The sequence below is a fragment of the Meriones unguiculatus genome, chromosome 15, assembly GCF_030254825.1.
Source record: "Meriones unguiculatus strain TT.TT164.6M chromosome 15, Bangor_MerUng_6.1, whole genome shotgun sequence".
Taxonomy (NCBI): domain Eukaryota; kingdom Metazoa; phylum Chordata; class Mammalia; order Rodentia; family Muridae; genus Meriones; species Meriones unguiculatus.
In genome coordinates, this window is record NC_083362.1 from 44,825,377 (window position 1) to 44,897,465 (window position 72,089).

Here is a 72,089-nt window from a genome sequence, read left to right on the forward strand (position 1 = left end):
ATAGTTTCTAACCGAAGAAATGAGGACAGCATATCCTGAGAGGCAGCGGGAATATACACGTAAGAACAGAAATCCCTGGAGACGTAAGCCATTAAAACAGACCCAAGTCTTCCAAAAACATTTTTAATTGATAAACGTCTGGAAAGGCCGATGACAAAGACAATAAGGCACAAGTCAAGGTCAGAGGAAATGGGAACTATAGCAAAGTGTGTAGCAGAAGGATAAAACAAACAATTTCACTGCCAAAGGATTAGACGAAATAAGCCAGGGGCTACAGAAAAACACAAACTACTGCATCCCAGTCAAGACAAATGAATGAACTTGCCAGCCCTGTATTTATTAAGTAATTAAATGGGTTATTATGAGTATCCAATCCAGAGATATTTAAGGTATTGGTGGTCTCAGAGATTATTACCAGAGTCAAAGAATTAACATCAATTTTAAACAACCTTCTCCAGCAGACAGGAAAGGAAGAATGGCCTTCAGCTTGATTTATGACACTAATATCACACTGATTCCAAAACTGATAACACATGAAAAGACAGATTAGTGTCTTTAATAAATTTTACAATGCAATAATCCCAAATAACCTACTAGTAAGCTAAACCCAGCAATGAATAAAAGTAATTATATGTTGTAACTAGAGCTTATTCTACATGCAAGGCTGGTTCAATATTTGGACAATCAAACATTTCTATATTAATAATTGATGGGCTTAAGAAAAACATGATTATATCAACTGTGAATAACATGTATGATAAAATGTCATATCCATTTATAATGAAAATTGTCAGCATTTAGGAATAGAGCAAGTCTTCAATCTTCTAAAGATATTTTTCAAGAAGACATCAGTCTAACATTGCAATGTGGAATACTGAAGATCCTCCCTCTGATACCAAGAACGAGGCAAAGGTGTTCATTCTTACATTAAAAAAATTACTAAACATTCTATGTCCTGCAATAAAGAAGATGAACTAAAATGCTTGTATTGAAAAGGAAAGAAATGAAGGTGTGTTTGTTCATGTCAAGACTGTCTAAACAAACTCAATATAGGATTCCTAGCTCAATTTTACTACTATGTAGCAAATGAATGCAAAAAGAACTTGAAAAAGAAACATGATTTATAACTTCTTTACCTTCTTCCAAGTTAGAATTGTTTTAAAATAAAAGGTTTTAATTTAATAAATGGAACAATCCAATTGATTCTCCAAAATATATACAATGCCAAGGAAAAAGTATCTAGATTTTCTAGAATATTATTTTGAAGGTCAGTTGACAAATTTTCCATTAATAATGAAACAAGCAATTTCATCACATGCTTGTCTGATTTTATAATCATCAACTTGTCATTAACAATCCCCCTTTTATATGTTGTAAAAATTTACATGATTACAGTTGGCTTGCTATTTTATGATTCTCTTCATTTCTTGAGTATTCTATAATATTGGCTATAGGAACACTTTAATTAACATTAAACTGCTTTGGAAAAGCAATGAAAATTAGAAACTGAAATAGAAGTATAATGAAAATTTACTTCATTTTAGAAACCTGTTTGCATGAAGTTCATTGATGACATTTTCAATTTAGTATATCATAAAACTGTAAGAGACTGGGTTTTAATAAACCTTAAAGAGGTAATTTTTATTAATTTTTTGAGGATTTCATGTTGTATTTTGATGGTACTCATCCTTTCCCTATTCCTCCCATATCCACTCTACTTCATACCTTCCCAACTTTGCCTCCTCATTTATTTTTTCAAAACCACCAAATCCTACAATTGCTGCCTGTATATTTTTAGGTGTGTGATGATCACTGAAGGTTACAAGACCAGCCAATATTATCTCTAAAGAAAGTTAACTCTCTGTCACCTGAAAGCTATCAACTACCAATAGTTCCTCTGCTATGGATGGAACTTTGTGCTCACCTTCCCCCTCCATGCTGGAATTTTGTCTGGCATAAGCATGAAGAGGTCTTTTGGATGCTGTCACAATCTCTGTAAATTCACAATTACATCTGCCCTATTGTGTGTGGAAAACCCTGTTTCCTTTGTGGTCATCCATTGACTGGTGCTTTCAAATCCTCCTGCCTCCTCTTCCGAAAAGGAGAAAACTTTAAAGATTTCATCATTTTTGTGATACCATTTTTATACTTCAAAGCGTTTTGCTTTAAAATGAATCATTTTGATGATGTATCTGTTGTTCTTGAATATTTATTGGGGAATTTTAGGATGCTAGCAAAGTGAAGTGTCTGGATCAGAAAATCAATTTGTTTTCTATAGCTATCTTGCAAATTAGCACAACAGTGGCAACTTAAAAGAAATGAGATTTAATATCTATAGTTCCTAAAGCCATAAGTCTGGGATCAGTGTCACTGGAATGAAAGTGTCAGCAGCTCTTGGAGGAGAATCCAGTCTGATTTCCAGTGTCTGCGACACCCCTTTTTATGCCACACCACCCCAATCTGTCTCCATAATCCTATTGCCACCTCCACTCTGTGTATACAGAATCTCCCTCTGCCTATTTCATATAAAATATTGTGGATGAATTGGGGCCCACCCAGACCACTCACAATAATCTCCCCAAAGTAAGACCTTTAGTTTAGTCCTGCCTACAGAGATCCTTTTCCTCCATCCATGGGGCCCACAGGTCCCGAGGATCCAGAACTGCTGCTTTTGAGTGTCTATTTTCACCTACTAAGAAGGTCATTAAGCATGACATGGTTTGAGCTCTTCTCTATTTGATGTGACATTCAGCACAGAGGTGCAAGTGGGTGGGTGCTGTTTCTGAGTGTACTTTAGAGAGATTAAGAGTCCTTTTTCTTTTGCTGCTGTTCTCACAGGCCATTTTCAGGTGACCTTTCAGAAAAAAAAAATGGACCTAATAATGATGAGTAGAAATTAAATACATAAGCTGCTAAGTGCAAGTAAATTCTATTCCTGAGGTTCACAAATCCACTTGCCTATCAAAATCCATTTGCAGATAAAGACAAAAAAAAAAAAGATTACCAATAGCTTCAGAAAATATTCAGCTTCGTTGATAATTAAGAATATACAAATACAGTTCATAAGGTCCCATTTTTTTTTCTTTTTAATATTGAGTAAGACAACAAACATTCATTCAGTTTTAACAAATGCAAACATGTCCTATAAGCTTTAAATCTTTTGTACAAAAGCAATGATGTACCACAAGGGCTGGGGTTGTATCTCCCCAGAGAGCACTTGCATAGCATGCAAAAGTCCTTGGCTTGAATATAGGAAATGAAATGAAAACAAACTACAAAATAAAAGACACCATGAGAGGTTCTCACCTGATGCCCTCATTGATTGCATTGGTTTCTCCATCCTTTCTCCAGCCTCCCAAGGTCTTTATCAATCATCAAGTGAAAAAGGTGCAGTCTTACACATTAGTCTTCAACACTGATAGATATTTCCTACTTATGACTTTGTTGTTGTTTTGTTTTGTTTCGTTTTTTCAAGACGGGTTTTTCTGTGTGTAGCCCTGGCTGTCCTAGAAGTCCCTTTGTAGACCAGACTGACCTCAAACTCACAGATATCTGTCTGCCTCTGCCTCCTGAGTACAGGGCCTTTCTCTGCCTCGCTCAATAACGACCTTTTCATGCTCAGATATGCATGGACATTCTAAAGTCTCCTTAGAGAAATACAGAAAATATTAAAAGTGTGTGGGATCAACCTCCATCCTCACTCCTTGCCATATATGGCAGGTGGGAGAGTTGGTCCTGGAGTCATGAGAGGAGGAGTGCTGCCCCTGCCCCTCACCTGATCAGCACAGTAGAGCTGGCCCTGGAAATGTGGTTTGCAGTTAGCCTCCCCCAAGGATGTGAACACAGAAAAGCCAACCCTGTCTCTTGTCTGCTAGCCAGTGGTGTGGATGATGGAAAGATGTTCCCCCTCCCCACTTCATCTCTCATCATCTATGGCAGGCAGGATAGCTGGTCCTGGGGTCATGAGAGTGGCCATATCCCTCTCCAGCTGCAACACTCTGGAGAGCAGGGCCTGCATCTCTTCTGGGCCGCAGGGTAGAGCTGGCTCTAGTTGCAGAGGTTGCTGGTAAGCCAGCCCAGAGGACATCAGAATGGGAAAGCTGGCAGGCTATCCAGCTCAGATACCTCTCATGCCCAGATCCAGAGCTTTAAGTTGGCCTACCCCAACATCTACCTCATCAACGAACTACTGAAGTTCATGAAAGCCCTACAGATCTAAAACTATAGTAACTTCATGACCAGAGCAACAGGATATCTGAGCAGAGTCCCAGCGAGGTTCCAGTATCAAAAGCCAAAGGCCTCACACCAGACCAATGAACATTTGTAAGGAAAGAAATGTGGACAAAAGGATGTACCATGGGGCACATTGTGACACGATTATAGCTTCCAAAATGAGATGTTTGCTGTTGTTGCTCTGTTGGGGACGGGGTTGCAAGGGTAGAGGGTGGTATGAGGGGAGAGGGAGATGACTGGGATTGGGTTGCCTTATCTGAATTCCACAAAGAACCCATAAAAAGTTTTTTTAAAGTATACTGGAATTTTTTTTAAGTGTGTGGGATGATAGCTGCTAAAATAGATTCAACTCAAAGTCTAGAAAAATTGAAAATTTGAAAGAATAAGTATTAAATTTTCAGCAGTTAAATTTCTTTATAAAGTTGATAGTATTCTTTATGTATCAAAGGGATCATTATAACCTCAACTTTTATTGATAAAACTTAAATGTTACTTATTCTATTGTATACAACCCCACTTATCTCAAAATATCTGATATTATTTTACTCACATCTGATGTACATACTAGGATCAAAATTTAATTCTACTTTTCCTGAAATGGAGAACATGTTTTGTCTGAGCTCTATAGCACTCACATTCAATTTTAACTTACAATTCTCAATATATTCTATTACCATTAAAGAATAATAGAGTATGCCTGCCGCTAGTTTAATACTTTTAAATTCCTATAGATCACAATGGAAGACCGTGTTACCCAGCATGCTTTACATTTCAAAGGTTGTGGGCTGTTAACATTGCACTTTTATTAAAATTCCCATTATTTTTTTTGCTGTCAACCTTAATGTAAAATTACTTTATCATTTTTTACAGAATAAAAGGATAAAGATTATACTAGCTTATTTCCAACTAATTATCTAGACAAACATGGAGAAAGAAACTTAGAAAAAGTCAACCATGTTATAGCTTAAGAATAGCCAATTTACAACTATTTTAATACTGAAATGATAGTTGTGTAATCATGTAGTCATCGGTTCCATAGTCCTTGTGAATGTGCCAAGAATTGTGTTGGGCACCAGTGACAGCGCAGTAAGCAAGACAAATTCCAGTCCACGGGAGACAATCATTCTCATAGGAGTGACAAGCAATAAAAATCATGAGTCGTGATAAAATGTAATTACTTCCCCCCCTCCAAAAAGAAAAAAAAGACTTAACATCTAAAGAAAGAATGGAAATTAAGCAGAGCATGAAAAGTAGAGAAGGCATTCCAAGAATAGAGCATAGCATCTAAACCAGCCCTGAGGCAAGGAACTGTGGATGAGACTTTAGAGAGGTAGAGAACAGAAGGAGAGGGCACAACATGAGGCTGGGCAGGGCTGGGGACCAGGTCCCAAAGTCTCCATAAATCAGGACTACAACAGTCATCAAACTAAACTTGCCTACACACTATAGGGCTGTTGTGTTCTGAAAAGCTCTCCTTAACGTCTATAGGAGAAACAACCAAACCTAAGCACAACCAAAACTAAGCACAAGGCAGTGAAGGAGAACAGGGAAGCCGTGATGGGGACCTCGCTGGGATGAGCACTTTCACAGGCAGAGACAGGTGTTCATAGTGTTTGGAAATCTGCGCTGGAAACAGAAGTTGGCCATAAATGGGATGGAGCACCTTGAGCCTTGGGTGGGAAAGGTGCAAAGGTGACCCTTAGGTGACTCACCCAGAAGGAACAGTTGTTTACTGATGGGAAAGGCACTGCAGGAAGAACCCTGTTGACTGAGAAGTCTGCAAAATATGACATCAGAAAACAGATGTAATTCAACCTGGATTTTCAAAAGATCTAGGATGAAATATTAATTTATCTTCCAAATTGTAATCTGATTTCAGTAGTACATTTGAGCACATCTTCAAAGAAACATAGGTTCCTTTTTTTTTTTTTTTTTTCAGTGCTGGAGACTGAACTCTGATGGTGAGGTTGGTGGTTCTGCATGCCACGAAGATAGACTCTCTGATAGTCTCCTTCAGAGATACACAACTTTACTAAGTATATAGTGTTGCTTTATGATAGCTACCCAGAACATTATCGACCCTATTTGTATTTTTATAATATACATGCCTTTTAGTAACTCTCATAATAAGCAATGCTGTAATTACCACTCTTATATAGCTCTGTATTTTTGTGAAATTTAGAGTCAACAGGACTATGTGATGTATATGCTTAGTGCCTACAGAGAGAATTAAATTAATTCATCACTTATAGACATGAAGTGGAAAACAAGGTAAGTTGGCAGGACTGTTTGCTTGTTGTTTGTTTCATAACCAGCTATAAAGATTTTTCTTGCAATCTTAAATATTTTAAAACTGCTAGTAGGAGCACCATATCGATTTCAACACTGAAAATAAAATCTCTCAGTTTACAGGATGACACAGTCAGAGTTTGTAAGGAATAAGAACAGTCTAGCGGTTATGAAATCCCATGCCTTTCCTCCCTTTTAAACCCTATAATTCCCATGGAGAATGTCCAGACTGTGAGTTCAGCTCAGTGGAGGAGTGCTTGCCTGTAAGTATGAAGCCTTGGTGTTGCTGTGGAACAGCAAAAGGGGGAAGCATCAGACTCAGAGTTTCTGCATGCCTCTAAGGAAGCATGAGAGCTATGGACTTCTAGAAACCCACCTTCATCTCCCATCTTCCTCTCCTTTAAGCCACACCAGAGTTAGTACCTGTTAACGCTTATTTTCTGAAAATCAAAAGAAATCGTATTTTTCTAAGGCTAGATCTTTGAAAGTAACATCCAGACCAGAACCCCAGGAAACAGAGAAGCATCAGATGAAAACCATCCCCTCAGGGTGATGCAAGCCCTCCTTTATGCTTTCCTACAAAATGCTTCAGCAACAACAGAATGACTTGTGGGACTGTTGGCTCCTTTGAGAGTACTGCAGGCTGCTGGGTGAGGAGAAGTGTGGGACTCTTACTGAGAGATACCAGCCAGACATTGAAACCCTCTGCCTCCTGCAGTCTACATGCAGACTGGAAATTGAAGAGATGTCTCAAAAATATCATCTCCTCCTTTGCCTGGTGGGATATCTTTATCCTTGAGCAATTTCTCCAAATGACAGCCTTCAGTCTCTGAAAATGTAAAAATTGCCTTTCGAGTCAACACAAATGAGGACTAAATCCATTCATTTTTTTTTTCTCTCCAGATTCTCATTCGCTTCTAGCTGTAGGAAGTGTCAGAAATGCAGGACTGATGAAAAGTGTGTAACCATATTGTCTGGATATTCAAGTTGTCACAGAGAGCAACTTTGTTGTTGTTCTTGAGTTCAGTGTGAGCAAAGCTGAGCTGTGGAAATGATCAGGTATAGAGTTCTTTCTCTGACAGATATTTCTTATTTTGAATGATTTTTCATTATTTTTCTTTTGAGTTCTAAAGAAAATACCAAAACCTACTCAGATTTGATCTATTTTTCAGAACCTTGTTTTTGCCATTACTAGCCACGGAGAAGCATGATTGATAGGCAGTACAGGACTCTGGTCTTCGGTTTGTTGTCACTTACTTGTCTTTGTAACTCTTAGGACAGTCAAGACTGATAGGAAAGTATTCTAAACTCTCAGTGGCAGAATACAAACTGCAACAGTCAGAGACCTTGGAAAATGTGACAGAGACATGTCAAACATGGCTAGCTGACAACAAAGAGGAAGTGCACTCACCAAAGTGTGTCTCGAGAGAAAACCAACGATCTACATCAGGAGTAACCAGAAAAGCAAACAGACAAACAACAACAACAAACTGCTAGGAAATACAAATCTAATGTTTCTTTTATGATGATGAGCCAACAGAAAAAAGATGAGAAATGAGTGAAAATATCCAAGTCTGTTGATATGAAAACACCACTCTGAATGAGATGAAGAGAGCATTCATTCTCAATCCAGACATGAATGACCATGGCCTAGGAACATAACAGATCCAGGTTAATCCAAACAGCATGTTTCAATATGGTAAATCTTACCTGACTTTTTTTTTTTTATCGCTTACACAATAGAACAGAGCTACAAGTCAAGATATTTTTCAAATACGTTGGAAGGATGGATGTCAGTTAGGCAGGTTACAGCAAAGTGGAGGAATGTCTCCTATAGATCTCAGATGCTCTCTGATGAGATCCTTAGCTTTTGGGTTGGTAAAGGATAGTAGTTTGTGAATACAACATTGCAAAAGGTTTTACTGATAGTTGCATGGATGGTAAGTCAGGCACCTGTGGGAAATGAATGGCTATACAGCAACAATAATTTGGCTCTGGATCAACAACATTCCTGCTCTCAAGGATCAAAAGACATTAATCTGCCAATTAGCCTTGTAGCCTCTTTAAAACAGGTGTGGCTCTTGCCTAGGTCCCTCCCAAACGTCAAGTCATTTAAAGAAGTTTTTCCCCCCTACGAAAACAAAACAATTGTAGGGAAAATTAAGTAAAGTTTGCCGAATACAAAAAGAAAAAATTAGAGAACACAGTTTTTTTGTTTTTTTTTAATTATTTTTTTTATTTTTTATTTAACTTTTACTAATTACACTTTATTCCTTTTGTATCCCCCCATAAGCCCCTCCCTCCTCCCCTCCTGGTCCTCCTCTCCTTCTTTCTGATCTTTTTTTTTTTTTTTTGTTCTTCTCAATGCAGTTTATTCAGGAACCTTGAACAATCTTCTGACCCTGGGGAAAGCCAGCCCACAGCTTAAATAGCCTCTGGGTAGCCAACTCCAGCGTGCCTCGCCTCGTGGGCAATGCAGATAGGTCCACATACATGGAAGCAAGCCAGATCCTCAGCCTTAGCCAAATATGGAGTTGTTTGTGACAGAGAGCACTCACCATCGGGAAGGTGGAAGGCAGAAACCAGCTCCATCTTTAAGGCACGGCATTACACAGCTCTCTATAGTTCCCCCTTTTTGTTTTAGATGCATCAGGCAAGAGTAGAGGTCTGATCTCTGATATTAGAAATAAATTGGGACTTTAGTTCAACTTCTTATACAAAGTCATACGAGATAGCTTCCAGCACAGCTCTGCTAGAAATCACAAGGGGAATGAATTACTCTCTTCTCCTAAATGTATGCCATTCACACCTAAGCGTTTTTTTGTGTTTTTGTTTTTTTTTTTTTTCCAAACTGGTTCTGAGGTAGCTTACAAGGCCAAACATAGTAAGCTATAGTGAGTTATGAAGAAAAGGAGAAAAGGGGAACCACAGGCAATGCTAATTGAACAAGTAGAGCCTAGTATCTGAATGACAAAAGATCTGGTACATTCTTCTAGAAGTCAAAGACAGGCCTGATTCTGAATATTCTAAGAGCAAGGCAAAATATGAAGGCTGACCTGACCGAATATGCTTGATAGTGTCTACAAGGTAAAATCCAGAAAGAAGAAGACAGGAGCAAAAGAGCACACCTTTAATCCCAGCATCAGGAGGCAGGAGAAGACAAATCTCTGGGAGCTGAGGTCCATTCTGATCTACACAGTAGAATCCAGAGCAGCCAGACCTATAGAGCAAAACCTTGCCTCAGATATAAATTAATAAAAAATAAATTTTCTGTAAAAAGCAACAATACAGTATCATCTGCCCCAGGAGCGCTCAAGAATAAAACGTGTCACACAATAAAACTCAAAGAGTGTGCCTGAGAAAAGCTATACAGATATACCTTACTCTATATTTCAACAGGAAAAATAGAGGATACAGTATATGAATCACATGAATATAGATTTACCCGTAAATGGATAGCCTTATAGGGTGTTGCTTAACATATCACAGACATTTTTGCTGTTATTTTCATGTTTTGTGGCTATCGCCGTGGTGATTTGACCGTCTGTCAATATCCACATTGGTAAGGTTATCCAGGCTAGGAAGGAGGGTGAGACTCCTCTCCCAAACAGAACACTGCTATAAAGCCCACCTCGCAAGGAGCACACAGAGTATAGCCAACCCCTCCCCACTATTCGTTTATTTCACAGTGATATTTCTGAACTTGAGTCTGAACGTCTTTAGGCTGAAAATTCATTCTCCAGTTTGCCTGTCATTCCTTCCTACTTCTTGCCGTGGTCTTATTTACATTCTCAGGGTAGCCTCTCTAGAAATTTGAGTTTGAGACCCTTGGTATGGGACTTGGTGAAACAAACTGTTTCATAAACTTCATGTCTGCTCCTCTCTGGCAGCTGCTTTGAGGAATACCAAAGGAACAATGACTGCACTTGCAGGCAGCTGAATATGTTGGGGAAGATAATAGCAAAACACTTAAGAGTGTATTCTACGACCGTAACAATAACTGTTCTATAGATTTTATGGCTCTTTATATTTTAGCAATCAACTTCACATTCATCACTGCAGTTGTTTCTTCCAGGAGTTCCATGAAACAATCAAACTAGGAATTATGACTCAGATTTTTTTTTCAGACAAAAACCCTGATTTCCAAAATTGCAAATCACCTTATCTTAGGGCACAGTGTTCACAGTTTCATACCCTGCACAGGACCATCCAAAAAGACATTTCATAAGTATTTTAACAATTAATATTGAAGAGAATGCTTGACAATATCCATTTTGACTCATAAAAATGGGTGATTAAAGGATCACAGATTAGAATGATCATAATGAGCCACAAACACACTGTACAATACTCCAAATTTGTGAACTATAGAAAAGCATCATACTAAGCATAACTCCACCCTATATGCTTTTAATATATAGAAAATGTTAAAAATAGAGGCCACCTAAAAATGTAGATGCAAATATGATAGTTCCAAAGTCTTCCTGAAAGGAATAGTGTTTACTCTTTTTCCCCAGAAAAACTAAGTTACTCAGGAAATACAACTCTAGAGTTCAAACCATTCGAAGACAAAAGAAAAAAATCAAGGCTCTAAGTGCATTTATTGTAATATTCTCTTACAACAGAAAAATATTAGAAACTGCCTTTGTGCCCTCTGACCAAAGCTAATTGAACTATGGTACATCTGTACATTTATAGAAGAAAAATGGAAATGACTATATGCTAAATGGGTAATTTTTAGTCATCTCTGCAAAGTGAATATGCGTTATATATGTTTGTGTGTTTCTATATGTATAGAGTCTACATATGCAAACACAGGTATTTTTACAGAGAGTTACCAATATTTACTTGTACACATGAATGCATTCTTTTTTTAAGAGTCAGTCATACTTTATTTTATGTGTGTGGATGTTTTGCCTGCATGTATGTCTGAGCACCACATGCGTGTACTGCCCATGGAAGCCAGAAGAGGGCATTGGATCCCCTGGAACTGAATTACAGAGAGTTGCTCGCTGCTGTGAGGGTGTTGAGAATCAAACTCAGGTGCTCTAGAAGACCAATCAGTACTCTTTTTTTTTTTTTAAAGGTGCACATAGAGTTTTATTGTTCTATCATGATAATTTCAGGTACACTCCAGGTGTTGTCACCATGAATTCTAATCTCTGACATCCTGAATGTTTTCATAAACAAGCAAGTAGATTGCTGGAAATTGATGGCATCATGAAGATGGATGATGATTTGACGTGGATGCTGATGGAGTAGATTCTACCCTTTCCTTGTATACTGGTAATTCCGATTCACCTACTGGTTTTGAGTCAGAATAGGTAGATGAACTGGATGAAAAATGAGGATAGCCAGGTTGAAAAGGAGAAGGCTCCGCTTGCATTTCAATACAACTGTTCCACAAGTGAGACACATCTCTGTGGTTTTGAGAAATAGAGGTTATAATGAAATTCACAGTGTTGTCATTTGCTTGAGTGTAGAGTCTCTGTGAGTCCATATGAAGAGAGGGCACCTCTTTTAAGGGAGCAGGGCACTGTGTTAGCATTTCCTCAGGGGGTCTAAAGGAACTTGATGTTGCAAGAGGAAAGTCACCTCTCATCATATCTATTGTATCAGAACTTCCTTGGGAGACAGAAGGCTTCTGTCTCAGATATACATTTGAAACACGAGGGCCGGACAATAGATTTCTCTCACTGGTTCGGACAGCTACACCCAAACTGTGGTCATCCATGTTGCCCAAGTCTGGACTAAAGTGTTTGTTCTTAAAATCTGGAAGCGATGGAGCAGCTCCTCGAGAAGCCGTTTTAATCCCTATTCTCCTTTTCATTCTTTCTATAAGATGGGGACAGTCTCTCAGAAAGTTTGGATTCTGATAAAACTGTAACTTACATGAGGCAGAGACTCCTTTTTCTTCAGCCAGAAAGTCAGGGAGAGAAGCAGATCTCTGGAAATTCTGTCTCATTTTTCTAAATCCATACAGATTAAGCTGTCGAACCAAACTCTTCATGCTATCGGTTTCAAATATTCTGAAGGGGGCCTTTCTTTCCAACACTTCCTTCTTGAAGAGTTCTTCATTAATCACGATGTAAGTCCCATCTTCATCCCACCAAATAGACTTAAATTTGTCACTTCCCACTATTTTCCAAAGTTTTCTGGGGAAGGTCATAGAAAACAAATTACTGTCTTCATCTGGCTCTGAGGCACAGAGGGTATGAGGTGGCCTCTTTATCAAGAATCGCTGAGCCAACACCTGAAAGGCACTTTCCTCAATAATAGCCCATAAGTCTGAGTCCTTCTGACCTGTGTTGTCGCACAGAGGATGACTGGAAGAGGGTTCTGAATCCGCTGGTAGATCATTAGGGGAAACATCCAGTGTTTCTGAAGGGGCCTCGGCCATATCCTGCATGCTTTACTTACAGACTTCCCATCTGAATGGCTTTGTATTCTGCAGCTTTCATTGGCGCTTCAGTAGTCCTGCACAGATGGAAGTAAGTGATGACACATAAAGGCAGTCAATCTGATAGCTGTGACATCATAAAATGACTGAGGGTTCCTGGTGATCACTGCATAACATTATGCCAAGTGTTCCTGCCCTATGCAAAAATGTTCCCAGTAAAGCAAGGGTAGCCCCTGACTTACTTACTGAGGATTATTTCAAAAATCTCATTCCTAAAGACACTTTTCCCCTTTTAAAATTAGACTTGATAGTATTTAAAAGAGGTTTTTATAATTTTAAATATACTTTGATCATATTCTTTCTCTCCCCAAGTCTTTCCAGATCTTCCTTCTCCTTACCCACCCAACTTTGAGTTCTTTCTTAAGAAGAAAAAAAAAAAAATCACAAGCAAAGGACCAATATAACAACAAACCCCAAAAGTATGAAAAACAAAATAAAACACAAACCAAAAAGTAAAAACAAAACAAAGCAATAAAATCCCATCAAACTGTAACCAAATAAAGTCATACCAAAAAAAGCTGTAGAGTCCATTATATTCTGGTCAACAACTGAATATGAGGCCTGCCCTGGATTGGTTGGTATACCAAGTGTCTCTCCATTGAAGAGACACTTTTCCCTCTCCCAGTAGGTATAAATGACAGTTATTAACCATTTCCCTAGTCCAACCAGTTCTTTTAAGCTCTGAGGCATCTTTCAAGCCCTTAAATGTTTAATTTTTATATATAATGTTCTCTCCAGCCCTAACATACTTGCATTCTTCGATTTATTTTATAAATGTATAAGGGAATAAATAGCTGTGCATACACATACACTTAGCTATATTTGCAGAAGTGAGAAAATGCTAGCAATATAAGTCAAAACTAACGAAAATGGTAGCTCTGGATACAGAGTAGGGCAGATAGGGCAGAAGTGAGACCCTTATTAAGAGCAAACACAGCAGTGGGCACAGAGCCATCAGAGCATCAGGTGCCTAACTCATCTCAAGAACGACTTGGTGCTGGTAGCCATGGTGGGATGAAGAAAATAGTTGGATAAGTGGACCTGTGATTGCCAAAAGAGGGTCCTGCAATGAAATGAGTATCCCGAGGAGGTCAAACCCGCCATTTCTGCCAAAAAAAAAAAAAAATGGTGTGGGAGGATCACCTTATGCATCTGTCAGGCAGTAACTAGTCCTCACTTCCTGGGCCCATCTAGATGGCAGCGTGAAATGAGACGGTTTCACAAATAAATGAAGGAGGTTACAGACTGTGACCTTACCACAGTTTTTATAAACTTAAAGTGGCCTGACCTCATCAGATAGATATTAATTACTCCTGTTTACTGAGTAGGAAAAACGGATGATAGTGGAAGGGAAGGGAAGTAGATAGAAACAAAGAAGGTCTTTGAAAAACTCGGAGTAAACGTGAGAATGGGGAAGTTACAGGACAAGTTAACAAAACAACAAACTGGTATTTTTTCCTGGACTGGAAGCTCAGGTGAGGCAAGGTGTGACATGGAGGGATGGGAAGGAACATGAGTTACTGAGTGTACTATGATACGGTTTTTAGCTTGTGTTTTTGTGGTTCTCCTAACAGTGCAGCGGGTGGGAGGCTCTCTTTGACTCTTATGCCTGCTCTTGGGGCCCTTTGCCTCCTACTGGGTAGCCTCATTTGGCCTTGATATGAGAGCATGTGCCCAGTCGTATTGTAATTTGTTATGCCATGCTCACTTGATATTCCTAGGAAGCTTGTTCTTTTCTGAAGGAAAATGGAGGAAGAGGAGGAGAAGAAGAAGGAAGAAGAGGAGGGAATCTTTAGGAGGTGGGAGGGGGTGGCTGTAGTGGTGGTGATGGTGATGGAGATGAAACTGGGAGGAGAGAAGAAAGGGGAAATTGCAGCCAGGATTAATATATGAGAGAAGATTTTTTTTTTCAAATAGCAAGTAATAGAATATTCTCAACTGGCTTTACTTTTTTGGATAACATCATTTTATTAAAAAAAAACATAAACTTAGCCAACTAAGTAGCAAAAGTACTTGACTGAAAACAGGATTAAATATGCCAAGGTGCAACTGTAAGATTTAAATAATCAGAATCTTTTCAACAAGTGATGCTGAAATAATTTGACATCTGAAAGGACTGAACATGCCAAAGCTGGAAGAAGGGATGGACGGAGAGAGGGAGGGAGGGAAGAAGGGCGGGAGAGAAGGAGGGAGGGACAGAAGGGGAGGAGAAAGAGAAAGAAAATATTGAAACACAATTACTTGCTCCACAAAACTCACTAAAACTGCATCACAGACCTCGATGTGGAATGTGAAACTATGAAATTCCAACAGATAACATGGAAAAAAATCTAAGCGGCCTTAATTTTAGTGAAAGAAAGGGATGAAAAATGGGACTTCATCTCTGCAAAAATCATCCAAGAGAATGACAAGATATACCACAATCTAGAGGGAAAAACCTGTAAAAGATGTATATAATAAAAGGTGCACAAAACATCCTAAAACTCAACAATAAGAAAAAAGCCTATTTTAGAAGAATTAAAAAAACTAACATAGACACTTCACTAATGAATAAACAAAGGAAATAAATGGAAATATAAAATGATTACATCATATTTCATCAGAGAAATGAAGATTAAAACAGCAATGGGATGCTACTTACATGCCAGGAACATTGGCCCCACTGCAGAGCACTGACAACAGCTAAGGGATGACACTAATGGTGCATCGTGTAGCTTTCTTAGATGTCAGCTATGATAGGAGGGCTCCAGGGGTATAGACCTGACTCTGCTTTGTTGGTCTCCTTGTGGAGCTCCAGATCTTAATTCTAGGCTCGGGGGTTCCTGCAGAGACTAATGAATCAACCAAAGACAATGCACGGAGAGGGCCTAGACCCCCTACTCAGATATGATCATCTCTGTCTGCATGTAGGTGCCCTAGTAAGGGGAGCAAGGGCTGTCTGATATGGACTCAGTGGCCGACTCTTTTATCAACTCCCCCTGGTGAGGTGGCCTAAGTAGGCCACCAAGAAAGAGGGTCCATCCAGTCCTGATAAGACCTGTCAGGCTGGGGTCAGATAGAAGAGAAGGAGACTTCCACTATCAGTGGACTAGGGGAGGGACATGGAGGAGGAGAAGGAAGGAGGATGGGATCGGGAGGGGTTGAGGGAGGGGGCTACAGCTGGGATACAGAGTGAATAAATTGTAATAAAAATTAAAAAAAAAAAAAAGAAGTGGCTCCTCATCTTCCCATTGACTGTGATGGCAAGGCTTTGGAACGACTGGGGCTCTCACCCACTGCTGCTGAGAATTCAAAATATTATTGCCACTTTGCATTTCTGGGTGTACTCTTACCATACAGGCAGGACACTCCCAAGGAGTTGAAAACTTAGGTTTTCACACAAAACCTTGCTCATGCATGTTTGTGGAGGCTTTACTCAACACTGCCCAAACTTGAAAGCAACCAAGGTGTCCCTAAGTGAGTGAGAGGATCTGGTATGCCAAACATTTTGAAAGTGACAAAATGAGGAGATGGTGGAGGAAAAAAAGGGGGGGGGATGGTTTCAGGGCTGATGAGAGTGGAGGGTGTGCAGGGGCTGTGTGGGATGGTGGAAGCATCCTGGCTGAGACCATGTTTGTATCTTAATCCATAGGAAGGTGCAGAAATCTCAAGTGTGCTTCTGCAGGTCACCAGGAAGGGACGATAACGATGGAGTGGCTGTGGGCACAGTAGCAGAGACACACAAGACAGCTCCGCACCTTCCCCTGTATGAAGAGTGTAAAACAGCTCTAAAACTCTTTTTTTTTTTTAAATTAAAACAAACAAACAAACAAACAAAAAACTTGTCTGATTGGGCCTTTTATAATGATCCAAAGCAAACACTAGCAGTTAGTTAGACCTTACTATGTCTTAACTGGGTGTGTAAAATTTGCCTGGATGTAATCTTCTGCTGTTTGTCCATTGCTAGAGGAAGTCAGAAACGTGTGTTATATGGATGTTTATGGGAGAATCAATTTAATGTCACCGTGTCTCTTGTCACCCAGTTCAGTGGGTTTTGCTTGTGTGAAAGTATGCGCAAACCGTTGGCAAGAAAGAGGACTAACAAAAATCATCTAGAGAGAGAAGTAACATATGTAAACTCCAAGGATAACCAGAAATGTGAGCTCCATACATTGATGTCAGGGGCAAGGCAAAGGGGAAAATGTTATGTGGAGAAACTGAAAAAAGTCTGACAGAAGAAAATTTACCAGAAGTTCAAGATTAAGTGACTTCAATACAGGCATCCTGTCAAGCACCCAGCAGCTCTAGAGATTTTCACACATACTAACTTAATGTTCACTTGCTAAGTCTACTATTATCTTTTAGACCCTCTAAAGAGAAATATTTTTCATCTTGTTCCCAGTGTTTTAAAAAGACACTTAAAAAGTAAATACTTATATTTAAAAAAGAAAAAAAAAGTTTACAAAATTGCTAACAGCCACGCACCAGGAAGCTGAAGTTTTAGATAAACTTCAAAGTAACAGGGGGACCCCAGGGCTGTTCTCTAGCTTAAAAACAGATCAAGCTGAGGGTCATATGTGTTTATGCCTTTTTTTTTCGTGCATTAAATTTCCCTTGTTCCTCTAACAGGATGAAAATACAGTATTTTAAGCACCTGTGATCTTTTTTTTAAACCAAGTTTTCTTTAGAATATGAGAAGTTACAAAGATTAATATTAAATCTAGACCCACGGGTTTTGGTTACAGTTTTAGACACATATTCTAATCTAAATCTTGGTTAAATGAACCATCTTTAATAAGCTTTGCTAGAATTAGTCTCACATAAATGTTCACCTCTTCTACATGTGAAACCGCTGTCCACAGATTGCCAATAACTGTCTAATCTTTTCTTGAATGAAGGTCTTGCCAATATACTTTAATGTGGGCTTTGAGGTGGTTATAAAACCAACTATTTAAGAACAGTCTGCTTGAGTCACAAAGAGTTTAATGCTACTATAGAAATAAGTCAAAAGACATATAAAATTCACTTGATGAAATATCACAAAGTTACACAAGGAAAGAGACAAAATAAAATAAATTCCCCTAATGTACTGCAAATATCAAGCACCACACACTACCTACAAGCCATATGTTTTTCCATCTGTTCCGTTATCATCAACTAAATTTATAGTATTTGGGCTATCAGAAGGATTGTCAAACATGAGCTGGGCATGATTTTAAACCTAGGTGTTACTGTTGGCTTGTTTCTTTCTTTCTTTTCTTTTCTTTTTTAAAGAAGATTCCACTTCGACACTGGTGCCCCCGTTGGGACCATTTAAGGAGTCCAGATGAAAATTCTCCCAGCATCTCTGAGGAATGAAGGTCAGTCACCAGAAGGTTTAGACAGACCACTACTAACTGATCAGTCGAGTGCTTTCAACATCCCGAGTACAACTTACGGAGAGGCTAGAATTTCCGAAGGCAATTAGGATCCTTTAAAGGTCAGAAGGGCGGGGCTTGTGGCTTTTGGTTGGGAGATTCTGCAGTTTCATAGGCCGAATTGGAAGGTGATGCTCTGTGGCCACCTCTTTGGCAAAAAGGTGTGATGAAGAGCCATCCAGGAACCTGTTCCATTATCTAAGACTTAAGCTGCCTTTGAGAAAGGGCATGTCCTTGTTGTGAGGGATCCGTGCCTGGCCTACATGGCAAAGACCAGAGGCCCCAGCTGTGGAACCGAAAAGTCCAGCATGGAACCGAAAAGTCCAGTAACACCCTAATCACCCTAGAGTATCTCATAAAAGCAATGACAAAAGAAGACAGACGTCTTAGACTAAGCGCCGACTGAGAGGGCCTCCGTTCTTACCATGAGACCACCCAGAGTCTGGGGAAACTGCCAGCTGAAGAGGCCAGAGCTGGAACTTGACTGAAGTAATTCGCTAGGTAACTCTTCCTAAATTGTCAAGAACTTGGGATGTCTGTAACATTTTAACTAACCTTTCACCTCTGTCACAAGCATTTAAAGGATAAGTGCCAAAGGAAAGGCATCAACTGAAAGTATACATATGGAGAACTAGTTGAAACCAGGGAATATGTATAAAAATAAAATATAGTTAGAATACAATGCTCTAGAGTGGGTCCATTTTCAATGTGTCCTGAATGCAAATTCATGTGTAATGTCTTTCCTCTGCACATCTATCCTGCACACCCTCCTTTCTCTCTCCCTCTCACTTACTCACTCAAGTCTTGATTGGGAAAGAAATAAAAAATGCTCTGAATTTAAACATGTCCCTAAGCTAAGATTTATATCATATTTGAGTTCAAGAATGTATCTTAAAATAGTCTAGAATCAATGTATCACACAATTGCATGCATTTGAGTGCATGCAAGTCAGAGCAATATCTATCAATAACTGATGTAGATAAACAACTTTAGAACATAATAACCGTCTAATATTATTAAAAGATGAAGTATAGTGTGTATATCTGTGCATAACAGGCATGTATATGCAAAATAAACTCATATAGAAATTTGCAAACTCTTGTGGATCTGGGACTCATGCCCAAAAAAAGTTCCAGGTAAAAAATAACTTTAACTTTAATGCACTATTTTATGACACTGAACAAGAATGAAGAAATTAGATAAAGAAGTCGAGAATGTTCGTTGGCTTTAAGGAACAGAAACAGCAAATGCTTGAAGTAAATAGGGTCTTAGCATTTTAGATGTCTGTCAGCTGTTTTTAACTACATAATTTTTAAAAAGTTTTAGATGCAGGAATAATCACAGCAATTGAAAATCAAGAATTTAATTTCTTATCCTATGGTGACTGATGATTTAAACAAAAATACGGACAGAACTATTTTGTAGGAGTAAATATTAAGATAGAGTATCTCACCCAGAGTCTTTCTTCTTGATTAGCTTCTTTAGGTATACAGATTTTAGTATGATTATCCTATGTTATATGTCTACTATCCACTTATAAACGGGACAGCCAAAGGAAGAGGGAGAAAACAGGGAAAAGGACAGGAACCTACCTTAGAGGGCCTCTCAAAGACTCTACCCAGCAGGGTATTAAAACATATGCTGAGACTCATACCAAAATTTGGGCAGGGTGCAGGAAATCTTAAGAAAGAAGGGGGAGATAGAAAGACCTGGAGGAGACAGGAGCTCCACAAGAAGAGCAAAATAACCAAAAAATCGGGGCACAGGGGTCTTTTGTGAGACTGATAGTCCAAATAAGGACCATTCATGGAGAAAACCTAAAACTTGCACAGATGTAGCTCGGGGCAGCTCAAGCCAAAAGGGTTCCCCAGTAATAGGAACAGGGACTGTCTCTGACATGAACTCATAGGCTAGCTCTTTGATCACCTCTACCTGAGGTGGGGCGGGGAGCAGCCTTACCAGTCCACAGAGGAAGACAATGAAGCCATTCTTGATGAGACCTGATAGACTAGGGTCAAATGAAAGGGGAGGGGCATAGAAGAAAAGAGGGAGGGAGGGTGGGATAGGAAGGGGGTGGGGAAGGGGGCTCAGCTGGGATACAAAGTGAATAAACTATAATTAAATAAATTTTAAAAGAAGCTAAAATTAAAGCAAAAAAATGATATTTAGAAGGCACTCTGCCTTATTTGCTAGTTTATAGGTTTGTATATGTATTTTGTTGTCAACTTTCTACTACTCCTATTTTGTCTTATCCATTGCACAAATAAATGAAATTAATTATACCAAAAAAAGTAAATATTAGGGTCTGGGGAGGTGCTCAATCATCAAGGGCTTGTTTGGCATGAGAATAGAGTTTGAGCCACAGAACTCACATTTAAGTGGGGAGCTGTCAATGCTGGGGAGATGGCTTAGTGGCTAGGAGTACTCATTGCTCTTCGAGAGGACCAGAACCCACACTGGGCATGCCACAATCACCTGTAATTCCAGCTTCTATGCACCAACACCTTCATCTAATCATATCAGGCACACACATCCACACCAGACATTCATGAGGATGCACGTGTGCTCACACATACATACACATGTGCACACACACACAAATGCATGCATGTAAGTAAACAATAAAATAAAACTTGTAAAACCATGCATGATCGAGCACACCTGGAACCCACACGCTGGGGATACAAAGGCTGGTGAAGCCGTGGGGCTCACTGGCAAGCCAGGCTAGCCTAATTACCAAGTTTCAGACTGCCAAGAGGTCTCAGAAGTAAAGGTAGTTGATGTCTGAGGAAACACACCTGAGGCTATCCCCTGACCTCCATAGACAACCTGCACTCTCACACACGTCTGCACACAAATGTATACGGACACACAGGAAAACAGATGTCAAAACCTAAGCGTCTCTCGGATGTTTAACATTAGGTGATTATGGTCTGTCCTGTGAACATCTGAAAAGTTGAGTACCTTCAAAGGCCAGCCTGAAATCCAATGCTGTGGAGATTGCTTCTCCCAGGAGATGGTGTATCTATATTTAGTTCCTTGCCTTCGTTTGTTCACAGTATACAGATGATCTACCATCATGTTTTAGTCTCTATAATTTTTCAAATTTTGGCTTCAGGACAAATTACAAATGTGTGTGTGTGTGTGTGTGTGTGTGTGTGTGTGTGTGTGTGTGTGATGTGCATATACTCATATAAACTAAAATCTATATGATACACAGTGGGAGTTTAGCAAATAAAGCACTGTCATGAGAAGTCAGTGTGCGTGATGACTTAGCCTATTCGTTTTTCTTTAAGAAACCAGTGCCCAAGGAGATACAAATCAGAAAGGAAGAGGTCAAAGTTTCACTATTCACAGATGATATGATAGTATACATGAGTGACCCCAAAAATTCAACCAGAGAACTCCTTCAGCTGATAAACACCTTCAGTAAAGTGGCTGGATACAAAACTAACTTAAAAAAAATCAGAAGCCCTTCTGTATATCCAAGACAAAAGGGCTGAGAAAGAAATCAGGGAAACAATACCCTTCATAGTATCCACTAATAACATAAAGCACCTTGGGGTAACTTTAACCAAGCAGGTAACAAGACCTGTTTGAAAAAAACTTCAAATTTCTGAAGAAAGAAATTGAGGAAGATATCAGAGGATGGAAAGATCACCTATGCTCATGGATCGATAGGATTAACATAGTAAAAATGGCCATCCTGCCAAAAGCAATCTACAGATTCAATGAAATTCCCATCAAAAAAGCAATACAATTCTTTACAGACCTTGAAAGAACAATTCTGAGCTTCATATGGAGAAACAAAACAAAAACAAAAACAAAAAAACTGCATGGCATTGGCATAGAAGCAGAAAGGTGGATCAATGAAACTGAATAGAAGATCCAGAAATAAATCCAAACACCTATGAATACTTGATTTTCCACAAAGAAGCCAAAATCATTCAATGGAAAAAAGACAGCATCTTCAACAAATGGTGCTGGTCTAACTGGATGTCTACAAGCAGAAAAACGAAAATAGATCCATATTTATTACCCTGCACAAAACTAAAATCCAAGTGGATAAAAGACCTCAATATAAAACCAGATACACTAAATTGGTGAGAGGAAAAGGTGGGGAAGAGCCTTGAACTCATTGGCCCAGGAGACAACATCCTAAACAGAACACCAACAGCACAGGCTCTAAGAGCAACAATCAATAAATGGGACCTCATGGAACTGAAAAGCTCCTGTGAAGCAAAGGACACTGTCATTATAATAAAAGGACAGCCTACAGACTGGGAAAGGATCTTTACCAACCATATATCTGACAGAGGGCTGATATCCAGAATATATAAAGGACTAAAGAAATAAAAAAGCAACAAATCAAGCAATCCAATTAAAAAATGGGGAACAAAGCTAAACAGAGAATTCTCTGTAGAGGAGTATAGAATGGCAGAAAAACACCTAAAGAGATGCTCAGTGTCCTTAGCCATCAGAAAGATGCAAATCAAAATGATCCTGAGATTTCACCTTAGACCCATCAGAATGGCAAAGGTTAAAACCTCAAGGGACAACACATGCTGGAGAGGTTGTGGAGAATTGGGAGCCCTCCTCCACTGCTGGTGGGAATGTAAATGGTACAACCACTTTGGAAATCAACCTGGCCCTTTCTCAGACAATTAGGAATAGTGCTTCCTCAAGATCCAGCCATACCACTCCTAGGCATATATCCAAAAGATGCTCAAGTATACAGAACATTTGCTCAACTATGTTCGTAGCAGCTTTATTCGTAATAGCCAGAACCTGGAAACAAATAAGATGTCCATCAACAGAGGAATGGATACAGAAATTGTGGTACTTTTACACAATGGAATACTACTCAGCAACTAAAAACAAGGAAATCATGAAATTTGCAGGCAAATGGTGGGAACTAGAAAAAATCATTCTGAGTGAGGTATCCCTGGAGGGGAAAGACACACAAGGTATATACTCACTCATATAGTCCTATAAGATATTATAAACATACTGAAATCTATACACCTAAAGAAGATAAACAAGAAAGAGGACCTGGAGTAAGATGAACAATCCTCACTTAAAAAGACAAATGGGATGGACAGGGGAAGTAGGAGAAAACAAGTAACAGGACAGAAGCCTACCACAGAGGGCCCCTGAAAGACTCTACCTAGAAGTGTATCAAAGCAGATACAGAGATTCATACAAACATTTGGCAGAGTTCAGGGAATCATATGAAAAAAGGGAGAGTTAGTATGCCCTAGAGAGGACAGGAGCTTCACAAGGACAAAATATATCAGGGCACAGGAGCACTCTTGTTCCTCCAACCAAGGACCATATAAGGATATAACCTAGAACCCCTGCTTGGATGGAGCCATGGTAACTCAATAACCAAGTGGGTTTCCCTAGTAAGGGGAACAGGAACTATTTCTGATATAAACTCAAAGACTGGCTTCTTTACCTCCGCCCCTCAACTCCCCGGGGAGGAGCAGCCTTGCTAGGCCACAGAGGAGGACATGACAGCCAGTCCTGAAGATACCTGATAAGCTAGGGTCAGATGGAAGGAAAGGAGGACCTCCCCTAGCAGTGGACTTGGAAAGGGGCAGGGAGGGAGGGTGGGATTGGGAGGGAATGAGGGAGGGGGCTACGGCTGGGATACAAAGTAAATAACCTGTGATTAATATATATATACATATATATATATATATAAATTATTTTTAAAAAAAGAAAAAGAAACCCAGTGCTCCAGGTACCATCAGTATTCTTTGGTTCTTAAACTGTTAAATTTCTTTTGTTGTAATCTCACAGAGTGAAATGTTTCTTTATTAAACGATGAGAGCGTGATAACCTAGGGCATAAGAGTGAATTCTACCTCTTATTCTAAGTCTATAACCACTCTACATTTTTTAAATAAAAAAATCAATTACAGTCACCTTTGACCATACTAGACAGTAGATGTGTTTGTGTATTCATGTGCTTAAGTGTGTATACACAATTTTATAGCATTCTTGTCTGGGGACTTGGTGTATGCGTGTGTGCATATATGTAAGTACACATATCTGAAAAGAATTCTTGAGTCTCCCTTATTGATATAAACCATGGATACGCTTGGTTTGGTTAAATTGCCCCTGCCAGGTTTATTATCTACTCTTTCCCCTGCTGTTAGCATGTGTAATTGTATGGTTTTAAGAACTTGAGTGACTCACCATAAAGCAAGCTGAAAAAATAAGGGACAGATGTGTTTCTATGTATTTTTTGAGGGTTGCTAGGATGGGAACCCTTTCATCTAATTTCGGAATCTCATCTCAGAGGTAGCCCAGGCCTCCTTAGAGGACCTCTCCCTGAGCCCTGAATCCCTCAGCCACCAGGAGGGTGGAATGTGCCCTCTGACCTGAGTGATGGAGTGACTAGCAGCATAATGCCCCACTCCCCCATCCACAGGAGAAATGGTTGCTGCCTTGTCTTTCAGGAAGCTCAGATGAAGGGAAACCTTCCTACACACAAATGAAAGGAACGGTGAAGCGCTTCCCTTCTGCTCTTCAAGGCCTGATTAACAGGAGACAGCCTAACAGATAATTTGTGATGAAAGAGCATAAACAGGGCTACGACTGTTGATCAGGTTTCAAATTTTTGGTCTTGATTCTTTAACTGCAAAGAACAACAACAACAACAAAAAACCCACCCCATGGTTAATATAACAAAAAGCAGACAAGAGCCAAAACTCTTCATGAGAGGTCAAACTGGCAGCAAAGATGTTTAACTTTTATAGTTTCTGGAACAAACAAGACAGCAGCAGTGTTCAAACCATCCCCCACCCCTTGTGAAGCAGTCTTTCTACATGCCACAGGTTGACCTAGAACTCACTTCACTTCTGAGTGAATGGGAAAAAAGTGCTCAGTCAAGTTCCTCCTTTAACAAATCTCAGGAAACTCAATGCTGGTTTTAAAAAAAAAAGCAATAGAAATGGCTTTTGTATCCATATGTGGTCCTTGGTTGGAGATACAGTCTCATAAAAGACCCCTGTGCCCAGATATATTTGGTCCTTGTGGAGCTCCTGTCATCTCCACGTCGTACTAACTCCCCCTTCTTTCAAATGATTCCCTGCACTCTGCCAAAGGTTTGGTAATGAGTCTCAGTATCTGCTTTGATACATTGCTAGGTAGAGACTTTCAGAGGTCCTCAGTGGTAGGCTCCTGTCTTGTTACTTGTTTTCTCCTACATCCAATGTCTATACCATTTGTCTTTCTAAGTGAGGGTTGATCATCTTACCCAGGGTCCTCTTTCTTGTTTATCTTCTTTAAATGTACAGATTTCAGTATGTTTATCCTATTTTATAGTTTAGTACCCACTTATAAGTGAATATATACGGTATGTGTCTTTCTCCTTCTGGGACACCTCATTCAGAATTATCTTTTCTAGATCCCACCATTTGCCTGCAAATTTCATGATTTCTTGTTTTTAATTGCTGAGTAGTTTTCCATTGTGTAAAAGTACCACAATTTCTGTATCCATTCCTCAGTTGAGGGACATCTGGATTGTTTCCAAGTTCTGGCTATTACAAATAAAGCTTCTACAAACATTGTTGAGCAAATGTCCTTGTTGTGTACTTGAGCATCTTTTGGATATATGCCTAGGAGTGGTATAGCTGGATCTTTAGGAAGCACCATTCCTAAAGATGAGAAAGTGCCAGATGGATTTCCAAAGTGGTTGTACAAGTTTACATTCCCACCAGCAATGGAGGAGGGTTCCTAATTCTCCACAACCTCTCCAGCATGTGTTGCCACTTGAGTTTTTGATCTTAGCCATTTTGATGGGTGTAAGGTGAAATCTCAGATGTAGCCCATGGTAGCTCAGTATCCAAATGGGTTCCCTAGAAAGGGGAACAGGGACTATTTCTGACATGAACTCAATGGCTGGCTCTTTGACCTCCCCACCTCCCAACTCAAGGAAGGTGCAACCCTGCTAGGCCACAGAGGAGGACTTTGCAGCCAGGCCTGAAGATATCTGATAAGCTACGGTCAGATGAAAGGGGAGGAGGTCCTCCCCTATCAGTGCACTTGGAAAGGGGTAGGGAGATGATGAGGGAGGGAGGGTGGGAGTGGGAGGGAATGAGGGAGCAGGATACAGCTGGGATACAAAGTTAATAAACTGTAACTAATATTTAAAAAGAAAAAAGAAATGTTTTTTTTTAATGGTCTTAACTTTTTGTAAGGATCTCATAACTTGTTACTAATTGTATAGTGGGATTTCACTCCCGGGCAGCATGCGGGGTGGCATATAGTTCTCCATTCAAACATAAAGGGATGTTTTTTCAGTTCCTTATGATTGTGCTCTTGGCTGCATTAATACGGTGTCCTTCGTTTGCAACTTGAAGATGATGTTAAACTACGAGGCAAACCACGGGCATGCTCCTTTCAAACCAGGGCCAGCATCTCACACTGCTGGGAAGAAAACCAAAGAAAGTGTGTATCCAGGCTGCAGCATCACTCAAGGTTTCCCTGGGCAAGAGCTAGGCCCTACTGAGGAAAGATTAGTTGTGTGCATCGTACTCTTTAACGCAGTCCAATCCATCCATGTCGGAACTGAGAGAGGAAGCAGCTAGAACACTAGAAGAACCTGCTGCTGTTGGAGGCATTATTCTTACTCCAAAAGCACTTGAAAAGACATGGATGTAGAGGAACTGTAATCCAGCAACATGGCTCCTCTTGCTAGAATTCGGACACCACCTTACCACACACCTTTAATCCCAAACAATGAAGGTAAAGTTGTTTGTAGAAGGAAGCATCCATGCTTGAAAGTGACATCTAAGTGAGAGGCAGGCAAAGGAGTTTTATCAAATCAGAGAAAGATTTGATAGAATGCTGGAAGAGGCAGAAGGATAGAGGGAGGAGGCAGTTTTACCTGGACAGTTGTACAGAGTGGTGATAGAGAAGGAACAAGCTAGACACAGGTAAAGACAGAATAAGCCAGAGAATGAGAAGGAGCATATTGCCAAAGTTAATAGTAGAGGCGAAGCAGAGCAATTCAGTCAGAAAGAAGCCAAAAGAGAGGCCAGTTTGAATCAGTCAGCTAGGAGAGGAGTTTGAACCAGAACAGCTGAGTTGAACCAGCCAGCCAGAGTTCAGAAAGAGCTAGAAATGGTGAGCTTATTCAGCAGTAAGTCACAGGGGCTGTAAACATTCCAGGCCTAGATTAGATTGTACAGAGGCTAGAAGCTTCCAAGACTAGGTGGAGTTAGCAGACAGAGAGAGTAAGCTTCGGAGGGGAAAAAAAAGTTACTTTTACACCTGGACTTGTTTGACAGCTTATAAGGAGGCAGAGAGAAAGAAAGAAAGGGAGTAATTATCAGAAAACACAACAAACAAACAAACAAAACCAGTACGAGTGAGCACGAGAAAGCCATAGACAGCTTAGGCATAGAGCTAGCCTAGAAACATGCAGTGCTAGATTCTGTCCCTTCCCATTGAAGGATCACAGGAAAGTGGGCTGATTTGGGGGAAAGCCCATTTTCTCATCCCACACACTTGTTTACCTCCCTCGCAAGGCTGCTACACAATCCAGTGTAATTGTGGCTGGGAAAAGTGCACCTCACACTGCAAAACCCTATGCCTAAATGTGCCACTGTTTCATGATCTTTTTTTTTTTTTTTTTTTTTTTTTTTTTTTTTTTATAGGCAGCAGGTACGACTAATACAAAACAATGCAGAACCATATCCAGTAGGGAGTGACTACTTCTTTTCCTCTCATCCTACCCCAGCCCCAGGGTGGAGGCGATGGAGAACTAGTTCCATCTTCACCTCTATTGGTTGTTACTTTCTCCTGTACTAGCGGAGCACAGAGGGCTAATGGTATAATAACAGAAAGTGATGCTCAGCGCTTGCTGTGTTCGCCTGATAATAGGTCATGTTTGTTTGTCTGGTCATTTCTGCTTGCCTGATCCTCTGTAAGGGCTGCAAAAAATGTTTGTTTATATTAATACAAGAGAATTTCCATACCTGCTGATGGACACAGTTACCTGTCTATAATTTAAAATACCATAGAATGTATACGTTGAATGCTAAAATGAGCTTTTTCCCATCTGTTCTTTTTAATTTTTTGAGACTCTAGTACAACTACATAATTTTTTCTTCCCTTTCCTTTCTTCAAACTTTCTCATGTACTGTCAGCTTTCTCTATTCTATATTCACTGTCTCCTTTGTGTAATTGTTCTTACTTATGTATACTCCCCTCTCTCTGCGTGTGTGTGTGTGTGTGTGTGTGTGTGTGTGTGTAAATACATACTTACAACCTGCTCAGCCTGTATAATGTTACTCACATGTATGTTTCCAAGGCTGATTAGTTGCTATTGGATATCTGATGGGTGCTCTCTTGCCTGGGGAACACTATGTCTCCCACTCTCAGTATCCCTTCCTTACCTGTAGTTCTTTGGGTGTGGATGAGGCCCCATGAGCTTGCTCGCCCTATACATGTTAGTATGTCTACCGGTGTAATCCTTTTCCGGGTCATGTTCAGGCAGCCATGTTTGTGAGACATTGTGGACATACCTTTCTGGCATGTCTAGGAGATACAGTCTCACAGCAAACTCTCTTCTTGTGGCTCTCACAATCTTTTCACCCCCTCTTCTGCAATACTCCTTGAGAATTAGGCACAAGAATTGTGTTGCAGACATATCAGTTTGTCTGGGCACCGTTTTGATTGGTTGTGGTTTTCTGTAAGGCTTGCTGTCTGTTGCAAAGAGAAGTTTCTGTGACACAGAGGGTAAAGTGAGCATTTTTATGAAGGAATTAATTTAAAGATGAAGCCCTAAAAGTAGAGCAGTTAATCAAAACACATTCAGTTTTTAAATTGCTAGCTACTGTCACATTTTCCTCTCAAATTTTAAACCAATCTGTTATTAAAAAAAAAAAAAGAAAGAAAGAAAATCATGCTTGAAAAAGTCCACTTTTCATAACATTTATTTTGTTTTGTATTTTTTTAATTAAACTTTACTTGGAGATAATTGTAGGTTCATATGTCCTCATGAAAATAATACTGAAAGATTTCTTGTAGCTCTTACCCCATCTGCACCAATGGTGACTTTATGTAAACATACAATATCAGATCTGGAAAAGTGACAGCCATATCTTGAGGACATAGAGCACTTTCCCAAAAGGACACTTTCACTGTCCTTTTATGGCTCCGCCCATGTCCTTCTACTCTCAATGTACGTATCAAATCCTGAAAACTATTGATCTGTCTCTCACATCCTTACTTCTATAATTTCAACAGTGTAATGCGAATTGAATCAGATAAACATTCAGTTTTGTCAGATTGCCCTTTTTTTTCCCTCAGCATTCTCTCCCTGAAACCTATCCAAGTTGCTACCTCACCGATGGGAGTAATTTTTCATTGCTGAACAGTGTTCTGTGGCATAGACATATTATTAGCATTCAGCTATTTTCAGTCTGCAGCTTTTAGTTTTTAAAAAGGTGCTTCCTGAACTACATAAAATAAATGTCAGAAGAGCCTGAATCTTTGCCTAAATTTTTTTTTTTATCAATATTGAAGGAAAAAGTTGGTCTTTTGCTGCGAAGTAGACTCTTTCATGGAAGGTTGTCCTTTAATGTTGTGGAGCTCTGCATTGTTCAGGTGATTTTTTATTTTTATTTTTATTTTTTATTTCTGGCACACTGCAAGTTTGAGGGGATGTCGGAATCTGTCAGATGCTTTTCTTATGTCAACAGATGTGCTCATAAACTTTACTTTTTGTGGCCTGTTAACGTGGTGGATGGAACTGATGGATTTTCTGTGTTGGATGAAATTGGCATAAATGCAATAGAACCTGCTTACTCATATTGCATGATGCTTTTTATACATCACTGGTCTGGCGTGCTAAAAACCTGTTGAAGATTTTGCTTCTATGGTCAACAAAGAAAACTAGTCTATGCTTTCCTTTTCTTTTATACCTATACCTAGTTTTGAAATCATTGTAATTCTGGCTTCAGAAAAAAAAAAGTGAAAGGGGAAGTATTCCCTCATTTTCTCTTGTCTTGAAGAGGTTGAATAAAATTAGTTTTTTTCTTCTTTAAATAACCCGTCTAATTCTTCTAAAAAGCCACCAGAGCCTACAGATTTGTATTTTAAGGGTTTATTTTTATTACAATCTTAATTCCCACATACTTTTAAATTTTTATTACATTTTCTGTGAGTTGTAATGGTTTTTATTTTTCCAGGTATTGATCAATGTCACTAAATTAACCTTTGGAGAGCTGTTTGGATACCTGGTAGATTTGATGCCTTCAGAGGACTAACAGATGTTATTAACTTCATGTCTGATACCGGTTCTCTTTTCCCCCTTTGTCCATCTTCCTAGAAGATAGCCAATTTTACTGAAGAGTTTGAAAACCATCACTTTGTTAGGATTTTTATTGTTTTATTTCAGTTTTTTGATTTCTGTTTATATTTATTATTTTTCTACTTTGAATCTATTTTGGTCTTCTTTTTCTAGGTTCTGAAATTGGAGCATAAATCACTGATTAGAAGCCCTTTCCTCTTTTCAATGTTGCATTTACAGATCCCCAAATTTCGCAGTAATGTGTTAGCTAGACCCCAGAGATTGGATATGTATTATTTTTATCTTGACTCACCTCTGTGTATTTTTGTTCCCTAAGGGACCTTTTCTTTGACCTACAGATAATTCAGCAGTGTAGTTTCCTGTCATGGGTCCACTATTAATTTCTAATGTAATTCCACCTTGACAGAGAAAACACAGTATATAATTTTAATGCTTCTAAGTACCTAGAATTTGTTTTATGGCTCATGAAATTATCTGTCTTGTTATATGTTCTATGCAGAACTCTTGTATTGTGGGAAATATATAGATAAAAATGAATACCATGTGTAAATTCACAGTTCATATTTATTCGTTAAGCAAATTTTTCCACATGTGTATTTATTCTGCTTTATTATTCTTGTGTTGGCTGCTTATGGCTTTTACCATCAGTATTAGATTTGGCATTGATTTACAGAAATCTTGTATATACCTAGATCACTAGGTGTCCGTCGGTCAGGTCTTTCCTATCTGTAGCCTTTGACAGAGTTTAGAGTGACTTCCCTACATGCACATTTGCATTCGTGTATTTAAATATTCACTATTTAAATAGTCACTATTTAAATAGTGACTATTTAAATGTTCACTATTTCCTTTTGAATCTTTGTTTTTATGCCAAACTTAGATCTTCTATGTACTTTCATCAAATCATTTGCTGTTTTCTAGAATTTCTGATTATAATATTTTATAATCAAAAGTGAATTTATTCAAGATGTTCTTAAGGTAATAATTGATCATAACTTCCATGTGTGATATATAGCATTTAGTTCAATAATTTGGCAGAGTCTACATTTAAATAGAGTATCATTTTGTATTTATTCATGGAATATGAAGATAGGACTAATATTTAATGTGCATTTTGGTATGCCCAAAGTCTTTCTGGCCTTATATATATAATATATATGTGTATATATATATATATATATATATATACATAAATTTAGATCATACATAACCTTACAGTTTATAACTTTTCCATTTCATGGAGAAAACTGTAATTTGTGTGAATTGACAACTAGAAGTCAAACTCAAGCCTGCATTCCTAAACCAGTGGGAAATAACACCTCTCTACTCTGGAGCTCCCAGTCTTGACATGTAAAAGGCACAGTGAGCAGACAAATAGAAGAGAAAACTTACTTACTTTAAGTTACTCTTTCAAGAGCAATTAATGTTACATTTAAATAGTGACACTCATTTAGTGGCCATATTCCTCCTAGGATGACACAAGCCTTGTCAAGGGCAGGTGTCTGGGCCACATAAATAAACAATGGAGGGGGATCCCACCTGTCAGTTACTTTTTATCACTGTGACTGTCACTTGAGAGAATCATTTTTTAAGAGGAGAAGACTTGCTATGGCTCTGTTTATGAGGTCTCCATCTGTGGGCAGCTGTCTCTGTCTGAGCTTGCTGAGATAGAACGCCGTGGAAGAACAGGGTAGCAAAGGAAAGCCAGTCATTCACCCTAGGCAGCCACGGAGCAGAGTGGAATAAGAGGGAGGGACCTTTGCCCTTCAAAGGTGTATCCACAGAGACCCCCACCCACCAAGTGGCTTTCAGTTCCCACAATTCCACCACCTCCACACTGATGGTTTGAATATCCGAGCCAAGCGTGGGTCAAGTGATGATCAGGACAAAGCCCTCACGATCTGATCCCTTGGCTGTTTCTGCGCAGACACACCAAGCAGTTCATCTCTCAAGTCAATCGAGATGACAATCAAGACTAGCTATGGAATCACCCGGCATGGAAATTTGTAAGAAGTTGGAAAAAATGTAAAGGTTTTCTCAGAAAAATTATTTGTCTGTAAAATAATCTTGTCAAGAAAAATCCATTTGAGGTCCCAATGTCCCATTTTCCCATCATACAGCAGCTTGTCATGGCTGAGTTTATTTTTCAATAAATTATAAATAATAAGGATTCACTATGTTACATTTTAGTTTATGCTTCTATGTGTATAAAATGCTAATTTATTGGTCATCTGCTTGAATTTCATTCCTAAAAATAAAGCTTACATTTAAATGTAATCATGGATATAGAAAAACAAACTATGATTACACTAAAATGGTACAATTTCAAATATTTTTAAATTTTATGTATCCCTTAATGTGGTTTGCGCAGTTGATATTTTACCAGCTTTATTGAGATACACAACCTGTGAGTAATCCAGTCACACATCACACCTAAGTGTATAAGGCCTGGACAGCAAAACGACTTACTGCCAAGCCCGATGATCTGAGTTCATCTCTAGGACCAGCTCCCAAAGATTGTCCTCTTACTGCCACATTCATGCAGTGCCACGCAAGTGTGCACACATATAAAAAAAAATATCGAATGACAGAGAAACACTTAAAGAAATGCTCAACCTCATTAGCCATCAGGAAAATGCAAATCAAAACGACCCTAAGATTTCACCTTACACCCATCAGAATGGCTAAGATCAAAAACTCAAGAGACAACACATGCTGGAGAGGTTGTGGAGAAAGGGGAACCCTCCTCCACTGTTGATGGGAATGTAAACTTGTACAGCCACTCTGGAAAGCAATCTGGCACTTTCTCAGACAACTAGGAATAGTGCTTCCTCAAGATCCAGCTATACCACTCCTAGGCATATATCCAAAAGATTCTCAATAAGGACATTTGCTCAACCATGTTTGTAGCAGCCTTATTTGTAATAGCCAGAAGCTGGAAACAGCCCAGATGCCCCTCAGTGGAGGAATGGATGCACAAATTGTGGTATATCTACATGATGGAATATTACTCAGCAATAAAAAACAAAGAAATCATGAAATTTGCAGGTAAATGATGGGATCTGGAAAAGATCATCCTGAGTGAGCTATCCCAGAAGCAGAAAGATGCACACAGTATATACTCACTCATATAGACATATAACATAGGATAAACCTACTAAAATCTGTACACCTAAAGAAACTACTCAAGAGGAAGGGAGGACTCTTGCTAAAATGCTCAATTCCTATCCAGAAAGGCAAAGAGGCTGGACATCAGAAGGAGAAAAAAGGGAACAAGGCAGGAGCCTGACACAGAGGACCTCTGAAAAGCTCTGCCCTGCAGGCTATCAATGTCGATGCTGAGACTTATGGGCAACCTTTGGGCAGAGGGCAGGGAATCTTAGGAAAGAAGTAGGAAACAGTAAGATCTGAAGAGAACAGAAACTCCACAAGGAGAGCAACAGAACCAAAAAATCTGAGCACAGGGGTCTTTCCTAAGACTGATATTCCAACCAAGGACTATGCATGGAGATAACCTAAGACCCCTGCACAGATGTAGCCCATGGCAGTTCAGTATCCAAGTGGGTTCCATTGTAATAGGAACAGGGATTGTCTTTGACATGAACTGATTGGCCTACTCTTTAATTATACCAGGCCACAGAAGAAGAAGCCACTCCTGATGAGACCTAATTGACAAGGATCAGAAGGAAGGAAAAGAAGACCTCCCCTATCAGTGGACTTGGGGAGGGGCATGCATGCAGAGGGTGGAGGAAGGGAGGGATTGGGACAGGAGGAGGGAGGAAACCACAGGGGGGGATACAAAGTGAATAAAGTGTAATTAATAAAGAAAAAAATAATAAATAATATCAAAAAAATAACAATGAAACAAACAAACAAATGTAGTAACTTGAAAAAGTAAAGTGTGTAGGCCAGAGGCATTTAGTGTACATACACGTAATTGCATGACAACCATCTATCAACTTCAACCACTTTTACCATCGCCAACCCCAGGAACTCGGCCATGTCACATGCCCTCAGCCATAGGTAACCACTAATCTGTTTTGTGTCACCCAGCTATTACCTATGATGCATATATCCTATGGATAAGAAATCATACAACCTATAGAATTGTTGATAGTTCAGTGGTAGAGTGTGCTATTTTATGTGAAGCCTTATTTCTAAATAAAAGCCAATGAGTAAAGAAAAATACCTAAGTATTGTGGGATTTGTTTTAACACCTCAGCCCCAACAGCATGAATGAGTCATGCTGAGAGTGAATATTGTCTTTGGTCCACTAGACCTATTTCTTCATGGATGAGTATTCCAATGTATTCAACTCCTGTCTGCAGAAATATTCTAATGGGTTTTTACATCCTTAAACTTGATACAAATTTGCTGCCTTTTATTTCTCCATCAGTTTTCTTTACAATATGCTCCCATCGGACTTTGGCCTTGGGAAATTTGAGGTTTGCTTTCCAACATAACGTATTCCTTTAAAGTGTTAGGTAGGTGGCAAAGATAGAAGGCGACGCTATGAAGGTTCCAGAAGAACAAAGAAAAATTGCAGACACCCGTTTGTGAAAAGTAGGAGCACTAAAGTTAGGCTTTTGGTCACTCTCAAGGTACCATTGTCAAGCACAGGAACACTGCCAAAAAAGATGCCCAGTGCTAAGAGCTCGGTTATCACTCAGAAGGGTATGTGGTCTGTGAATGCTTTGTCTCAGTCTTAATCTCAGAAGAAAAAAGAAAGGAGGAAGGAAGGAAGGAAGGAAGGAAGGAAGGAAGGAAGGAAGGAAGAGAGGAAGGGAGGGAGGGAGGGAGGGAGGGAAGGAAGGGAAGGAAGGAGGGAGGGAGGGAGGGAGGGAAGGGAGGGAGGGAGGGAGGGAGGGAGGGAGGGAGGGAGGGAGGGAGGGAGGGAGGGAGGGAGGGAGGGAGGGAAGGAGGGAGGGAGGAAGAAAGAAAGGTTCCTATCCAGTTATTTGAATTTTATTTTTCGCACTTTCTAATGTTTTCTTTTATATTTTAATTAAAGTATGACTTACACCTCTCCTCCCTTTTCTTTCATTTTTATTGCCCTTTCCACATCTCACCCTCATCTACTCATCCCATGTCCTCCCACACTCTCAAACATATAGCCTCCTTTTCCTTGGTTATTTTTGTTACCTATATATTACTAGACAAACATGTAAGTACAGCCTGCTAAGTCTTTTGTTTGTTTTTTATGTGTATGTGTCCTCCAGGGATGACCCCTTTTAGCTGGATAACCAACAAAGTGGCTCATTGCTGGGAGAGGCTAATTCTCTCACAGCAGCTGCTAATTGCCGTTAGTTCTTTGTATAAGGGTCAGGGCCTGTGAGGTTTTCCATTTTCCATGTTAGCATGTTTACTGATATTGCCATTGTCCAGGTTTTGTTTTTGTCACACAGCAAACTTCCTTGCATTCTGGCTTCTTTCTGCTCCATCTTCTGTATGGAACCCTAAGTCATTGATGCAACCATGAACATGGGTACACAGATGTACAAGTATCTCTCAGTGAGTGGCATACTGACTTACATTCCTATGGTGATACACCCAAGGGTGGTATAGCTGTGTCATATAGTTGTTCTACTTTCAATTTTCTAGGAACCTCCATATTGATTTCCCTAGTAGTTGCACATATTTAAATTCCTAACAACAGTGAACAGAGTTACCCCTTCCCACACTCTCACCATCATTTTTATCATTTGTTTTCTTGGCAAAAACCATTCTGGTGGGTGATATGGAGTCTCAGAGAAGTTTTCATTTACATTGCCCTCATGGCTGAGGATGCCAAGCTTTCATGGTCTGTCTATCCAGTTCATTTGTCCATCTGCTGGTTAGAGTATTTGGTTTATCATGTTTGATTATTTTTTTCAGTTTATTTACTTTATATCCCAAGGGTGCCCCCTCTCTCCTCTTCTCCCAGCTCCTCCTATTCTCCTTCTCTTTCCCTCCCTTCCCCCACAGAAAAGGGGAGCACCCTCTCCCCATATCAACCTTTCTCGGCACATCAAGTCACATCGGAACTGAGAATATCCTCATCCCCTGAGGCCAGACAAGGCAGCGCTGCCAGGGGCAAGTGATCCAAAAGTAGGCAATAGAGTCCATGTTAGAAATACCTCTCCCCTCCCCTCGCCAGATGCCCCATATGAAGACCAAGTCACCCATAGGCCACATATGTGCTGGGGACCTAGCTCCAGATCATTCATGTTCCTTAGTTGATGGGTTAGTTGTCTCTGTTGGTCTTCTTGTGACCCTGTCCCCTCCAGGTCCTTCCATCTTTCCCCCAGCACTTCCACGGGAGCCCTGCACCATCAAGATCTGACTTGATCCACAATAAAGTAATTTGGATCAAATGTTTTGTCAGAGGGTTGTTGTTCCCCTCCTTCCACTAGTCCTACCTCAATGAAAGCTGGTCACTTCAGTGTTCATGGGTCCCCCCACCCCTGTTAGAAGTCTCAGCTAAAGTCACACCCATATCCTCCCAGGAGCCCCTGTCACAGGCCTCCAGTTTGATAAAGAGATGCCCCCCTCTGTTTCATTCTTGTTCCCAGCCCTCCCACCTCCCATCTCTGTTCTCCCCACTCTGACTGCCCCCCTCACGTCCCTCCCCATTCCATCTCCTGCCCAGTTCCCTCTCTTCATCCACTTCTCCTGTCTGTTCTGTTTCCCCTATTGAGTGACATTCTGGCACCCTCCCTTGGGTCCTCCTTCTTACTTAGCTTCTTTGGGTCTGTGGAGTGTAATATGTTTATCCTGAACTATACATCTAATATCTGCTTATAAGTGAGTACATACCTTGTGCTTCTTTCTGCTTCTGGGTTTCCCCACTTAGCATGATCTTTTCTAGTTCCATCCATTTGCCTGCATATTTCATGATTTTTGTTTGTTTGTTTTTAATAGCTGAGTAGTATTCCATTGTGTAAATGTACCACAATTTCCATATCCATTCTTTGGTTGAGGGACATCTAGGTTGTTTCTAGTTTCTGGATATTTCAAATAAAGCTCCTGTGAACATAGCTGAACAAATGTCCTTGTTGTATGGTGGAGCATCTTTTGGGTATGCACCAGGAGTGGTATAGCTGGGTCCTGAGGTAGAACTATTCCCAATTTTCTGAGAAAGCACCAGATTGATTTCTAGAGAACTTGTACAAGTTTGCACTCTCACCAGCAATGGAAGAGCATTCCCTTTTCTCCGCATCCTCACCAGCATGTGCTGTCACTTGAGTTTTTGATCTTAACTATTCTGACAGGTGTAAGATGGAGCCTTAGAGTCATTGCGGCGATCTGCATTTCTCTGATGGCTACGGACATTGAGCACTTCTGTAAGTGCTTAGCAGCTCAGCTATTTAAGGTGCCTCTGTTGTGAACTCTTGGTTTAGCTCTGTGCCCCATTTTTAGTTGGGTTATTTGATTTGTTGATGTTTACTTTCTTAAGTTCTTTGTATATTTTAGATATTAGCCCTCTGTCTGATGTAGTGTTTTTATAGTTCTTTTTATATTCTGGGTATCAATCCTGTATGATATCTGGTTCGCAGATTTTTTTTCCCCATTCTATCAGCTACCTTTTAACTATAATGACCATTTTCTTTGCTATATAATCCCATTTATCAATTCTTGAATTCATTTCCTGTGCTACTGAATCTAGTTCAGCACAACCTTGCTTATGCCTATCCCTCGAAATGTCTTGCCTATTTTCCTCTAGCACTTTCAAACTTTCAGTATTGACTCACAGTATTGACTTTTTTTTCAGGGTAAGAGATAAGGATCTAATTTCATTCTTCTGTGAATGGAAATCCAGTTTTCCAGCACCAGTGTTAAAGTAGCTATTTTCTCTTCAGTGTATGTTTTTACAGCTTTGTCAAAAATTAGGTGGCTGTAACTATGGCTTTATTTCTGGGTCATCTGCTCCACTTCCTGTTTTTACAGGTCAGCTGGTATCATAGTGCTTTTGTTTCTATGGCTATATAATTTGAGGTCAGGAACTGTGCTCCCTCCAGCACTGTTCTTCTGGCTAAGGTTTCTGTGCTTCCATCCAGATTTGTTAATTCTGTGACTCTGTAGACTGCTCTTGGTAGCGTAGCCATTTTCACATTATGAATTCTGATCTGTTAGCATAAGCAGTCTTTTCATCTTTTACTGTCTTCTTTAATGTTTTCTTCAGTTCCTTGACGTTTGCATTGTAAAGGTTTTCATCTTCTTAGTTAGGTTTAGTGCAAGCTTAACTTTCGTTGTTGTTCATTTTCATTTTTTTTATTTTGAAATTGTGATTGGATTTCCTTTAGCTTTTCTATTTGGTGAATTATTATTGGTGTATAGCTACTAGGTTTTGAATATAGATGTTGTATCCTGCTATAATTTGGGAAAAGTATCATCAAGTCAAAGAGTGTGCTGATAGGATATATGAGGTCTTTGAACTAACAGATCATGTCCCGTGCAAATGGAGGCAGCTTTACTTCCCTTTACTTGCTTATATTTCTTTGTTTTCGTATTGCTTTAGCTAAGCCTGCATAACTAATGGTGTATCCAGTGTGCCTCTTTACATAGCAAGTCTTTGTTTCTGCTCTTTTCCAATGTCCTTTGTATTTCCATTTTGAATTTCTGAAGCCTTTCCTCCATTTCTGTCTTTGGGATAAAGAATATTTCTTATTCTGACCCTCTGATTCACTAGCTCTCATGGAGGCAGCCCCTGCCATTTTACCAGAAAATTCCCAGTTATTTCAATTGGACAAAATATTCTTCTGTATTGTTCAGTGACATGTGGAGGAAATGAAGAGTTTCACAGACGGGCATCAAGTTAAGCCATTTCCTTCACTTGGTCCCTGTACCATCTGCGTGTGTGGCCACTGCTCTGAGTCTATCACTGATGAACTTTTCCTGTCTGTGGGATGCTCATACATTGTGTTACACACTGTATACACCTGCATTGGTTCCTCTCGGGTGACAAAAGGTCCTTAGGTTCATCCACATCATGTGAATCAATAGCTTATTCTTTGAATTGCTAAGTAATATTTCATCATATGAACATTACATGCATTGTGGAAAATGTATGGAAATTTGTTCTTCACTGTAATTTTTTTCTATTTAATAGAACAATGAATTCATCTTCTCTGATAAAACTCTTTAAGAATCTCATACAAGGCTAATAAGAATCTTTCTGTTATCATGTGTGATTAATGCTCTTACCTAAATTTTTAGAATGGTTAAAATACTCTGGGATTTTTTTATGGTAACTTTTTCTGGTTGTTGCTGCTGCTCTTTTCAACAAGGATCTACATTTTATCGTCCTGCCAACAAGTGAGATAGTTGTGGCTAACATTTGGAGACTCACTCAGATTTGTGAAACATTCTGCTATTGTAATATGTTTTGCATTTCCCTGATAACTAGCCTTGCTTACTGTTAATTTGCATATCATCTTTTACAATGAGTTGACCTCAAAGTTCCAGAGACAGTAGAAGATGAGACTTTAATGTCTCCACTACAATCATTTGGGTTTTTCTCTTTCAGTGTTATCATTAATAAAGACTAAACTAGAACATGAACTACGTGGGGCCAAGACTTTCAAACAGGTTAAATCAAAGTATTTATATCAAGTCAATCCAATGACTAAAGGTACCTAGAATATTGTATACTTAGAAATTATGCTTTAAAAACATACCATTTCAAAGGGGCAACCAAACTTCCCTCAGTAGGCTTTCCAAGAATACGGCCAAGCTGCCAACAACTTGGAAGGCTCCCTCAGTAAGCATGACACTTCAGGTAGCTGCAAACCTGCTTTCACAAGAGAATGAAGGATGGAAAAAAGAATGAGCAGGCTTGCCAGAAAATCTTCTGGGAAAGCCTAAAGTGAGAGTTGGGGAGAAGCCATTCAAAATAATAAAGAAAACCAGGTTAAGCCTTGGGGTGAGCACTTGGGATGAACAGTTGGATTGCTGCTCTTGGTGAGGCACAACTTGAAATTGGATTTAATGAATGAGTTAGGAAACAGAGACATCTTAGAACATGACATTAAAGGGGTTTTGAAGAAACTGATTGATGCAACCAAATTAAACCCTTAAGAGCTCATAAAGATAACAGAAAACAAATGTACGCTCAATTAACAGCACAGAATAGAACAACTGAAGCACTTAATGATTATATTAAAGTCGCAAAACTGAGAAAACTTAGCTGCAGACAGTACAAAAAAAAATCCTTCCACAGCTACACTTGAAGAAATGGGCTTTTACCAAATATTCGACTTATAGAAAATTTATCTTGGAAAAGCAGAGGGGAAACCTCTGAGAGAAGATGAAAGGATCAACCATGCATGTGAAAAGTTAGACACCTATAAAATGAAGGCCTCATTTTGTTTCTTTTTCCTCTCTCTCTCTCTCTCTCTCTCTCTCTCTCTCTCTTTTCCTCTTGATTCATAAAAAGCCAAAAGAATTATTTGGCTAGTTGTGTCAGTTAAGAAAAACCTTGTTATCTTAGAAAATGGAGACATACACTGTACCAAAGGCTAAAGAAGGATTTAAAAGCTTCAGAAACTATCCTTATGTATACTGTGCATATAATGCTAAAGCCTTAAATCAAAGGGACATCCCAGCAACGTTCTGGACAAGCAGTTCCCTGAGAAAGAAAGCACGCAAGGCTGGGACAGGACCCAAGGTCCCAGGCCAGTTTCATTCAAGATTGATACCATCCCAGTGCCCGAGCCAAAAGACCCAGACCGCTCCGTCAGGTGAAAGCCACAAAGCTGGCTTTTGCTTGTCCTTCTTACACTGGCAGATTCTTGAGGCAGACTTGAGAGTTGATGTGTACACACCTGACTACACAGGGCCCTGGACCCATGCCTTCCTATCACGTGGATTCAGGAGGAAGTTTGTGAAAAGAGGATCATGAGAGACGGCTTCCCAGTAACCCCCACACCCTTCCTGTCTCAGTGCACTCCTTACCAGTGGCAACAGACACCTCTGCAACTGATGGAGACAACCTTCTGCCACAGAATCCAGAAACAGAAGGAGTCCTGTCTTTGATGTTAGTCCATCTTCCTTTGAATTTGCTTGTGGAATCCAGACTCATGAAAACATGCTTTATTTTTGCCTCACTTTTTATATAATTTTGAATTTTTTTCTTTCAGCTTTCTGGCTAATAACAATTAGATTATAACAAAATGACTCGAATGGAAGACATTGTAATTTCTTAGAATGGTCATACAACTATAACATATTTTAAATGAATCTTAAGTTAATTGTTTCCATTTTACTCCATTTGTAGGTGACATAATAACATATGTATTACTTCTGACATGCTTACTGAAATATTCCAGAAACACAGCAAAAAAAAAGTTTTGTCTTTTAAAATAATTTTATTTTTCTCTTTTGCTTAATTGTTCTTATTTTATTAATTATGTATCATTTCAAGTTGAAATGTGGCAGAACTGCAATTCTTTGAACAAATTCTTATAATTACACATTATGGAAATACGAATCACATTAGTGTATTGTTTCTCTCTTATTTGATGTCCAGATAGTGCCTAAGTTTCTTCTATGCATCTACAAGTAAGGGCTTCTGATGTTGCCCAGGGACAGAGCATGAACCCATTCACCTAGAAACACAGGTGGATACAATACAGTAAACATACAATAAAGGTTGCATTTTCTCTTCAGTATGTAGTACTGTAGATAAATAATTATATATTCTGTGAAAAAAAATAGAGCATTCAGATGATGGATTGTCCAATAGAGGAGTTTATTGCAAAGTCAACTATCAATAGAATATAATCATATAGTCATCCAAAACACTAGATAGCCCCAAAGTTTTACTAGTGGAATTTTAGAATGTGTAGGTAAATAGTTTTGATAAGGTGTCTGAGCTCACTAATTATCTGTAGCCTTGAGTTTGTAGTTTTGTTTGTAGTAAATGCAGTTTTGTCTTGTTGAGCTCCATAGGTGAACACCACCAATGAGAGAGCAGTGTGTTTCCTCTTAGGGCTGAAGCGGCCTTTGTTTCTTCTTCCAGGACAAGTCAGTAATTCTTCCCACATAAACTTCTTTCATACTATAAGACCACATAATAGGTTAATTGTAATATTTACCCTATTTCATGAACCCCTCATCTTGTCCTGACCTCATTATTCTGTTTTGTTTTATATTTAAGAGGTCATTATAATTTAATTCATTACTTTTTAGTAGTGGGGGTTGAACCCATGCTTGACACAAGCCACACAAGCTCTTGATTTGTGAGCTCTAGCCCCAGCCCTCATGTTACTCTTTATTTGGGGACAGAGTTCCACTAAGTTGCACAGACTGGCCTTGAACTCACTCTGCAGCAACCAGGCTTTGAATCTGGGCTTCTCCCAAGTAGCTGAGATCACAGTCCCGCGCCTGGCTTACATAATTCATATCCTTTCGACTCTATTTCCCTCACTGTGCTTTGCTTGCTAACTGTCTTTTCTACATGGCAAATCAAAAGACTTTGCTTCATTTCCTTCATACAGAAAAAAGTCATTTATCCTCTCCTTTGTTTAAATGTTTTTATTACATTTACTTATTTGGGATGGATGTTCATGATAAGCCTTGCTTGTGGAAGTCAGAAAATAAAATGTATCATCGGTTCTCTCCTTCCGCAGTGAGATCCTGGAGGACGGAACTCGGGTCCTCAGGTTTGGTGCCTCACCGACTGAGCCATCTCACTGGCCTCATTCCCTCCTCTTAGCTATGACAAATCCTTCCATGGCCTTCAGCCCACAGCCCTATCTTGCCTCCCAGTCTCTGCTGCCCTGTGACTGCTTCTCCCCTCGGGGTATCCAGGCTCCTCAGGCAGGCACGGAGCTGAACTAGGGAGAGGGAAGCTTCGCAGAGACAGCTGGGTGCAATGCAGAATCTTGGTCTACAGGTGAGTGCTTGAGGAATCACTCTGGAGACAGGTTCAGTGAGACAGCTCATTTCATTGGGGCCATTGAAACCTTTGGGGAGTGGGTAGAGGCTTTCTGAGTGAGGACAGACCATGGGCTGGGGCCAAGGTGCTGGGAATGCCTTATTTTCACGAAAAGGAATCCCAGGCGCTTTCTGGACATGACCTTACGAGGAGAGCGGAAGTTTAACCAGGCTGCTAGACTATGGGATTACCTCCAGCGCGGCAGAGGTCGGGGCTGGAAGGCTACCTGCACTGTGCACCCGGACTTGCAGGCCTAACGGAGGGATGGAATGGTTCTACTCCTGCAGGTCTCAAGATGAGATTTTTGGGGTTTGGACACTCCTTGACCTCACTCTTGAGCCAGGATGGCTCCCTCAATCGAATGGCTCCACAGCTCCACAAGTCAATTTTCCATGTCACCAACTGAAATGACTTTGTTTTTTGTTTTGTTTTTGAGATAGGATCTCATGTAGGGCAAGGCTAGCCTTGTTTATATGTATCTGAGAATGACTATGAACTCCTGCTCCTTCTGCCTCTGCCTCCTGTGAGCTAGGATGAGAGAATATGTGCCATGATATCCTAAAGTTCCTCTTTCGGTACATGGTAGATGATGGTAGAGATTCAAAAAGGTATATACTTAAGTAGATGGCTTACATCTCAAGGAAACCTCAGAATTTATTCTCTAATCTCAACGTGTCCCAAGAAAGGCAACTTTCCAACAGAAATAGCAAGCAAGTGCTGCTGGGTGGCAGAAGGTGGAAATGTCCATAATGCTAACTCACTCCTGAGTCCGGGAGAATTCACCTTGTTCACCTTGAGCAAGCTTGTTCTTATTGAAGCAGCATGTTCCCCCACATTAAGAATTTGACACTGTTGAGAAAAACTCAGTTGTGTCCTAACTCTAATATTATTCCTGATTTTAAAACTGAAGCTATAATAGGGCCTGGGAATGTGGGTCAGTGGGTAAATGCTTGCCTCTCATTCTCTGAATTCAGTCTCAAGAACCCTAAAAACAGGACATGGTAGCCCAGGCTATAATCCTAGCACACAGGAGGTGGAGACAGAAGGATCAGAAATTTGAGGTCATTTTCAGCTATTTGGTGAATTCAAGGCCAGCCTGAGATCCATGAGAACCTGTCTCAAATAAAACAAAATAAGCCGCTTACTAAAGCTACAAGGAAGGAGAGGGAAGCAGCTGGAGAGGTGGCTCAGCAGTTAAGAGTAATGACTGCGCTTCCAGAAGACCAGGGTTCAGTTCCCAGCAGCCACGTACTGGCTCCCTTCCTTCAAAAACTGCAGTTCTAGGTAATCTTACTGCCTCCAGGCCTCTTCGGGCACTGCACCAAGGTGATGCACAGACATGCAGAAAAACCACCTACATGCACCTCAACAAAACTGAAACTTTTTTTAAAAGCTGTAAGAGCAACCCTGAACTCAATGGTATTCGTTATCTTTCTTAACCTCCTTGTGCCTCTGCATCCTGTCATCTGTGAACTAGAAATAGTAATTTCTGTGTGCCCAATAGGTTGTGTCAAAGTTTGACTGTGAACTAAATGGTTATATGTCTCCAGTGTTCATATACTACAGTCTTTTCTGATATGACTGTATTAGGAGATGAGGGCTTTGAGAAGCAACTACATCAGAAGAGTGGGGTTAATGCCTTCGTGAAAAAGGCCCGAGACAGATCGCTAGTCCTCTTGCTCTCGTGCAGGATACAGCGGGAAGCTGGCAGGCTGTGATGGCGTCAGCCCCTGATTGCAGACTCTCAGCCTCCAGCACTACGGGAAAGAAACCCCTCTTGTTTGTAAGCCACCCGCTTCATGACAACCCATAACGGCAGCCTAAAGCTAGAAGAGGGCTGAAATGCGGCAGTGTTTTCTTTCCCCGAACACTCGGACTGACCCCAAGACAACTGACCAGTGATTCTTTAGTAAGCTGTCGAAAGTCCTGGCCCCCTGTAGTTCTCCTTTTGGTACCTGGATGGTCATTCTGCTGCCCGTTTCTTGACGCCGCAAACTCTCGATCACTCACAAAGCTCTCCCTCAAGCATTGTCTCCTCGGGCCAGCATCGCCTCGCTCGCGGCACAGCACCAGTGGCAGCGTCTGGGACCCCCCTCTCCCCCCCCCCCCCGTGCCATCTCCAGCCCAATCCACATCAACAACAGTTCCACGTCTGGATCTTTCACTGGGCTTAATTCCACGTCTTATTTCCCTTTTTGTCTATCGCCTCTCCAATTCCCAGGGCCTACCGCAGAGTTTGATACATGGTTGGCATTCAATAGATACCTGCTGATTGTTAAAATTGTGTCCTTACTCCTATTACCAACAGCTGTCTGCATCAACCTGACTGCTGACTACAAATGCGTAGTGTATTATGCAGAAATTAGAGCAACATGGGCACTAATTCTATCATGACGGCTTCCACTTGTCGGAGCTATCAGAAAATCAAGTTGCTATTTCAGTAGCTTGTGGGACTATTTCCAAACCAAGAATTTTTGACAGACCCATGGTTCCCCATTGGACTGTGCTAACTTGCTGTTGACCTATTTGCATTTCAGCAACTAGATCCTCCCTTCCTGATAATTCAGCTGCATTAATTTTTCCACATTCGGGGAAGTGAGTATTCTCTCTTTAACCTCAGTATTTGGGGTTTGTGAAATAGGATATTCATATTAAAACCAACAAGAATTTGTGGTTACATGGCTTTCAGTATCCTAGGGGTGGTGTTCACATTTTTAATGTGTCTCAATCCATGTTGTTTGTATACTTTCACTTGGTCACGTCTGAAGTAAATTTTATGAAATCTAGGTATTCATCATAGACCATAAAGCAAAATAAATTAAATTATAATTTATTTCTTGGTAATAAGTAAGCTGGGGATGATGTGTTCCATCTTTTGATGGAATGCAAATTTACCATTAAAAGACAAATTCTTCACTTCCAAAGCTTGAATAGGGTGGTGCTTTAAAAAGCATTCCATCTGGTTAAATTTAGGGTGCTGAAAAAAGCCCACTATAAGAATATTCTCTGGCTCTGGACCCATAACATTTTTACTTGATTATGAACTGGATTCATTTTCATTTACTTGAAGCACTTCCATGGTGCTTTTTTTTTTCTCCCCTTCTGCAACAAGGCAAAGTTGTCACCATCCATGTTGACTTTGGTAATATTGTCTTCTCTGAATAATGCATTTCAGATGCATTGTTGCCAGTGGAAGAAGACTCTGTCTGTGCTGGCTGCGGCTGCGGCTTGTAGATGATGCTTCTGGGGGATTAGTGAGTATGTTTTCTTTAGGCTCATCATTCCCTTCTCAAACTCGCTCCTCTCTTCCCTTCTATGCTGCCGTCCTACAGCACCCCCGGCGACCTGAATGCCTTAATCAATTAATATATTACGATCCTTTAACAGCATGATATAGAGTGGGTGGTTTGACAAGAAGAGTTTATTTGCCTTGCGCCTCTAGAATCTGAACCCACAGTTGAAGGAGCACAACCAGTAAGGGCCTCCTTCTGTACCATCACATAATGGCTAAGAAAGCAGGAGGAGCCACGCTTCTTAGTGTTCTTCTTGAGACAGGGTCTCAAAAGCCAGGCTAGGAATGGCTGTCACGACGCTGGTGTGACAGGTGAACAACATCGCTGCCTGGTCTCCAACCCCATTCTCACCAGTGAACCAACTCCCTCAACAGTCCATGCTCTTAACACTGCCCACTGGAGATTAAGTTGCCACATACGAGCTGTGGGGACATGTCCAAACCATAGTACCTACCGAGAGGCTCACTCCACAGGCACTAGCCTAAGTCCTGTCTCAGCTGTTAATCGTGATCTTCATACCCAGAAGCTCAGAATTCCCACTCATTTCGTTAGACATTAAAAAAAAATCATGAATAAATAATATGCAAGTAACCAAGTAAACCAACAGTCCAGTCTTCCATCTGCTGGCTGTGGTGTTATAAATGTCACTGGATGGACTCCCTCCTCTACAGAAGAGGTCAGTGACTCTCTAGGCACAGACTGTACATGTTACAAAGGCACTCATGTGGGGGTGGGGTGGCAGGGATCAAAGATGATAAAGTCAAGAAAACCATTGAAAACTCTCCCCTCGCTCTTCTGAAAGTTCTTTAGCAAATTTATAAGGAACAACCAACTAGACAGTGTGACTTAGGTGTGACTTTGGAGAGCCTCCCCCACAAAGCTTTCAGGTCAGGGATTGGATAGGTGACGCAAAATTCCTCTGGAAGGACAGAGCATGGGGGTTTGGGAGGAAAGACTGTCAGAGAAGCAGCTAGCAGAAGGGAGAGGTGCAGGTGAGAATGAGTGGCTGGACCGAGGACAGCATCAGAGTACTAAGGACTCAACTCTAATACCTAAAAAGCTGTAGAAAATTTCATCTAAGTGGGGAAGAAGACAGACTTTGAAAATATCACCCGGCCACCCTTTGAGGACAGGCCAGATGGACGTGTGGCTCCAGTTATACTAGTGCGTTCAATAAAAATGGTTATCTTGGTTTTTTGTTTTTAATTTCATGAAGCCCCAAACCACTGACTCTAAATTACATTTGTTCATATTAGTTAGGAATTGGAGTCTTATATCAAATACTTTCTCTTCTTTTTAAGATATTTGTTATTTTACTATTGCATAACATGTGGTCTAATCATATTCATCCCCCTTCCCCAACTTCCTCCCAGACTGTCTCCCTCCTCCTTACTCTTTGAACTTCATGCAATCTATTTATTTATTATCTATCGATTTATTTCTATCTCTCTTTAAAAAAAAAAAAAAAGCAAGTAAGTCCAGTTTGTGTTGGCCAACTCTCCCTGGCCTATGGGGCCTGTCATGGGTGTGGTCAATAAACCAGATGTCTGTCACTCCATTAAATAAAATTGATGCTCTCTTCCAGAAGCAATAAAATGATAGTACTTCCTTGGCTGGGGATGGACTTTGTGCTCCCATGCCTTACCCCACACTGGGAGTTTTGTCTGATGCGACAAGCTCACGTAGATCTTCACAGTTGACAGCCCTCTGTCAAGGTCTCTGAGCCCGTAAGTGCGGGCGCCTGTTATGCTCTCTCTTTCCGCTACAGTAACTTGTCTTCTAAAGTCTCAACCTAGCTGCGAGGCAAGTGGCCCTCAGCAGGCTGAGAGGGCACCAGGAAGTCATGGTTTGGAAATGCTTTGGGTGCTACCTTCTTCCTGCCAGTGTTCTGCTTTGAGGACTCCCTTCCTACTCCGTTTCATTCATTTACAAATATGAATTTCTAACAAACCTTCCAATGGCTTTGCTTTCTACCAGAGATTTTCTAGGTCTTTAAAGACATGAGTAAAAAAAAAAAAAAAAAAAAGGCTGTTTCAGAAAAGCCAGGGAGAAACCGCAATGATGTTCCATCCTAGACGGGCCCAGCAGTCACATGAAAGAAGGCTGAACCGCCACATAGCCGACCCACCGTCTAGGCTTATGACCTCACTCAGGTGGCTCAAGATCTCGTCGCCTTAGTTTCTCAGGTCATAAAATGTAGATTTGAAAGTCTAACTCATGGACAGGATGTGAGAATTAGAAATGACTTAAAATACGCCATTTACTTAAAATACATATGCTATATATAAGCTTATGTATATACAAAGTATATATATATATATATATATTTTTTTTTTAATTGAAGTTATACTACTTGGGGTAAGAATGCTCCTCTCCAGAACTCATAGGCTATATGAGAAAAAAAAAAAAAAAATTGTCAGCCATCAGAAGCCTTGGGGGGGGCGTAGGTGACCCCCAAAATATAATATAAACAATGTTGCCATTGCCCTTTGTTGCCACCTATAAAAAGAAGGTGTTGCTAAAGGCACCGTACACTGTGGACCCAGGTCCAGGAGAACTCCATATGGTTGGGAACTGGAAGCCTCCTCACTGAGGACTAGCTCTTAGTATCAGAAGAGGCTGTGCAAGTTCCTGGGGGAGTAAGGAAAGCAACGGTGTCACACAGCTGTGACAGCTGTGAAGCACAGCAATAGTAAACACGGCAAGATATGCTGAACCGCGCATCCGTGGCATTCTTGGGGGGTAATCAACCACCTTCTAATTGGATTTGAAACCTACAAATAGGAGGAAAGTGATGCTTGACCCTGTAAACTGAGCCAACTACCTGTGGCTGGTGAGTTCGTAGGACCTAGAGAAGACATTACTATTGTCACCTTCCTAAACCAGAACAACTCCTAACTGCGTTTTTAGTGACCAGTAAAACAGATGTGACCCAGAACTAGCAAGTGAAGTTTGGCCTTTGGAGATGTCAGGGAAGAATGTTCTTCCACAAGACAGATCAAGAGAAGGTCTTCCTTCCTCCAACCTGGTTTATTCCTGTTGGAAAATAAAATAACTTTTGATAGTGTGCTGCTTGCAGGGGGTGATAGTCCCCCTTAAAAGAACGAGGGCAGATACTGTATGCTGACTGAATATGACAAAGACAGGTGTGATGGAACGAACCTGTAACCACAGCATTTGAGAAGCAGAGGCAGGAGGATCACAAACTCAAGGCCGGCCTGAGGTGTAAAGCAAGAATCGGTCATAAGAAGGAAGGGATGAGACACACACCTGTTACGGCAGCAGAATAGGAGCATTAAGGGAATGTGCCCTTGGCGATGCCCGGCACCATCTGCAAATAGATTCCTCATTGCTAACAAGGGTCCTAGGTATTGGGACAGACGCCTAAAACAGTGGGACTGACTGTTACTAAGTAATTTTGCAGCTGACTGTGCTGTACTTTCATGGAAAGGGGGCAAGATCCAATGGGTGTAGTTGGTGTAGTTGCCTGAGACATTATTCCATCACTCTCTTCTCACAACCAGCACTCTGCCCCCTCAGCAAGATGAGAAGCTGCTTCTCTCAAAGCAGAGTTACAGATGCCCCAGAGGAAGAAGCGCCTCCAGCCCGCAACTAAGAGCTGCAGTTCAGAAAATAAGCAATCTGTGTATTCACCCGTATTTTTCCAGAAATTCTCTCCTTACCATAAAAGAGAAACCCAAGTTCTGACACCACCCAGCAGTCCGAAGGTCAAGGCCCCTGCAATGGGCTTGGTGTTATTTTTACCATCTCAGGACATTGCTGGCTGCTAACTTTTGGAGATACAGGTTTGGTCGTCCCGTTCTTAAAGTCTAAGTGGACGCTGACATTCCCCTCTCTGTCTGTGCTGGACCGCGGTGTTTTCGTGGGAATGTGATGAATGTCAGGCCTTGGGGCCAGTGTGCTGCCTTCCTGCTGCCTCTCCTCCTGCCCACTGCCAGGTGAGCTCCTCCAGTCAGAGATCCCTGTCCGACTGCCAGTGATGCTTTCCGGCTGAACCCGTCGTTCGTGCTGCACCTTCCCATACTCTCTTCTGTCAGGAACTCCACAACCCTTTCATTCAAGTTCTTTACTGTGGATTTGGTTGTTAATGGAGGTCCTAGGAGGGAGGCCAGCACCACTTCTCCAGAGTCCAATCACGTAGTTCAGCTTCCATCGGAAGGGATGCAATCAGCGGCAGGCATAATCCAGACTCAGCACAGACGTTCTAGGACAACGAACGATTGTTTCATTTCTTGTCTCCCCTCCCCAAATCTCCATTTAACCTAGACAAATGTCCTATCGTTCCTCGCTCAGGATGGCCCCAAGGCTCAGAATGCTTAACCAACATGCCGAACCTCAGAGTTAGTTAGGAATAGAACCAGGGATCTTTACTTTTCTACCTTGTGTTACATCACTCACATGAGGTGCAAATAAAATAGCACTTAAAAAAAAGTGCTCTTCCTCAGTCAGTCTATGGGAAAGAAAGCTATCCTAAGGGGGACCAGAAGTATCAAACATGTAGAGATGCAGAAAGCCTTTGTTACACCCATTGGCAGCTTGTCATCTCCAGGGCAGCAGGACTCAGTAGAAGTCATTCCTTTTCCTGTACTTCAGAAATCCACGGTTTGTACAATTAAAACCTCCTGCATCCAAAAAACAAGGAAAAAAAAAAAAGAAAAAGAAAGAAAGAAGCAGGCATAAAGCAGGGATACACTGAATATAAGCTCTGAGGTCCAGGTTCTCACTTGAAGTCAATGATGACTTTGGGGCATCCCTTTCCCACCATGAAAAGGGCTGCCCTATGCAAATTAGCATCTTGCCAGCCAGCTGCACTGGGGCAGAAACAATCGGCCTGCAGTCAGCCAGAAAGAAAAACAGCAGCTAACGCACACAGTGTTACCTTTCCCACAGTGAATGAGGCATTAACTTCTAGATCTCTGACCCTTAAAATCTGTATGACAATAATTAATGCGAGAAAGATAACTAATATTTACATTTGTACCGAAAGCCTCAACTAATAGGAACTTGAGTTATGTAAGGCGACAGAGGAGCCTCACCGTTTCTTGCACCCATTTCTGGCTGGTGAGATATTAACCTCTTTTTTACTATGCCTAATCCGGTACCCATGCCAGCAATGCGGTCACATGCTGTGTGGGCGTAAAGAGCACAGACATCTGAGTGACACACAGAAACTGTACTTAATCATTATTAGGGAGGGCTACTGGCCTTCTCCCAGGTACAGGTTCTCTTTAATGTCCTAATAAGAGCACACGGGGCTATGAGTGATCCTAACCTTTGTCTACAGCTGTTGGCAGTGCTCCTCTCCAGAGCAGCACAGACGCAATGGAAGTCACTCCTTTCCCTGTACTTCAGAACATTCGTGGTTTGTACAATTAAAACCTCCTGCATTCAAATCTTCCAAATATACAAACCCCAAACCTCTCACCTCCAACTTCACAATTTGCTAAAATAGGGCTTAGAGACCTGCAGAATAATCTGTATTTTCAAAAAGTCTCCCAATTAAATATGATGACCAGCTGAAGTTGGAAACCGCTGATTTATTTAATGCTGTTACTTAATCTAAATTAATTAAGCTCTAGGCAGTCACCACTGCTCCATTCTGAGTGGAATGGTTTGCCTGAAGTAAAAACCAAAGTGGACATTGACTCTACTACCCTGCCATTCAGAGAAAGAGACATGAGTGTGGCCTGATAGAAAGTCATGGGAAAGACCAGTTACCAAAGCATTCAGAAAACTATTCTGGGGCCATAACACTCAAATGTCTAACTTAATTAACTTAAATTTACTGTAAGGAATTTAAGATTGTACTATTACTCTTCTTTGGCTTTTAAAAAATTGTTTCTCTCTTTCTGTCTGCCTTCTGTTGCATTAGTGAGAACTTCTTTCAGTATCTGACTTACTTCTATCCTTTGAAAAAGATCACGGAAGTGAGCAGAAGTAGCCCTTAAAATCAGTTATGCTTTCCTTAATTTTTTTCAACACAAAGTCTAATTCTTTATCGTAGCTCTAATTCAGCCCAATTTCCCTCTCTGTACGATGTTCTGCTGCCAATAGCTGCTCTACAGTTGTACCTCTCTGCTGGGAATGTTACTGATTTCCTACAGAGGCACTGCAGGCCAGAGGGAAAGCTGCCTTAGTGTACTTGTGTCTCACTTTGAATGACTTCATCGTACACTTTGCTCCTCTCCACACCTTCAAATAGAAAACCTGAGAGACTGACCTCAGTCTCTTCCCAGTGATTTCCAACCAAGTAAGACTGAAAACCCTAGCTGATAAAAAATAAAAGTCTTTAAGTTGTAACAAGTCTCCTGCAGCGAGCCAACCTGTCATCCTGGTGTCTTCCAGAGGGTTGGCTATGATGTGGACATAGGGTTTCAGGAGCTGTTGGGAAACTGTCCTCCCACCCATGAGTACCACCCCAGCTCTGGCCAGTCCTCTCATTACCACAAGAGTTAGAACCTGTGTCAAGCTTCCAAAAGTATGGGGAGCAAGTAGCACAATAACTTCATTCAACAAAACTTTCTGGAGCTCCTACCATATTCTTGGCCCTGTGTTCATTGCTATGGAGGCAAAAGGGATGAAGAAAAATTTACAAAATTTTGACACTATTAAAAGCAAGGATGCTTTTACACAGGGACGCTATAGCTCACAAAACACTCAGATAGCACTGTGGTGTCTTCCCTTACGAACTGCTCTACACGTTATGCTATTACTGAACATTTACAATGGTCCTGAGATAGCATGGCAAATATTACTGATTTCATCTTAAATATACTAACGGCAATGTTTATATGTGCTTGAGCACTTACAATTATAAAAACAATGACCACCAATGTAGTGCTTTCTACATTATAGGCACTCTGCAAGGCATCTGAGGTAAATTTTCTTATACTGATGTGTAATCTGAAAATTACACATGTTTATTGATCAGGGAAAGCATTCACGTGCCATCATGTGTATGTACAGGTCAGAAGACAATTTTCGAGGGTAGGTTCTCTCATTCTACTCATATCAAACCTGGATCATTGGACTTGGTGGCAAGTGCCTTTACATACTGAGCTGTTATGCTGGCTAGTTTTATGTCCACTTGGCACAAGCTAGCTTCATCAGAGAGGAGGGAACCAATGCTGATATAAAATTCCTCGTAAGATTGGGCTGTTGTTAGTAACTGATGTGAGAGGGCCTTTTTAGGTGGGGCCACCCCTAGGCTGTTATCCTTGGTCCTGTAAGAAAACAGGATGAGCAAGCCATGGGGAGCAAGCCAGTAAGCAGCACCCCTCCACAGCCTATGCATCAGCTCCCGCCTCCAGGTTCCTTCCTTGATTGAGTCTATCCTGATTTCAGTGATTGGTAACGGTTTTGGAGGCATAAGCCAAATAAACTCTTTCTTCCCAACTTGTCTTAGTCGTGGTGTTTCGTCACAGCGATAGGACAGCGACTAAGACAGCCATCTCGCCAGGTCTTGTCCTCATCCTATATTTTAAAAACTGAAGCAGAAGAGTGGGTACATAGTGTAGGGATAAAGCCAAGACTTGACCCAAGTCTCTTTTCCAGAGGTTGTCTTCTTTGCTGAATTCAGTGAGGTTAAATGACGTATCTAAAATAATCAAACCAGTGGAAAGTGATTTCAAACCCACAAATTCTGTTTCTTTTTATACGACAAAATTTTCAGCATCACTGATACTTTCTACAGAACCATACGGCTTGTGCAGAGAGAAGAGGTTTCATTGTTTTCCATCTCAAGTAACTCAAATGGACTTTAAAAAGAATGCCAGCAGTTAGGGAATGAGTCCAGAGTCCTGCCGTGTCTGTTAATAAATTATATTAATTATTTACAAACATGCAAAATGCAAATGATCAGTCTTTTTCAAAGAATTAAAAGCTCCTTGACTTTCAAAGAATTGTTCACAAAACCAAGCTGACAATACAGAAAAGGGAAGGTAAGAGGGGAGTTCATAGAATCTGCTCATTAAAACAGAGTGTGGCAGGATTTTGACCTTCAGACTTCAACATCTTCTTCTGACATCAGGGAGAAAATAGCCAAGAGCTAAAGGAAAGAGCCGCCAAAAGCCTATTAACCACAAAGGTATTGTGATGGGGAAATGGACTGCCTTGCAAACTGTACCAAAGAGAGTTTGAAAAGAAACATCTGTGGTTTTCAGGTAAAAGACTGGTGTTTTATTTAGCATCCGCGTTTTCATCAAAGGTGCTACAATTAACATTGGAGCTAAAAGGTGTCACAGACCAATCCTTAATTAAAAAAGAAAAAGGAAACTGAGAAAAGGCAGCTTAGCAATTATTCTCCATGGGAAAGATGACTGTAAGTAAGTGCACCTCATAAATTATTTGCAGACGTGTCCATATTAGAATGAAATAAGATCTTTCTGAGGGTAACACACCTGTGCCATGGATAATTGCCCTCATTCACAAATAATAAGTGGTCTACCAGATGTTTCGCCCCGCACAGTCATATGCAAGGCACAGCAGTAGGAGAGGGCATCTTAGCTCAGACCAGAGATGATCTTTTTATCCTTTACAAGCTCTCAAGCTGTGTCAGCAGCTTATCCAGGAAGGTAACCAAAAGCAGAGAGGACCCCAACTGTTAAACGCTAACCTTCCATCCCAGTGATTAAACTACCGAGGAATGCGCAGGGTTGTGAGACGTCCCTAATTGCAATTAGATGCCTACAGTTCTTTCATTTAGTCTTTAATTTTAACGGATGTAAATTGGATATTTTCTCTCTTTCTGACAATTTTATACATGTACTATGACCACACTCATCCCATTACCCTCTCTTCCCCCCTCCCATTCCTGCTGACCCCCATCTGCTTCTCAGCTAATCAGTCCTCCCACTCCTGTGTCTTTTCTTTGTGCAGGTCTTGTGCAGGGAGCCACAGCTGTTATGGTCATGATTGCAATGACCATGTCATATCTAGAAGACCTCTTTTCATAGGCAGGCCCCTTCCCATTCTCTAACTCTCAATCTTTCCTCCCCACTGTTCTGTGATACTCCCTCGGGGTGAGTGATATGCACGTCCTTATTTAGGATCAAGCACTCAACAGTCCTTTCTTTATTCTCACTACTTTGGCCAGCTTTGAGCCTCTGCATTAGCCACCACCCACCACAGAAAGAAACTTCTCAGATACAAGCCAAGAGTAGACTACAACTGAACACATAAGTATTTAGAGAGCTGTTTGCCTACATGTCAATTTATCCAAACATCAGTAGTGGATTTGACACTAGAGCCTGTGGCCTCCTCAGTCATAGGCTTTTGACAAGTTTTACAATATGAGGAATGAATTCACCCATGGAGCACGTCTCAAATCGAATCAGAAAATGGTTGGTTCCTCTCAGAACAGTCTATTGCACCAGTGGGCATATCTTGCCTTACAGGTATTTTAACACGAAGGGTCCACAGACAGGCAAAACCACGGATTACTGACTGTTCTCTTGCAGCAGCCTGCATCACACCTTCTGGCTGACAAGATCCTCTTATGGTTTAAGGCTTTATCAAGATGAATGCTAACTCAAAACTGTATAGAAGCTCATTCTGTAAAGAGAGAAACAACTTTAATGAAAATAAATAATGTTAGAGGATAAACATTACTTTATTAGTAGTTATTATTAAAACAATCATTCTATATCTACTATTTGTATTCTTGGTAATATTTACCAACAAAATTACAATAATGGTGAACGATCTGCAGACGTTGGGGAATCTGGTTCAACAGTGGACTTGATATATTCAGTGGAAAATGTATAAATGATCTCACAGTTAGATTTTTGGAGAAACAGATGATGAAAAAATAGCTGTATCCTGAAGTTTGAAAATGATGATACTACTGTGCAAGTGACGGAAGCATATGGTAGTTGCACTCAGTAGATAAAGAGTAAACAATCCATTCACATGCTCATTCTCACACGATCCATGTAAACGGATTTATAGTAGCAAAGTAAATATATTCAGACACGCTATTTGGACCATCAAGGTGAGTATAGTATTGCTTTTTAGTATCAAATTGTTGATGTGTGAAAATAAGGTTGCTGTCCATGGCAGAAAATTCGGAAAAGTAAGCGTCCAGAGAAGCTGTTAACGATAGTATACCCACAGCACTGATAGCACATGCTTGCTCCTCCCTTCCTTCACTTAAAAACTGATCGCAGCCATACCCCAACACCTCCATATACCTGCACCCAAACAGGACCCTTTCGCTAGGATGGAGTCAGCTATAAATGGACACCTGGCCACAGCTACACCAATCAGAGTGCTTGAAGTACTCTTCGGTCTCATCCAGAGGAGATCATGTAAAGGAAGAAAGTCAGACAGAAGCAGTGGCAAGAAAGCCAAGTTCAGGTCTGAGTCCAATCTGTCTGACCTCTTTTGTGATAGTTCTCAAGTGTGATAAGTTCAGGAAACCCAGTGACAGGAAGCAGACACATGAAAATGGAAACAGCCTGAAGGTGGCTGGAAATATAATCTAAATAATCTTTCTTAATAAAGCATTAGCTTTGAAAGCTGGTGAGCATGGGAAATAAATGTGAAAACAATAACAGATAACATCCTAAGTGATTAAAACAACAGTTGGGCTACTAGGCGAGAAGCATTTCAATAACCCAGGAGAAGAGGCCAGGACTGCCTGGCCTTGTTTAAGCTTGGTGACATCAGGGCTAATGTCTGTAACATAATTTGTGTTGTATTACAGAGACTGCCACATGTTTCAGCAGAGCTGTTGATTGGAACAGGCTTTGAGAACTTTATGAAAGTCCAAGAGGTGTCTAAAGTATAAGAGAAAGATAACTCCATAGATTCCAGATAATCAAGATCCACTTTGCAGTTACAGAGAACAGAACTTAGGGTAGAAAGATAGACTCCCAGAGGGGTGTGAGAATCCCCAGCTACCACCTTCTTCTCTAATGCTAAGTTCTGAGTGTAAGAGAAGAAACTCAGCCCTCATGCAAAGCTGCAAGAGACAATGTTAGTCCGTGGATTTCCCAGACTTCTTTCATGGTGGTGTTGCCCCGGGAGATTTATGACATTGTCCACTACTGGGAAAGTTCTCAGTTGCCAGTTTGGAGCAGGCAGGAACTGGACAATTCTTCTGTTGTTGTTGGTTGGTTGTTCCTTTTCACTTTGTTTGGGTTTCTGCTTTTTTCAGTAGATCACCTTCCCATTCAAATTCCAGAACCTGAATTCCCATTCAAATTCCTCATATGACATGTTGATAATGAACCATTCAAGGGAGGGTAGAAGGTCATAGCATCCAGAAGTCAACCTAAGCCTCACAGGCTCGGTTTGCATGACTCAAAGAACGAAGACAGAAGCTGTGGTTTGCTTTGAAGATTAGCAGATAGTACCTTTGAAATAATCAGTTCCCGCCATCTTGATCAAAGGTTCTGGAGACTTTAGGTTCAAGGACATGCATTTGTCACACTTGGACTAGACTTGCAGGAGTTCACAAATAAAATGCAGAGTGACCCTGTTGGTTTACACATACCGTGGGACTGTAGACACCTCCAAATCCATTAAGGAACCTGGGAGCTTGAGTAAAGGGGGATGTCAGATGTAAAGATTTTATTAACGTAGTGTATTAAGTCAATCACTGCTTTGAATCTACATTCAATTGAAGCAATCATTACTTTCTTCTAGATTCTTATGCTATTAAAAAGAGAGCCCCACAGTTAGAGTCAAAGGTAGATAGTGGCAGAGTTTCTGTTGCTGGCCTGAGGTAGAATCTGAGATTTACATACCTAAAGCATTCCCAGGTGTGCTTTATGCCTGTTGGTCCAGGGAGCGCCCCTGCTTTGTGAACTTCAGTTATAATTACTAGCTGTTTCTTTAGTTGAGACTTCCACAGACAGAATGCTGTCTTTCAGAACTATGTACATCCAATGTCTGGGACTTGTGAACTGTTGGAAGCCAAAGGCAATTAAGGTTGAAAAAAAGAATCGAAAGCGGTAACCATCTGATCCTGAGATGGAGATGTATCCTGAGTTGTCTGGACAGGCTCAGGCAGAAGGCTCAAAGCCCCTGACTGTACAAGAGTGTGCTGGCTGCATGGGTGCTCTATACAATAGGAGGTCTGAAAGCCCCCGCTGCCTCTCAAAATGGATGGAACCACCCGCCAAGGAAGGGGCATCGCACCTAGATGCTGAAGAGGGGCAGAAACAGCCTCTCCAGTGCAGTTACCAAGAGGAACTCAGCACCCCTGGGATCATGGTTTGGGGCCAGTGAGGCCTATCGTGAGCCTCTGGCTTCCAGATCTGTGAGATAATAAACTGGTATCACGTTATGACAGGACAAATACAGGACAATAGACACCGTTTTAATGAGGCCAGCCAGCCAGGGAGGCTACTGTATAGCACTGCCCTCTTTAAGGCAGTTGGGTTTTTGCTTAGGGTTTCACTTGCTTTTGTTTGTTTTCTCTACCATGTAAAGAGATACTATGACAAAACAAACACCGATCACAAATCAGTTGATCTAGATGTATGTCCTGGTTGTCTTGAGTAGATGGCTCAACTCTTCTGGACTCAGTTTATTCATTTATTAAGTGAACATACAGACTTCAGTCTCCAACAAGACCTTTTCCAAGTCTCTTGGAAATGCCTCTGCCTTCCACTCTGAAAGCCCACACTTTGGCCAGCCATAGCAAGTCTTATGAACTGCTGGGTTGGTTGAGAACCTGATAGTACATTTTGTTGAGATGAGCTAGGAAGAAGCATTGCTTCCAAGGACTTGAGGCAGGGAAAGCAATCGCTCAGATTAGCTGCTCAAGACAAATTAAAATTTTGTCACTGGATTCACTCCAAAGCTCTTAGACCACCAAAAGGGCAGGAGATAAGTTAAGAGGACAGGAGATTCTCCAAAACCTGAACACTGACTTAGAAAATAACACGAGCTCATAGACTTAGCTGAATGACAGTCTACTCTAGAATGAACAATCTTTCCCTGAAACAACATTACTTTTTCCAATTAAGATTCTTATAGCAATGCTCAATAACAAAGGGTTTTGAAGATTCAGAGCTATAAAATCTAAAACCAGATTTAAAAATATTTAAGTCATGCTATAGGATGTCAGGATCATTTGAGATAAATATGGACGAACAACTTTCAAATTGAAGATTAAATGTAATATTAAAAAATGTTAGAGTGACTTTATTTCCCTTGCCTAGTCCATTTCAGCAGCGAGCTCCCCGGGCACTGACTGTTTACAATGCCTCTGTAAACACTGGACAGAAGCCCGCACATGGGCACTGCATGCAGAACTCTGAAAATATGCTGAAAACATCATCTCCCACTGCTCAAACAAGTTGGTGAGGGTTCAGGAAAGAGCTGGAATGTAGGTGGATCTTGAAAAGTTTGAGTTTGCAAATTATCCTAGATGCAGAAATTTCAGCCCTGATACAGGGGATTTCTCACTCCCAGGAAGATTGACTTGATTCTGAACTGAGCTCCAGAAATACATTTATAATTGTATATAAATTATGTGTACTTTATATACATTTAAATACACATAGTAATGCATTGCCATTATTGTTGTTATCAATGTTATTACTATTAATCCGGTGTGTGTGTGCACTGTGGCATGTATGTGGAAGGCCGAGACGGTGTGTGGAAAGTGATGCTCTTCTCCCACCATGTGTGTTTTGGTGATCCAGCCTCAGGTTGTCAGGCTTGCTGGAAGGCTCCTTTATCCGCCGAGCCATCTTGGCAGCCCAGGAGTGATTATTTATATTAATCGCTCTGACAATGCTACTGCATGTGGTTCTTGGACCACACTTGGTGAAAAACAAGTTGGGAAACACTCACTGTACAAGAATGACGAGCCTTCATGCCTGTTCTGGGCTGCTGCCACAGCACAAGAGAAACTCACAGAGAGAAGAGAAACTCAGAGAGAAGGAAAGGGGACCCCTCGACAGACAGCGAGTTAGTTGTTTAAAATGACACAGTGAAGCAACTCAGTAATCTGATAACTGTTGGAGGAAGAAATAGAAAGCAATGCTGGTAAGGAGTTTGATTATCTAAACTGGTCATTCTTAAAGCACAGTCCTCAGACCGACACCATGAGAATGGCTTGAGAACTTAGAAACGCAACCAGTCAGGCCCTGCTCCAGTCCCATGGAGTCTCCAAGGCTGAGTCTGGGATCTGGACGCCCTAACAACCTCCAGCAAGTGACTGTGATGAACAAAATTTGAGCTCCACCACACACGGAGACGGAAACACCCATTATTAAGGGAGCTAAATAAATAAAATATGTGACATGGCAAAGGGGAACTTCCTGAAACCCTGGCTCCCTAGCCCAACAGCTGTTCAAGCCTGGGTGGGTAACTGAGCTAGAAGCCCTAGTTTCCCTAGCAGGGTGGCATTAGAGCCTTCAGTTACTGTATTAGAAAAAATGACGAGGATCAGAGGAGACAAGGTGTGCACAAGCATCTTACAATCTAGAAGCACCAAATAAACGTACCTAATAGTTTGAAGTTACAGGTTGGTACCTCTCTATTTATTACACAAATATTAATGGCACGCTGTGAGATGACAGTTACTCTTTTGTATGACAGGAACATCTGAATAAATCCCCTGCAGCCTCTTGTTGGAGGAAGTCAGGGAAATAACTCTGAATTTAGGAACAAGGTGCTGTCATTTCAGATAAGGACTGAGCGCTAACCGGTGTGGTCAGGAGTTCCGTATGGGTGAATCTCCCATCCTGACACGAGCATGCTTTTCTCCCCCAGTGCCTAGAGTAGGGCTGGATGGAGAAAAGTCAGCAAAGGAAGCAAGGTCACCGGAAGTGAGCGCTGTGTGACTGAGGGTAGCAGAAGGGACTATGAAGCGAGGCTTGAAAGTAACCAGAAAGTAAGCGATTTAATGGAAGTAATAGGCCTACCTGGAGAACAATGAAGACAACAGGTGCTGTAAAACCCCTTGGGTTGTGTTGAAAGAAAGAAAGAGAGAGAGAGAGAGAGAGAGAGAGAGAGAGAGAAGAGAAAGAAAGAAGAAAGAAAGAAAGAAAGAAAGAAAGAAAGAAAGAAAGAAAGAAAGAAAGAAAGAAGTGTATTACAGTGTTAAAACATCAAGGAAAAGGCCAGCCTGAGTTTTCTAAGCAGGTGTTATTTTAAAATGACCTCCTTTTGGCCATCCTTTGCCATATTCACACAACACTAAACTATAGGTGTGTCTGTAGACAAAACTGCATCCTTTAGATCCTCACAAAATATAGATAATAAAATTACACATAGTGCCCATTCATGGGTACTGTGATCATTGTATGAATAAATTACTTAATTGATTCCAATGAGAAATCCTTGTGGGTTTTGTTTTTGTTTTTGTTTTTGGTTGTTGTTGTTTTTATTTTGTTTTTCCTCTGCCACTGGGATGACAATGACATAGCGACAGGCTATTCTGGGCTCTTTCCACACAGCTCAGTAATGATGCATCTTTGTTAGCAGAAAGGCTCTTAAAACAAAACAAACAAATGACTCTGTTTTCAATTCCTAATCAAAGTCTGCGGACCCAGACGGAAAGCTTCAAGGACAACTTTTGTTCTCCAGCTTGTCTGCAAATGTGGAGGTTTACGGATGGGGAAAGGGGTGTCACTTGTTAGGGCTGCCTTTGCAAAGAAGGGAGTGCCTGTCACTTGAGTTGATGGCTGAAAACATTCCATCCACCAGTGACTGATGAGATACACACACAATTAGTGACTCTCATTCTAAAAGAAGAACTTCATTAATAAATCATTAGGGATTGTGAGTTTTTGTGTTTTCCACTTCCCCTTACCACCCACACACTAGAGGCAAAATGGTCTCCAGCTATTATTTTTAACACAGAGTTTGGAATATTCTGAGTTCTTTCAATTTAATGGGCATTTAGACCTCACAACTAAGAAATTATTAATGTTAATTGTGAGGTCTTATTTTTTTTCTTCCCAAAGTGGGGGTTCTAGCTGTTCTGTTAATTTTTCAAATAACTTCATTTAGCAAGATCTATTTATAATTTAGGTTTAGAAACTGTTTTTTTTTAATGGTTCTAATTAGAGATGGAGCCTCCTATTTACAATCTGATTCCCTAAGTATCCAGTGTACCTCAAAATACTAGTCAGTGATATCTAGGAAATGACTCAGCCTTTCTCCACAGCCTGACTCAGACCCCTATAGACAGCAGACAGCAGCCAGAAGCCCAAGAGCAGAGCTGTAAGGAACTCCACTGACCTGTCTCTAGTTCCTCTTCACCTCCTGTGAATCCACCATCTGCAATGCAGTGGCTCTCTGACTCTGGGTGAACAGATGCTCATCGCATGGGTACCTACCAGGAGCGTATGTCCCTCCATGCCTTTTCTCTCCTCTCAATCTCTTTAAATCTCAACTCCATTAAAGGCAGATGTGCTACTGCTGCATCCAACAAGACTGAAAAACCCAAACTTTGATGGGTTCCCTCCTTCCTACTTACAAGAAGACCGAAAGCCCTTAACCAGTCTCTACAACTCCTACATTGAAGAGAAAGGTTTTTTGTTTGTTTGTTTTCTCTGGTCATTCTGGTTTTTGCCCATTTATATGTCTGTCACATCACAGAAACACATACTTTAAGACTTAGTCACAAAATCTGTCTTTGAAAAATTATCATAACCAGGATTTTACCTTCATAAATTTCAAGGATATATAGTATTTGGGATTCAAGATAATGGGGTGTTGAGGAAAAGGATCTGGTTCCTACTCTGAGAGTCATGGTCCACTTTGTAAGTAACATTTCCAAAATTGTATTCCTTTATTGGAAATGGTTGGGGTGGAAATACACAGAGAACAGCTTGAGTGAATTACAATATACTCCAATGTGCCATCCAGCAATGGCCTCAAGGCCTATGAATAATGATGGCAGAACGTTTAAAACATTTGGATTCATCCCATACAATTTAGTTTTCAACCTTTCTGTAGCTCCCTGTGTACAGCTGCCTTCCACTGTCAGTATTATTGAGGTCATCTTAGGTCCAGAAGGAACAGTTCAGAGAACTCATGGCACTTTGATTTGATACTGGTTTTGCTTGTTTTCTATTTCTTTCTTGCCACCTCCTTCTCTTCTTTTACCCCCTCTTCCTCCTCCACCTTATTTTCCTCCTTCTCTGATCCTCTCTTCATCTTATGGAAAAACCAATATGTTTTAATTAACTGCTCTTTTCTAATTGAAGCTTATCTATAATCTATAGTCATGTTGCTTTTAAAAGCCTAATATACAAATATTATATAGACTGTGGCATAAAAAACGGAAAATACTATGAATGCTTTGTCTTTCAGTGCTGATATTTAACTCTCGACTTCTGATACAGCCCCATGAAACCTGGCATGATCAACACAATGCTGATTTTAAAGAAAGTCTAATAAATCATGGAGAAAATTTAACAATTTCTGTTTCCTTTCTATAATGCTGCCTAAAGTACCATTTGCACATAAAAGCTCTTTGGAAAGATGAGAAAGTAGTCATAAAAATTTTGCCAAAAATACATGTCTTCAACATTTTTGTCCTTATTTTTTGCCTTTTTTTTTTTTGCACATTTGCAATAGGGCTATATTCATTAATCATTCATTCATAAATTAAAATTTGATATTTTAAAATATACAATTTGAATAGTAAACATAATTTTTTTTATTTTTCTAAGCCGTAGGAAAACGAGGCTAAATAGGGAAGCAGGTAGGAATCCAGACTGAAGCAATCTAATATCATTTTTTTTTCAAGAGAAATCCCCCAAATCAGCAAAGCGAATCAAACAAGTAGCTCAGAATTTGGTTGTAGATAAGAACTGTCACCAGCTCTGTTATTTAGGATTCATTTCTAAATGACTTCTAACTCTAACTGCATGACTAAAATCTCCATACTACACACATTTGCCAGGAAGAGCTTGTGAGGAAGTAACAAAAATGTCCTGAAGAAGTATGTTCTTGGGTCATTGTGAACACTAGGTAAGAGATGACCAGTGTCTCAGAAAGCCATTCTGTTCCGTAGAGACCTTTAGGCCACTTAGAAGAATTACCTACCCAACCACAGTCAACACTTTCTCCTAAGAACAAGAGAGAGCAACAAAAACCAAGGAACAAAACACCCACCCAACTTAAGTAAAACCAGATATCAGCACCTAGAATTACAATCTATACAACTCCCAGATACCTAGGCACCAGCTTAAAAACACAATCACTAACAGCCAGGACAATGTCTGCATTAGGGCCCAACAACCCTACCAAAGCAGGCCCTGACTATTGCAACATAGCCGAAGGGCAAGAAAAGACTACTGAATATCCTTAGTGAATAAGATAGAGGCCCTTAAAGCAAATGAATAAATTCCTTAAAGAATTCTATGAAAACACAAACAGTGAAAAGAAATGAATAAACTATTCAAGATCTGAAAATGGAAATAAAATCAGTAAAGAAAACCCAAACTGAAGGAAATCTAGAAATAAAAAGTTTAAGAACTCAAGCAGGAGTCTCAGAAGCCAACAGCACCAACAGAATACAAGACATGGTAGACAAAAATCTCAGGCATGACAGAGGAAATGGCTACTTTAGTCAAAAAAACTACTAACTCTAAACAATTTCTGGCACAAAACATCCAGGAAATCTGAGATAAAAACCTAAAAATAATGAGAATAGAAGAAACCCAGAACAAAATGCACAGGAAATATTTTCAACAAAATCATAGAAGAAAATTTCCCTAAACTAAAGAAGGAGATAAAGAAACTGAAAGATCAAAAACAAGATCATCTCATTAGACGCAAAAAAGGTCTTTAACAAAATCCAACATCCCTTCATGATAAAAGTCCTGGGGAGATTAGGGGTACAAAGGGCATACCTCAACATAAGGGCAGTTTACAGTGAGCCCACAGAAGACAGCATCTTAATTGGAGAGATAATCAAAGCAATTTCACTAAAAACAGGAACAAGACAAAGCTGATCACTCTCTTCCTACCTATTCAATATAGTACTTGAAGTCTTAGAGCAATAAGACAACTGAAGGAGATCAAGAGGATGTAAATCGGAGCGAAAGAAGTCAAAGTATCACTGATGATATGGTAGTATACACAGTGACCCTAAAAGTTCCATCAGAAAACTGCTACAGCTGATGAACACTTTCAGCAACGTAGCTGGATACAAAATTAACTCACAAAAATCAGTATCCCTGATATTAGAAATAAATTGGGACTTTGTACCGATGTTCATTTAGGTGTCATCCACCCAAAGAGCATCAGACCAGTCCGATACCTTTTTCTCAGAGGCGGGACCTGGGGCATCAACCCGCATGCAACCAGATATGCTCTTCTCTGGGTCCAAAGCGGCTGACCCTGAGTGCAGTGCTTAGCCTCGCATCCTGAGCGTAACATTTTAGCTTTTTATGGTAGCCAACCATGCTTGGGGAGAATGTCCTGCTTCAATGGCTGTAAAGGCCTGAATGATCATGGCTGCATCACACTGTGGCAATGCAGATAGGTCCACATACATGGAAGCAAGCCAGATCCTCAGCCTTAGCCAATGTGGAATTGTTCGTGACAGAGAGCACTCACCATCGGGAAGGTGGAAGGCGGAAACCAGCTCCATCTTTAAGGCATAGCATTCCGCAGCTCTCTACAGTTCCCCCTTTTTGTTTTAGACGCATCAGGCAAGAGTAGAGGTCTGATCTCTGATATTAGGGTCAGATGATTGTTCAAGGTTCCTGAATAAACTGCATTGAAAAAAAAAAGATGTAAACACAAAAAAAAATACCTAGTTGTGCAAAAAAAAAAAAAAAAAATCAGTATCCCTTCTATATACAATGACAGATGGACTTAGAAAGAATTCAGAAAAACAACATCCTTTACAATAGCCTCAAATATTATAAAATATCTTAGGATAACACTAAGCAATCAAGTGAAAGACCTGAATGATAAAAACTTTAAGATATTGTAGAAAAACTTGAAGGAGATATCAGAAGATGGAAAAATCTCCCGTGTTTGTGGACCACTAGGATTAATGTAAAAATGACTCTCCTACCACTAGCAACCTACAGATGAAAAGCAATCCTAACCCAATTCTTCACAGAACTTTAAAGGACAATTTTCAGCTTCATATGGAAATACACACACACACACACACACACACACACACACACACACACACCAAACAAATACACCAAACAAAACAAAACAGGAAAACAAAAATAATCCTGAAGGACAAAAGACAGTATCATTATCCCCAGTTTCAAGATGTACTACAGAACTATGGTAATACAAGCCGTACGGTATTAGAACCAAAACAGACATGTTAATCAATGGAATTGAATTAAACATACAGGCATAAGTCTACATTAATATAAACATAAATGCATTGAATCCACTCTTTTCCATACATATTGGCTTCACCTAATAGGTTTTTTATAGTTTATAATCACCCCCTTTCTATGACTACACTCTCAAAATCATTGCTTAAACTGTATTTCCTGAATTATGAGAAATAATGAGAAGCAACCAGAGATTAAGTTTTTAGTAGCATTCACTGAAGCATAATAACTTCTTCTACTCCTTATTTCTTCTCTCTGAGGTAGAAAGGTGTTCTAATTTGCTTTTCTGTTGCAATGATTTAAAAACAGCAAAACAAAAACAAAAACCTCTGATCAAAACAAGTTGAGGGAGAAAGGGTCTACTTGGCTTGTACTTCCCATGGTCACACCCATCACTGAGGGGAGCCAGGGCAGGAGCTCAAGTGGGAACCATGCTGGATGGCTGTTTGGTGCCTTTTCAGTCAAACTCACCGTCAGCCAGCGTTTTACACAGGTCCACCTGCCCAAGGGTGACCCATCCACCATGAGCATCCCTTCTGCATGGATCATCATTCAGGAAAATGCCTCACAGAAATGCCCACAGGCCAATCTAATGGAAGCAATTCCTCAGCTGAGGCTCCCTCTGCCCTACTATGTCAGGCTGACAGCCAAGATCAGCCATCACAGAAAGGTGTGAGAGTGTACAATGTTTCTTTAAAGTTCTGTCAGATGATGAGTACCATCAGTCTGTGCTTCCCGTTCTGTGGGTGATGTACCCAGCCATGTCTGAGCTTCTTTTTCCCGAGGCTGAGCCCTGCTCAACTTGTTAACTATTTGCCCAAATTCTACACTTAATTATAGTTCCCTACTTCACTCAACAGAACATTGATGTTGTTGACTGCTGTCTTTGAGAGAACGTTATGCTTGTGACGAACAGAGAAACTGTTGAGTTTATTCCACATCAGTTCTTTTTTTTTTTTCTTCTTACAGTGCCCTTTTTCCCTACCAGAATTTTATCCATATCATTCCATTAGTCAACAAAGCTATGTTTACCTTTCATCTGTTTCAGATTATGAAATCACAAATGTAGGGCCGTTCAGCATTTTTTAAATATGGCCAGATTATGTAAAATAATAGCCTAAAATTATGGATTTTATGGAATCTTGGGGTCTGTGTATACTCATTTGTTTACACTAGCATTAGGGTTCGTTTCCTTCACATTTTATGTCACAGTAACCTGGCCCCTCTCTTTCATCACTCCTCTTTCCCTTCCCTCCTCTTTCTTTTAAAAGCCTATGTTGCTGCTCTCTCCTGATGTGTGAAATTTTCCACAGATGTATGTAAAACATTCATAAAACTGAAGAGCTTTGTCGACCCTCTAGAACTACAATCACAAGAAAGAACGAACAACAACCACACTTTCTTGCTTCTCACATTACAAATTCCATACTCTCTGGGAAGACTGCCTATTTGCCTACAAGAACTCTGACAAAGTCAAATATTAAAGACAGAAAAGTCATAGTGATACAATAATCATATTTTGTCGTTATGATTTTTTTAAACTGTTAAGTGAGGTAAGATTCAGTGTCATTTACCTGTGATGTCAGCACCCAGGAAGCTGTGACAGATGGACTGTGATTTCTGGGCCAGCCATACATAGCCTAGAATACATAGAAAGACCCTGTCTCAAGAAGAATAACAGTACTGAATGATGTGTTTTGTTAAAATTGATCTTGTAATGCCAAGGAGTTAATCTTTTAGGCCAATTCATGTTACAATTATATGAAATCCCATGAGAATTTTAGGAGTGGTAGATGGAACCATAAAGGTTTTTGTTTTGTTTTGGTTTTTTGTTTAGAATTTGATGATCTTTTTACTTGTGTAACTTAGCAAAAATGTGTGAACTATTTAACTATTTCATGTTAAATATCTTAACCAAGTGGGCCTTAACTTCTCCCAAAATACTATTACATCTTCCAGAAATGTAACAAACCTCCCCCTTTGTACCATCAACCAAGGGTTAGTGAGAGATAAGAATGGTTTCCATGCCCAAACACAGACTCCCAGTGAGCACCACTGTTCTAATTTCTCATGACCAGCTAGCTCTTAATTGCATGATAATTATTTTCTATAGCTTCAAAGATGAGACCTTCTATAGGTGTTAGGTTTATCTTACTACTTCTGAATCTGGCTCATGATATAATTGATGCTTTTAATATGTTTATTTACATTTTTATCTACTTATACCAAACAGCCAAAACCTGAAGTTTCAATCAATGATAGCTTCAGTCTCCTTCCTCTTATTTGAAATGGGGATAAGACAAATCTGCTATTGGAAATTGCTTGAGCAGGGAGAAGCTTGGCCTTAGCAGAGGTCATCGGGAAGTTCTTTGGACTGAATATGGTGCTAGCTGTGTTTCTATGTCAACTTGACACAAACTAGGGTCGTTTGGAAGAAGGAACATCACTAAACAAAAGGCTCCTATGGGCAAGCCTGTCCTGCGTGTTCTTGTTTGATAGTCGACATAGGCGGTCTCGGCCCATTGTGTGCAGTGCCACTCCTGAAATGGTGGTTCTAGGTTCTCCAACAATGAAGAGCAAGCAAGCAGCACCCCTCCATGGCCTCTGCTCCAGCTCCTGCCTTTAGGTTCCTGCCCTATTTCAGTTCCTGCCTTGAATTAATTCCATGGGAGACTGATAGGAAACTATGCACTGAAATTAACCCTTTCCTCTCCAAGCTGTTATGGTGTTCTGTCACAGCAATAGAAATCTTGACTGAGACAGTATTTTTGTTTTTAACCAAGATGATGGGGGTGGGACAAGCTTGGTCCTAGAATTAAGATACCATGCACTTCAGAAACAGGGCTCAGAGCCCCCTGATCTATAACTGACTTTATTGACACCTGCCTAAAGGACTAGCTTTTGTGATATCGGAAGGCTCCAGGCAAATGATTTGTCACACTTTACACGTGCAATGTGGCATGAGAAAAAAAAAAGTGAATTTAAATCTGAGTATGAGATTTCTATCCTAAACAGCAAGAAACTGTCATTTCTTGGATTTAGACAGACACTAAGAGAAATACGTTTCAGGGGCTGGGTATTTGTTTTGAGGGATGTTCAAAACAAATTTTGAGATATAAAATAGAAAACCAGAACTGAGCAGTGACATTCTATGGGTACTTGAAAATATGTTAAAATATCATAGCCAGCCAGGAAAATGGCTCAGTGGGTAAGAGCTCAAGCCTGGTGGTTTGAGTTCAGCCTCCGAGATTTAGTAATGGTAAGACAGGAGCACCTCTTCGTGTTGCCCTCTGACCTCTACCCATGTGTCATGGCATGCGCACACCTGCAAACACACACAAACACACAGCAAACCATACACAAACAAACAAATAAATAAATGTTGTATTTATATATGCATATACATATATATCCTTTCTAGAGAAGGTGGGGTGTACTGATAGAATGCTGCTTGGCCTCAGGAAGGATGGATGTGTCTTACAGGAAGCTCTAGTTAGGAAGCCAGACTCATCTTCATGCTGCATCTGACCCTGATTTGCTACATCTGTACTCAGATTTTCCCCTCAAAACCTCTCCCTTTTCTTTCACCTCCTACCACCCTTGACTTTTCAACAGAAATATTACAACTATTCTTTTAAGCAAGTATTTCTTGCCCATTTTGGGTGTCTAAGAAGGCCTGTGGTAATGGCTCTGAGCCAAGGAATTTTTCTAAGAAACAGAACACGGGCTTCCTTGGGCATGGAGTCAGCCGCTCCAGGAAAAGAAGCTTTCTCAGAGACAGTACAGATAAAAGGCCCCAGCATCTCTCTCCTGCTAGAATCTTTTTTTTTTCATTGTTTCTCAACACTCTACAGAGCCAACGCCAACTCTAAGACAGTCTGATGAACTATTGGAAGATGTCTACTTGAAGCTGTGACTACCTAATCTTTGCACATCCGTCCCACCCATGAGAAGACTGAGAGCTTGAGCAAGCTTTCCTATGCCTCAGCCTTGGCTCCTCGCATCTGTGAAATAAAGAATTGGACTAGTTCATTTCCAAGGACTTTTCCAGCTCTGCAGTTCTATTAACTACTAAATAATTTAAATGGGTCAGGAAATTTCCATGTTAATTTGAACCAAGTGCAGAGTGAGGCATCATTTATATCAAACTCTAGCTGTGACCATCTACAAACTGGACTGATCCACCACCAGAAGTTTCCTGGCACTCTTGGCACCTGCAGCAGTGACCTTTCAGCTTTAGCAAGAGCAGAACACAAGAAAATATTTCATCAACTCAAGAGCCTTTTTAATATTCAAGTTGAATTGTTTTTAGAAATTTTGGTGTTTATTTATAATTATTATTGCATGCTGGTTGTTCATATTAGTGGGTTTTACTGTGACATTTCCATATATGCACGTATCATGTCTATCATCCAACCCTACCTTCTCTTATCTCTCCTTTCCCACTCCATCCCCTTACCCTACCTAATATTCCATCTGCCTTTTTAATATTCAAGTTGAATTGTTTTTAGAAATTTTGGTGTTTATTTATAATTATTATTGCATGCTGGTTGTTCATATTAGTGGGTTTTACTGTGACATTTCCATATATGCACGTATCATGTCTATCATCCAACCCTACCTTCTCTTATCTCTCCTTTCCCACTCCATCCCCTTACCCTACCTAATATTCCATCTGCTTTCAAGTTGTCTAATTGTCAAATACAAGTTTACACATATGGGAGAAAAGATGAAATGCTTGTCTCTCTGCATCTAACTTACATCCTTCCATTCTCTGGCACGTCACGTGACTTTGTTCTCACTTATGTCTAAGTAAAACTAAGTATACAATGTATAGTTGTATCATATTTTCTTTCCGTT

At 40.4% G+C, this 72,089-nt stretch overlaps 1 protein-coding gene across 1 annotated transcript; it reads right to left on the reverse strand.

The window, feature by feature from the left end:
• Positions 1–11,595: 11,595 nt before the first annotated feature.
• Positions 11,596–12,995, reverse strand: LOC110557741 (heat shock transcription factor, Y-linked-like). Its single transcript, XM_021652326.2, has one exon. It carries the CDS (start codon positions 12,929–12,931, stop codon positions 11,741–11,743), a length of 1,191 nt encoding a protein of 396 aa, XP_021508001.2. The 5' UTR covers positions 12,932–12,995; the 3' UTR covers positions 11,596–11,740.
• Positions 12,996–72,089: the final 59,094 nt, after the last annotated feature.

Coding starts and splice junctions, on each gene's coding strand:
- LOC110557741 (XM_021652326.2), bottom strand. CDS start 12,931: ATGCAGGATATGGCCGAGGCCCCTTCAGAAACACTGGATGTTTCCCCT.